General features: G+C 42.6%; 2 protein-coding genes across 7 annotated transcripts; one reads left to right on the top strand and one right to left on the bottom strand.

Moving 5' to 3' along the window:
- Positions 1–18,702: 18,702 nt before the first annotated feature.
- Positions 18,703–39,458, bottom strand: nell3 (NELL (neural EGFL like) family member 3). 6 transcript variants are annotated; one of them, XM_046355963.1, is made up of 6 exons: positions 39,344–39,458; positions 34,825–34,921; positions 31,911–32,122; positions 24,076–24,755; positions 21,584–22,219; positions 18,703–21,420 (listed from the first exon to the last, which is right to left on the bottom strand). In XM_046355963.1, exons 3-6 carry the CDS (start codon positions 31,925–31,927, stop codon positions 19,883–19,885), a joined length of 2,871 nt encoding a protein of 956 aa, XP_046211919.1. In that variant the 5' UTR covers positions 31,928–32,122; positions 34,825–34,921; positions 39,344–39,458; the 3' UTR covers positions 18,703–19,882. The 6 variants fall into 6 exon arrangements, with proteins under 6 accessions (XP_046211919.1, XP_046211920.1, XP_046211922.1 ...); XM_046355964.1 differs by lacking the exon at positions 31,911–32,122 and having other exon boundaries at positions 39,344–39,457; XM_046355966.1 differs by lacking the exons at positions 24,076–24,755; positions 31,911–32,122 and having other exon boundaries at positions 39,344–39,457.
- A 22-nt stretch (positions 39,459–39,480) lies between these two features.
- LOC124039709 (amyloid beta (A4) precursor protein-binding, family B, member 1 interacting protein) lies at positions 39,481–69,150 on the top strand. Its single transcript, XM_046355967.1, is given in 14 exon segments — positions 39,481–39,647; positions 50,922–50,981; positions 52,008–52,095; positions 52,565–52,863; positions 53,998–54,075; positions 59,217–59,376; positions 63,154–63,275; positions 64,055–64,129; positions 64,261–64,404; positions 65,019–65,129; positions 67,383–67,481; positions 67,603–67,726; positions 67,923–68,044; positions 68,046–69,150. Coding segments are annotated over 13 exon segments (2,058 nt in total). The 5' UTR covers positions 39,481–39,647; the 3' UTR covers positions 68,622–69,150.
- The last annotated feature ends 2,939 nt before the right edge of the window (positions 69,151–72,089 follow it).

Raw genomic sequence — 72,089 nt, 5'->3', positions numbered from 1 at the left:
AGCATGACCGCTAACAGCTAAACTCGAAATTGATCTGATTTACCAGTGATGAAATGATTGGAGCTGACTCTGTACTGACGGCTGTCAGTACAATATTATTTTGCTTTTCTAACAGTTCGTGCATCTTATCTCCTTGGTGTTTCATGATTTCACCATCTGGAAAGGCTGCTGGATGTTATAGGCACGATGTGTCAATAATAAAGTGGGCTCTTGTTTTTTTTACTGACTGGTTCTCAGCTATGTCTCTCACTCAAACACCCACATGGACTGCCACACACAGCCCCTTCCAATACAATTGCCACCCCCTTCCAATACAATGGTTGGATTTTCAAATCCAAACAATGTGAGGTCTCCGCCCCAGGAAAGAATCAATCAAAGCTCAGTCCATTTCTGCATGAATATTGCAGTAAAAATGGACTCCTGTTCAGACTAGTATGTCACAGCTCTCCCTTGCTGTGTACCACGTCACGTAACCCAGGCTGTAAAAGTAGTGCCATATTTGGAAAAGGGTGTGATATGAGATTTATATTATGTTGGACAGCGGAGTCAATCACCACCTTCCGGAGACACCTGAAACCCCACCTCTTTAAGGAATACCTAGGATAGGATAAGTAATCCCTCTCACCCCCCTTTAAGATTTAGATGCACTATTGTAAAGTGACTGTTCCACTGGATGTCATAAGGTGAATGCACCAATTTGTAAGTCGCTCTGGATAAGAGCGTCTGCTAAATGACTTAAATGTAAATGTAAATGTTTTGATCAGTATGGTGGATGTGGGAGGTCAAAGTGGAGGAAGTGGATCCACCATTTTGAGAGTTTCGTAAACATCATTTTCCTGGTGGCTCTCAGTGATTTATGACCAGGTTCTCTATGAGTGGACCAACATGGTGAGCTCTTCCTCCCCGGTCACATAAAGTCACAGAATGATTTTGGGTACTGTAAAAACCCACTACTGGTACACAATTGTAGGCCTATGTTTACAATGAAACATTTGTACGTACACTGTAAATATAATTGTTACATTAGCTTCATAATTAAGAAAATACAGACATTGTTTCTCTTTATGGAGTAATAGAAGGCAGTTTAATATTTCATGACTACACAGAGACACATCTTATAGAGATCAATTACATACATATATTTAGACATATAGTCGGTATAGATACTCATAGATGATTTAAGGACATTTGAAGGAACTGTTTGAGGACAGTTATAACATAAAGAAAGATGATTGGTCCAGCCGGTATGTTGATGTAAATACACAGTGAACATAAACCAATGATATCACTGCCCAGGGATGAGTGATCAACACATCATTAATAAACTACACACTTTATAGTGATAATACATATACTAGGTACAGTAGTCCATAGCGACAGTCCTATATGTCGACTAGTGGTATCAGACATACATACATACATGGTCATGCAAACACACACACACACACACACACACACACACACACACACACACACACACACACACACACACACACACACACACACACACACACACACACACACACACACACACACACACACACAGTCATTTTGAACACCCATTTGAACATAAGTTCTGCAATTGTTGTTTTATTCTTTAGACACACAAAGAAACAGCATCCTGGAGTCATCCTGATAGAGAGAGCAATGTTACAGACTGATACGATAAAACACAGCAGATTTCAAGGAAACTATTCATTGTAGTATAGCTTTTTGCATTAATCCATTGTGTACTTTTGTGTGATAAGAGTACGGTACAGATTTTGATTAAGATGTTGATTGTTTCAACACTGATACAACAAAAATGTCTATGGGGACGGCACTTGGTACTATCCCTGATTTGGAACCCCAATCACAAGCACACACCGTAACCAATCTCACACACACACACACACACACACACACACACACACACACACACACACACACACACACACACACACACACACACACACACACACACACACACACACACACACACACACACACACACACACACACACACACACACACACACACACACACACACACACACACACACACACACAGCCATTTTGAACACCCATTTGAACATAAGTTCTGCAATTGTTGTTTTATTCTTTAGACACACAAAGAAACAGCATCCTGGAGTCATCCTGATAGAGAGAGCAATGTTACAGACTGATACGATAAAACACAGCAGATTTCAAGGAAACTATTCATTGTAGTGTAGCTTTTTGCATTAATCCATTGTGTACTTTTGTGTGATAAGAGTACGGTACAGATTTTGATTAAGATGTTGATTGTTTCAACACTGATACAACAAAAATGTCTATGGGGACGGCACTTGGTACTATCCCTGATTTGGAACCCCAATCACAAGCACACACCGTAACCAATCTCACACACACACACACACACACACACACACACACACACACACACACACACACACACACACACACACACACACACACACACACACACACACACACACACACACACACACACACACACACACACACACACACACACACACCATATTGTATTGCACTTTTACAGGAACTTCAGAAAGTATTCACACCCCCTTGACTTGTTCCACATTTTCTTCTGTTACAGCCTGCGTTTAGATGGATTACATTGAGATTTGTTGTCACTGGCCTACACACAATACCTCACAATGTCAAAGTGGAATGATGTATTTTCTAAAGTTTTACAAATGAATTCAAAATGAATAGCTGAAATGTCTTGGGTCAATAACCCCTTTCAAGCCTAAAATAAGTTTGGGAGTGAAAATGTGCCTAACAAGTCACATGGACTCACTCTGTGTACAATAATAGTGTTTAACATGATTTTTGAATGATTACCTCATCTCTGTACCCCACACATACAATTATCCTCATCTCTGTACCCCACACATACAATTATCCTCATCTCTGTACCCCATACATACAATTATCCTCATCTCTGTACCCCATACATACAATTATCCTCATCTCTGTACCCAACACATACAATTATCCTCATCTCTGTACCCCATACATACAATTATCTGTAAAGTCCATCAGTCGAGCAGTGAATTACAAACACAGATTCAACCACAAAGACCACTGAGTGTCACACCCTGGCCTTAGTTATCTTTGTTTTCTTTATTATTTTGGTTAGGTCAGGGTGTGACATGGGGGATTTATGTGTTTGCCTGGTCTAGGGTTTTTTGTATGTTTATGGGGCAGTTTCCTTTTTTAACCTTTATTTAACTAGGCAAGTCAGTTAAGAACAAATTCTTATTTTCAACGATGGCCTAGGAACAGTGGGTTAACTGCCTGTTCAGGGGCAGAAGGACAGATTTGTACCTTGTCAGCTCAGGGGTTTGAACTTGCAACCTTCCGGTTACTAGTCCAATGGTCTAACCACTAGGCTACACTGCCTTCCCTTTCTAGGTAGTTTGTAGGTCTATGATTGCCTAGATTGGTTCTCAATTAGAGGCAGCTGTCTATCGTTGTCTCTGATTGGGAACCATATTTAGGCAGCTATATTCTGTGGATATTTTGTGGGTGATTGTCTTCTGTCTATGCACAATATAGGACTGTTTCAGTTTTCACATTTGTTGTTTTGTATTTTGTAGTGTTCTAATATTCACAGACCTCAAAGAAAACCGTTATAGGGAGGTTTTCCAATGCCTCACAAAGAAGGTCACCTATTGGTAGATAGGTAAAAAAACAAAACAATGGATGGTGAATCAGTCACTATAATGATACAGGCATCCTTCTCAACTCAGTTGCCTGGGATGAAGGATACCACTCAGTGATTTCAACATAAGGCCAATGGTGACTTTAAATAAGTTACAGAATTTAAAACTTCTCAGGGCTAGGCGTCCCGTCAGCGGAACACCTGTCGACAACTTCCGGTGAAATTGGAGGGCGCGCAATTAAAATAAATAATCAAAAATTATTCTTGTTAATCTAACTGCATTGTCCGATTTACAATAGGCTTTAGAGCGAAAGCATGCCATGTGATTGTTTGAGGACAGCGCCACATCAATATTTTTCAACCAGCACAGGCTTCGTAAAATAACAAATAGCATTTAAATATTCACTTACTTTTTGAAAATCTTCCTCTGATTTCAAATCCCATGGGTCCCAGCTACAAAATGCAGGGTCGTTTTGTTAGATAAAATCCTTCTTTATATCCCAAAAAGTCGGTTTAGTTGGCGCCATCGATTTGAGTAAACCACTCGTTCAACATGCAGAGAAAGGAATCCAAAAAGCTACCGCTAAACTTTGTTAAAAAAAGTCAAAATACGTTTCTACTCAATCTTCAGGTACCCTAAAATGTAATTAGACTATAATATTTCATACGGAAGGAAGTATGTTCAATAGAAAAGCTAAATTAGCAAGTGCGCGTCCTCTTCGCCGCAGATGCACAGACTGATTTCCAACTCTGACTACGTGTACCAAAACTCAAAATTCTTCCATGTTTGGGAAGAAACAAGCCTGGAACCTTGAACAAAGACTGTTGACATCTAGTGTAAGCCGTAGGAATTGCAATCTGGGAGCTGGAATTGCATAGGATCCATAGCTTTCCATTGAAAGAGCATGGGCTCTCAAAAAACAATATTTTCCGGTTGGTTTTTCTTTGGATTTTCTCCTACCATATCAATTGTGTTATAGTCTCATACATCATTCTAACATTTCTACAAACTGCAAAGGGTTTTCTATCCAATGGTACCAATTATAAGCGTATCCTGGCTTCTGGGCCTGAGTAACAGGCAGTTTACTTTGGGCATGTCAGTCAGACAGGAAGGGGAGAAAATTAGACCCTAGCCTGCGATATAGGCATCCTTCTTAACTCAGTTGCCGGAGATGAAGGAAACCGCTCAGGGATTTCACCATGAGGCCACAGAATTTAATAGCTGTGAAAGGAGAAAACTGAGGATGGATCAACAACATGATAGTTACTCTACAATACTAACCTAATTGACAGAGTCAAAAGAAATAAGCTTGTACAGAATAAAACATTTTCCAAAACATGCATCCTATTTGCAACACTACACTAAAGTAATACTGCAAAGAATGTGCCAAAGCAATGTAACTTTTTGTCCTGAATACAAAGTTTTATGTTTTGTGCAAATACAGCATATTACTGAGTACCACTCTCTATATTTTCAAGCATAGAGGTGATTGCATCATGTTATTGGTATGCTTCTGTAGGGCTAGGCACAGGCAAAATCCTAGAGGAAAACCTTGTTCATTCGGCTTTCCACCAGACACTGGGAGATTAAGTCACGTTTCAGCAGGACAATAACCTAAAACACAAAGCCAAATCTACACTGGAGTTGCTAACCAAGAAGATAATGGTTGTGTAGCAATGATCAACAACCAATTTGACAGAGCTTGAATAATTTTTGAAAGATTAATGGGCAATCCAGGTGTGCAAAGCTCTTAGAGACTTACCCGGGAAGGACTCACAGCTGTAATTTCTGCCAAAGGTGATTGTAACATATATTGACTTGTGTGTGTGTGTGTGTGCGTGTGAATAGTTATGTAAATGAGATATTTCTGTATTTCATATTCAATAAATTTGCAAACATGTCTAAGAACATATGTTTACTTTGTCATTATTTGGTATTGTGTGCAGATAGGTGAATTCAGGCTGTAGCACAACAAAATGTGGAATAAGTCAAGGGGTATGAATACTTTCTGAATGCACTGTATGTATTGTAGTGGGGTAATGTGTATGCTGGGAGTCGGGAAGCAAGTTCAGAGAGTGTATTTAAAAAAGAAAATTGAACATAGACCAAAACAAGAAAACCGGGTGGCCTTCAGCCATGAACACTGGAACAGAAACAATATCGCCTGGGGAAAGAACCAAAGGGAGTGACAGATATAGGGAAGGTAATCAGGCAGATGATGGAGTCCAGGTGAATCTGATGAGGCGCTGGTGACAGGTGTGCGTAATAATGAGCTGCTTGGTGACTTCGAGCACCGGAGAGGGAGTATGCGTGACAAGCGGTGCTGTGTGGCTTAGATAGTAAGCGCATGTCACTAGCAACACCAGAGTAGTGGGTTTGATTCCCACTTGGTTCATGACTCGTTGTCGTCACTTTGGATAAAACACTTGCTACGTAAATGGTATGTATTACAGCATTGGCCAATGCATTTTCAGTTAAACAGTGTGAAAAGACCCCAGCAACATTATTTTGGATGCATGTTTACTGCATAGGGCATGCATTACATGCAAGTACATCTCTGATCTTGTCAATATCAGATTTTGTTTCAACTTGCTGTGAAGTAAAATCACAATAGTTATGATAACACATTACAGTAAATCATACTTTTATATATTTATTCAAACATCGATTTTCATTAAATAGTTCAAAATCTGTTGTAGACAAACCCGTTTAAAATGTATAGGTTTACCAAAGGTTAAGTGATTATTGATTAAGAGAGGTCGGATTAAGTTATAGTAAAATGTATTTTAACAAATGAGAAGACAATCATATCAAAAATGATGTGAGCATTGCGAAAAGCAATTACTTCATATTAACGTGTATTGCAATGTGAAACATGTGTTTCTAGATAAAACACTAAGTTTGGTTAAAGTGACTGATTTTATGTCTTGTACTTAGTCAATTGAAGATGTACTTAGAGTTTTGTAACAACTGCCTTTTTGATGATCTGTTTTGAGTTTTGTTGTAAGCGTTGTGAAAAAGTACCACATACTTGTGAAAATGGTACCAAAGCAGTTGAAGAAAAAAAACAATGTCAAAGTTTAACCGGACAAAGTCGCTGCCACATTAGATTTACTGGTGAGAGCGACAGAATGTAACGCATGAATAGTTGTCTTTAGAGAGGGATTCATTCCCTGACTAACCCAAAAAGATTATCATGGACCAGGATGTCTTGCTCCCAGGCAGATTAAATAACTTTTTTGCCCGCTTTGAGGACAATACAGTGCCACTGACACGGCCTGCAACGGAAACATGCGGTCTCTCCTTCACTGCAGCTGAGGTGAGTAAGACATTTAAACGTGTTAACCCTCGCAAGGCTGCAGGCCCAGACGGCATCCCCAGCCGCGCCCTCAGAGCATGCGCAGACCAGCTGGCCGGTGTGTTTACGGACATATTCAATCAATCCCTATACCAGTCTGCTGTTCCCACATGCTTCAAGAGGGCCACCATTGTTCCTGTTCCCAAGAAAGCTAAGGTAACTGAGCTAAACGACTACCGCCCCGTAGCACTCACTTCCGTCATCATGAAGTGCTTTGAGAGACTAGTCAAGGACCATATCACCTCCACCCTACCTGACACCCTAGACCCACTCCAATTTGCTTACCGCCCAAATAGGTCCACAGACGATGCAATCTCAACCACACTGCACACTGCCCTAACCCACCTGGACAAGAGGAATACCTATGTGAGAATGCTGTTCATCGACTACAGCTCGGCATTCAACACCATAGTACCCTCCAAGCTCGTCATCAAGCTCGAGACCCTGGGTCTCGACCCCGCCCTGTGCAACTGGGTACTGGACTTCCTGACGGGCCTCCCCCAGGTGGTGAGGGTAGGCAACAACATCTCCTCCCCGCTGATCCTCAACACGGGGGCCCCACAAGGGTGCGTTCTGAGCCCTCTCCTGTACTCCCTGTTCACCCACGACTGCGTGGCCACGCACGCCTCCAACTCAATCATCAAGTTTGCGGACGACACAACAGTGGTAGGCTTGATTACCAACAACGACGAGACGGCCTACAGGGAGGAGGTGAGGGCCCTCGGAGTGTGGTGTCAGGAAAATAACCTCACACTCAACGTCAACAAAACTAAGGAGATGATTGTGGACTTCAGGAAACAGCAGAGGGAACACCCCCTATCCACATCGATGGAACAGTAGTGGAGAGGGTAGCTAGTTTTAAGTTCCTCGGCATACACATCACAGACAAACTGAATTGGTCCACTCACACTGACAGCGTCGTGAAGAAGGCGCAGCAGCGCCTATTCAACCTCAGGAGGCTGAAGAAATTCGGCTTGTCACCAAAAGCACTCACAAACTTCTACAGATGCACAATCGAGAGCATCCTGGCGGGCTGTATCACCGCCTGGTACGGCAACTGCTCCGCCCTCAACCGTAAGGCTCTCCAGAGGGTAGTGAGGACTGCACAACGCATCACCGGGGGCAAACTACCTGCCCTCCAGGACACCTACCCCACCCGTTGTTACAGGAAGGCCATAAAGATCATCAAGGACATCAACCACCCGAACCACTGCCTGTTCACCCCGCTATCATCCAGAAGGCGAGGTCAGTACAGGTGCATCAAAGCTGGGACCGAGAGACTGAAAAACAGCTTCTATCTCAAGGCCATCAGACTGTTAAACAGCCACCACTAACGCTGAGTGGCTGCTGCCAACACACTGTCATTGACACTGACCCAACTCCAGCCATTTTAATAATGGGAATTGATGGGAAATGATGTAAATATATCACTAGCCACTTTAAACAATGCTACCTTATATAATGTTACTTACCCTACATTATTCATCTCATATGCATATGTATATACTGTACTCTACATCATCGACTGCATCCTTATGTAACACATGTATCACTAGCCACTTTAACTATGCCACTTTGTTTACTTTGTCTACACACTCATCTCATATGTATATACTGTACTCGATACCATCTACTGTATGCTGCTCTGTACCATCACTCATTCATATATCCTTATGTACATGTTCCTTATCCCCTTACACTGTGTATAAGACAGTAGTTTTGGAATTGTTAGTTAGATTACTTGTTGGTTATCACTGCATTGTCGGAACTAGAAGCACAAGCATTTCGCTACACTCGCATTAACATCTGCTAACCATGTGTATGTGACAAATAAAATTTGATTTGATTTGATTTGATTTGAACCATTAGCATCTCTGCTATGTTATTCCTATTTTAAGTCGCGCATGTGATTATATTACCTTCCTGCAGTAGGGCAGCTAAACCAAACCAGATGTTTGTGTGTTTTGGGGTAGGTGTTTTTCATCTCACACTGTCTTCTAATGCTGTGAGGTTGAGGCAAACCATCTGATGTCAGGGTCGTCTTCTCCCCTTCAATTTTCCCCATGATTCTGTTCACCGGATCCTTGACGGGATGGCAACATGGTATAGGGGTCATAGGGGTCACACGAAGAGTGTCAACATCGTTGATGCCCTATTTCGACTGGGCAGCTTTATTGTCCTTCCCATTCTGTCTTGTGTTTTGTGTTTCTAATGGGCTCTTCTTCTTCGGTAATGTACTGAGCTTCCACTTGGGGGAAGTATCTGTAATATAATGGAGTCTGACTGTTACAGACTGGGGAAAGGGAAACGTCTGCACAGGTTCCACTGACCTGTTTTAAGCAGTTATAGGCTAGGCTAATTTGCTAACATCTGTAACAGTGTCAATGCTCTTGTAACATAAACAGCTTTGTGGTGGAATGCACAATGCATATTCACAGACCTCAACCGGCTGCGATCAGTCATTTGTGTGGATGGATTCAGAGATAGATCATCTGTAAGCGCCTGCTGGAGAAGGCAATTAACTGTAGAGTCCACCAGGGAGTTGATGTGAAATGGGGAGCATTCATCCACTGTTTAAAAAACAATACACCACGTGGACATGCTTCCTCATATCCAGCCAAGAAGCTATTTATTGTCAGCGTTCTAATTGGTTACATGTTTTGACATGTTTTTTATAGAGACACACAGCTTTTTCCCAGCCTCATTGAGATTCTGCATGACTCAATCATTCTGATTGCTTTTGACACCAACATGATTAAGGTTGTAAAAAAGAGTATGCAAATTAAATGGTACGATCTTGGTAATCAGAGAATTGGCCAGAAATCAGGGTGAAATATGCAGAGCTGTGGCCAAAGCTGAGAATCGAAGATATTGTGAATTGAATTATTTTTTAGTTGCCCTAACATTTTTAGCTGCCCCAAACCTTTACTGATAAGAACATAAACTTGGTCCAAAATGTGTCTAGAAAAGGCATATTTCATAGTTCTAGTAAAGGGTATTCTTTCCCTGCAGCAAATGCTACTCTTTCAGCATGCTGTGAGTAAATGGGAGTAGAAGAGAGGGGGCAGGCAGGCAGGCAGGCAGGCAGGCAGGCAGGCAGGCAGGCAGGCAGGCAGGCAGGCAGGCAGGCAGGCAGGCAGGCAGGCAGGCAGGCAGGCAGGCAGGCAGGCAGGCAGGCAGGCAGGCAGGCAGGCAGGCAAAATTCTGCAGCCTTCTGAACTGAAAGGCTTTTGCTTGGGCCCGTTAACAGTAAGTTTCAGCCTGTGTTTGTGGCTAGTGACCTGCTACTTCATTCCAGCATGCATCACTAACCCCTCTGAGGGATAAAGAGAGTGAAAGACTTGCACAGATGGAGAGAAGAGGAATGAAAGAGAGGAAGAGATTATCTATAGCCCCATTTATACCTGCCGCTAACATGCGTCCTGATATTGTCCTGATCTTGTCTGTTAACAAAATAAGATATGACCTGTTTAAAATTGTGGGCACAGTCAGAATGTGGACAAGATCAGGACAAAGGACACACACGGTTTAAACGGGGCTTTAGAGCAGGAGAGAGAATGGCGCATGGCGCTTGTAACGCCAGGGTAGTGGGTTCGATCCCCGGGACCACCCATACGTAGAATGTATGCACACATGACTGTAAGTCGCTTTGGATAAAAGCGTCTGCTAAATGGCATATATTATTATATTATTATTATTATATTATTATATTATATTATATTATTATTATTATTATTATTATTATTATTATTATTATATTTATTATTATTATTTATTATTATTATTATATTATTATTATTATTATTATTATTATTATATATTATTATTATTATATTATTATTATTATTATATAATATGGTTATAATACTGTAGAGGATGGTAAGGAGAGTGAGACGTAATCAGTGGCCAAGAACGTTAGACTGAAACCTCTCATCAACTGGTCATGACCCTGCAACCAGCGGTCAGAGGGGTTCACGCGCACGCATACGCACGCATATACACAGCCATACACACACTCCCTCCCTGTTCTATTCCAGTGCTGTTAGCTATAATTGGTGAACCATTAGTTACTTATTAGCAGAGAGAGTGGGCGGTGTAATTATTAAAGTAGCCAAGCATGGAATGTGGTCTGTAGCAACCAACTGAGATAGTGTCGCAAAGTGCCCCTGTCTTTTAAGAAGGAGCGTTAGCATAATGGAAAATTACTACTTTCACTTTACTACTCCAACAAGAAATGTCAAAGCTGTTAGATACAAGCAGCAGTGGAGTTTAAGAGCTTCACAAAAAGCTAAATACACACTATGAACATTGCAACAGTACATAACTCTCATCCAATCCAAACAGACACGTTCAACTTATTATTCTAATGGATTATGCTCATCCAGTACAGTGCAGTATGTCTGCTGGTTTTGAGTGAATGATTATGGATATACTCTATTTAGAGTGAGCCATCACACATGTGTTTTTCCCCCTTTACCCTCTTTTCAAAGTGATGCTATGTAATGATGTGGTGTGTGTGTGACATCACATCCTCTTCAAATATTTTTGGGGGTTAAACGTCAACCTTGGGCCTAAATGCTTTTTTTTAATAAAGAAGAAACGGCCACGTTTAACAGTATACATCACGAAGACACAGACAGCCAATCCATGTCAGGCTAACCTCCTGTATTGTGTTTATTTGGTGGCTTGTGGCCTCAGAGAAAAACAGCCCACATGGCTTACATTGACTGCAGACAAGAGGAATGACTGGCTTTCACATCCGCTTTTGATTAGACTCCTTCTCTGGGTTTGTCCTTTTTAAGTCAACATTAGAGTAAAAGGGGCCCGGTTTGGGTTTGGAGAGGGTTCAGCGAGGACTACAAATCACTGCAACTGATGTTGCTATAATAGATAGGCCCATGGGGGGCCATGGAACTAGCTAGGGGTTCAACCAGGATTCCTGGAAAACCAGGGAATTTATTGAACATTCTTGGAGTATTGCAACCCTACGTCTAGTTATCATACTGTACATCCCAGTGTTGCAGTTGAGGATACTTAATAAAGTTTATAGTATTTACCTAATTCCATGTAGTTACTCTAGCCTATTTCATTGTGGTAATAAGAATGTAATTACTCAATATAAGTTTTAGATACTTAACGTTGTGGCAGTTAAATAGCACTCAACACCCTCCCACAAGTGAATGCATTGCAATCAAATAGCATCCAGTTTAGTACTCATTCGGAAGATAGTGTAACGACTAGTCAAGGTGGGTGGAATCAGGCGCAGAGAGCAAATAATGAATAAAGGTTTATTCTCCGATGAACAATAATAAACACGGACAACCCAAAAATACAAACAGGGTGAAAATATCCAAAACAGGAAATAACCAGACAAACCGGAGAAATAAAACACAAAACACCAACAGCCGAAACGAAATGTCAAAAACAAACAATCCCGCACAAAACAAGGGCGGGACAACCTACATTATATACAGATACTAATTAACTAACACACAGGTGAAAACAATCAGACAAAACCAACAGATAACCGAAAAGGGATCGGTAGTGGCTAATAGGACGGTGACGACGACCGCCGAGCACAGCCCGAACGGGCAGGAGAGCCAACCTCGGCGGAAGTCGTGACAGATAGGACTGTTGTGGGAAAAAAGATGAGGATGGAGTTGGTTGTTTGTCAGTGTGACCTCAAGTCTTAATGGGCCACTGCAGTCAAAAATGTTATTTTCCTGTGTTATATATTCACACTATGAGTTTGGAATAATACTAATAATTTTGATAATGGCCTTTTAGTGTAAGAGCTGTTTGAAAAGACGGCCTGAAATTTCAGCCTGTTTTGGTGGGATGTTTTAGCCTGCCTGGTGACATCATTAATTGTCCAATAAGAAAGTGTTATGCTGGTGAATGAGGACCCAAAAGCGACTTAACGAAAACAGAGTCATTATTCCAGTATAGGACAAAAGTAATACTCCTGGAAATATCAAGGATCAAACAAAACAGGAAAAACTTAAATCCACTCGTAGTAGCGAGGACAGACTGGAGACTCGACCACAGACTGCAGGTTGCTTCGGGAAGGCACCGGTCGTAGCTGTCACTGACACCTGCTTACACGCAGCATCTGAAGAAGGTAAATCACGACAGGGCGAAACAAGGACACAGAACAGCGAACATCATACAAGGATCCGACAAGGACAGAAGCGGAAAACAAGGGGAGAAATAGGGACTCTAATCAGAGGGCAAAATAGGGGACAGGTGTGAAAAGAGTAAATGAGTGAGTTAGAATGAGGAACAGCTGGGAGCAGGAACAGAACGATAGAGAGAGAGAGAGAGAGAGAGGGAGGGGGAGAGAGAGGGATAGAAAGAGGGAACGACCTAATAAGACCAGCAGGGGGAAACGAACAGAAGGGAAAGCACAAAGACAAGACATGACAATATATGACAAAACATGACAGTACCCCCCCACTCACCGAGCGCCTCCTGGCGCACTCGAGGAGGAACACTGGCGGCAACGGAGGAAATCATAGATCACAAACGGTCCAGCACGTCCCGAGAAAGAACTCCTCTCCTCAGGACCGTAACGGAAGACGATGAAGAGGGAATCTAGGGCTACTACTCTAAAAGAATGAGACACGGGTAGAGAACTGTAAGCGTTAGAGCAATCAGGACCAAACAGGCCAGGAGAGTAACAACTAGGGACAGACTGAGACACAGCAAGGCTAAGACCAGGAACAGGAGAGAGGCAGTGGCTGTGGACAGACTGGGACACAGCAAGGGCAGGAGCAGAAGCAGAAAAAAAGTTACCAGACTTATTCTGCGCGCAGTCCGAACAAGCAGCCACGAAACGGCGCGTGTCACGCTCCTGAGTAGGCCACCAAAACCGCTGGCGAATAGAAGCAAGCGTACCCCAAACGCCGGGGTGGTCAGCTAACTTGGCAGAGTGCGCCCACTGAAGAACAGCCAGACGAGTAGAGACAGGAACGAAAAGAAGGTTACTAGGACAAGCGCGCGGCGACGGAGTGTGAGTGAGTGCTTGCTTAACCTGTCTCTCAATTCCCCAGACAGTCAACCCGACAACACGCCCATCAGGAAGAATCCCCTCGGCATCGGTAGAAGCCACAGAAGAACTAAATAGACGGGATAAAGCATGAGGCTTGGTGTTCTTAGTACCCGGGCAATAAGAAATAACGAACTCGAAACGAGCGAAAAACAACGCCCAACGAGCATGACGCGCATTAAGTCGTTTGGCAGAACGGATGTACTCAAGGTTCTTTTGGTCAGTCCAAACGACAAAAGGAACGGTCGCCCCCTCCAACCACTGTCGCCATTCTCCTAGGGCTAAACGGATGGCGAGCAGTTCGCGGTTAGCCACATCATAGTTACGTTCCGACGGCGACAGGCGATGAGAAAAATACGCGCAAGGGTGGACCCCATCGTCAGTATCGGAGCGCTGGGACAGAATGGCTCCCACGCCCACCCCCGATGCGTCAACCTCGACAATGAACTGTTTAGTGACGTCAGGTGCAACAAGGATAGGAGCGAATGCAAAACGCTTCTTGAGGAGATCAGAACAACAATCATACGACCGGTGAGGAGGAAGGGAGTTGGTTCTGGACCGACTGAAGACCGTGCGCAGATCATGATATTCCTCCGGCACTCCTGTCAAATCACCAGGTTCCTCCTGTGAAGAGGGAGCAGAAGAAACAGGAGGAATAGCAGACATTAAACACTTCACATGACAAGAAACGTTCCAGGAAAGGATAGAATTACTAGACCAATCAAAAGAAGGATTATGACACACTAGCCAGGGATGACCCAAAACAACAGGTGTAAAAGGTGAACAAAAAATCAAAAAAGAAATGGTCTCACTATGGTTACCAGATACTGTGAGGGTTAAAGGTAGTGTTTCACATAATATACTGGGGAGAGGACTACCATCCAAGGCGAACATGACCGTGGGCTCCCCTAACTGTCTGAGAGGAATGTCATGTTCCCGAGCCCAGGCTTCGTCCATAAAAAAGCCCTCCGCCCCAGAGTCTATTAATGCACTGCAGGAAGCTGCCGATCCGGTCCAGCGTAGATGGACCGGCAAGGTAGTACAGGTACTTGACGGAGAGGACAGTCTAGTAGCGCTTATCAGTCGCCCTCCACTTACTGATGAGCTCTGGCCTTTAACTGGACATGAAATGACAAAATGACCAACGGAACCGCAATAGAGACAGAGGCGGTTGGTGATTCTCCGTTCCCTCTCCTTAGTCGAGATGCGAATACCCCCCAGCTGCATGGGCTCAACACCGGGACACCGGGCTCAACAACAAAGGAGGACGTTATGGACGGTAGAGGCATGGAGTATACGACGTGGGAAGAAATCGACAGGTGGGCGGCCGACCCAGAGCGAGTGCAGGAGCCCCCCTGGGATTCGCTTCAGCAGTGCGAAGAGGGCTATAGATGAATGGAGTCGAAAAGGAAAACACGGCGACGCAGAGCGAATACCGAAAGTAACCCCCAAATATTTATTAGGGGAGAGCGCAGAGAGAGAGTGGCTGAGTCAGGAGTTAGACCTGAGCCTACTCTCCCTGTTAATCGTGAAGAGCAGTTGCAGTGGGAGAGGCTGCACCACTTGGAGAATTGGACATGGGAGGAGGAATTAGACGGTAAAGGACGCTGGGCTCAGCCTGGAGAATATCGCCGTCCCAATGAAGAAATAGAAGCAGGAAAAGCGGAGAGGCGCAGGTATGAGGAGGCAGCACGGCGACGCGGTTGGAAGCCGGAAAAGCAGCCCCAAAAAATTATTGGGGGGGGCTAGAAGGGAGAATAGTTATGCCAGGTAGGAGACCTGCGCATACTCCCTGTGCTCACCGTTGGGCTAGAGAGACCGGGCAGGCACCGTGTTATGCTATGGAGCGCACGGTGTTTCCAGTGCGGGTGCAGAGCCAGGTGCGGCACATACCAGCCCTTCCTATTGGCCGGGCTAGAGTGGGCTTCGAGCCAGGTAAGCTTGGGCAGGCTCGGTGCTCAAGAGCTCCAGTGCGCCTACACGGTCCGGTCTATCCAGAGCGACCTCTACACACCAGTCCTCCGGTAGCAGCTCCCCGCACCAGGCTTCCTGTGCGTGTCCTCGATCCAGTACCACCAGTTCCAGCACCACGCACCAGGCCTCCAGTGCGCCTCGCCTGTTCAGCTCAGCCAGCGCTTTTCTCCTCTCCTGCGCTGCCGGAGTCTCCCGCCTGTTTAGCGCAGCCAGAGCCTTTCTCCTCTCCTGCGCTGCTGGAGTCTCCCGTCTGCCCAGCGCCGCCAGTCTGCCCAGTGCTCCCAGTCTGCCCAGCGCCGCCAGTGCTCCCAGTCTGCCCAGCGCCGCCAGTGCTCCCAGTCTGCCCAGCACTCCCAGTCTGCCCAGTGCCGCCAGTGCCTCCAGTCAGCCCAGCGCCGCCAGACAACCAGTCTCTTCCAGATCTGCCAGACAACCAGTCTCTTCCAGATCTGCTTGTCAACCTGAATCTTCCAGTTCCGCCAGCCAGCCAGGATTTACCGGAGCCTACTACCTGCCTGAGCTTCATCTCAGTACTGGGCTTCCTCTCAGTACTGGGCTTCCTCTCAGTAGTGGGCTTCCTCTCAGTACTGGGCTTCCCCTCAGTCCCGAGCTGCCCCTCTGTCCCGAGCTGCCCCTCTGTCCCGAGCTGCCCCTCTGTCCTGAGAAGCCCCTCTGTCCCGAGCTGCCCCTCTGTCACGAGCTGCTCCTCAGTTATGTGGGGATCTGGGTGAGGACTATTAGGCCATGGTCGGCGGAGAAGGTGGATTATCCCAGGACGCGAAGGGGAGGCAATAGGACATTTATGGAGTGGGGTCCACGTCCCGAGCCAGAACCGCCACCATGGACAGACGCCCACCCGGACCCTCCCTATGCTCTTGAGGTGCGTCCGGGAGTCCGCACCTTAGGGGGGGGGTTCTGTCACGCCTTGGTCATTGTATTTTGTGTTTTTGTTATATGTTTGGGTAGGCCAGGGTGTGACATGGGTTTATATGTTGTGATTCGTATTGGGGTTTGTATTATTTGGGATCGCGGCTGATTAGGGGTGTTGTTAGGCTTGGCTGCCTGAGGCGATTCTCAATCAGAGTCAGGTGCTTGTCGTTGTCTCTGATTGGGAACCGTATTTAGGTAGCCTGAGTTCGCTTTGTATTTTGTGGGTGTTTGTTCCTGTCTCTGTGTTGTAGTCACCAGATAGGCTGTAATTAGTTTCACGTTCCGTTCTGTTGTTTTTGTATTTCAGTTATTTCATGTACCGCTATTCTGTTAATTAAAGTCATGAGTAACCTACACGCTGCATTTCGGTCCGACTTCCTTCATTCAACAGACGGACGCCAGATAAGAATGGCTACATTGGACATTTTTAAAGGTTTAAAACATGCAAGCAAAGGAAAGGACTTAAGCCCAATTATTTATATATATACTAGATGACCGAAAGGGTGCGATGTTTTGAAGCCACCGGGCCTCCATCTTGACACTCCCCCACCTTCGTAAAAAATATTTTGTAAGCTATAGAAATGCAATTGTAAATATCTACATTAGTTTTTGCCACATATATTCTATTACAGACACCTACCTTCATGCATACTTTTACATTACATTATGTGAGCTAAAAAAATATATAAAACACTTCCTTAAAGTATAATTTTGTGAAAGTACAGAAAAGAAAATGCCTTCAAAGCCTCTCATTGGCAAATTCATTGCATCAGATATCCAGGGTTTATATACATCAGTGGTTAAGCCATAAGAAGGTAAATAAACTCACTGCATATATATGCTTTGTGGTGGTGAATGATGTCTCTCCAAGCACCACTGGATAAGTTTACAGTGATTCAGGTTTCATAGCACCTTAATGGTCTATCTTTTAAATGATACTCGACTGTCTTTTTATGAATTAACACTGACTGTCACACACACACATGATTTGTGTCAAACATTTGAGTGTCAATAAGTATGAGAATTGTAGAAGAAACACATGGTTCGAATTAAAAAGTGAAAATTCAGTTTGACTACTTCTGTCTTAACGGTCCATAGTTTATAATGCACACTATTGTTTTGCTCTAGACACGTGCACAACGTACGTACACACCCACATACACGCAGATGCACACAGACATCCTCTCTCTTCTCGTTTTCCCTCTCTCTCACACACACACACACAGCTCTGTCTCTCTGCTGCCTTTGATGTTTCCCCTCATGCACTGTGGGTCCCATTTGATCGACAACATGAGAAATCTGGAGCGTCGCTCCATCTCTCACACCTGTTTTCAATTCAGACTGCAGACAGAAACAGTCGATTATTTCTCACAATCAGTTTTCGTTCCGATTCAGCCGCTATTAGTCATGTCTGGAGAGGGTTAGTTTACCTGTGTGTTAAATATGATGGATTGATTCTAAAATGATTCAAGACCAATAATTAATACAACTGTATGATTTCTTTCTGCAATTTGGACACCTACCTTGCTTAAAAAGTTGATTTCAAATAGGTTCAATATGTTTGGGACTCCATGACATGAGTAATGTCTGGCTGTTAAGTTTTCTATTTAAGCTGTGGAAAATACTGGGTATTTCATGTATGATGGTTGTCAGGATGGTGGGGTCAGTTTTAAAGCTGTCTAGTTTTTTTGTTTTTTTAAAGCAAGAGGGAGAATCAACCTCTTACAAAATTTGTGAATTTTTATTTGGCTTTGAAAAAAACAAGAATACACTCATTGTTGTTCTACAATACATGTGAAGTCAAACAATTCACCAAGCATTGCATGGCGAAGTGAAAATAAAGCAGAGGTATTTCAGTGACCGACCGCTTTGCTGCCAAATCTCTGAAACACTTCATTGTGTGTAAATGTTTGGGGGACAGAACATGCACAAAGGCAATTAAGAATGCTATGCATAGACAGCACTCCCACAGGGCCAAGAGTATTGAGGCTAAAGCACAACATACATTATGCAGTTAACGGTTAACATATTGTTGCTACATAAAACCTGATTTGTGTGAATTATCAAATGTAAAGATGATAATAATCTGAGGATAAACTTTCCCTACACCATTTATGTAAGTATATGTAATGTATACTACACTTATACTGTAGTTCCATGGTCACATAAATATTTGTAACATAATTCTATTGTTTGACATACATGTATCCTAGAAGCACAGTATTGACACAACTGTGATTGTTTTATCAAAAGAGATTGAAGTACAATTCTGTTTATGAAGTAAGGTATGTTTCCAATAGTATATCGATACATTTATTTCCAATGTTACTCTATTATTATTTTAAGTGACATAAAATTCAGAATAAGTTATTGAAAATATGAAATAAAAATAACAGCTTGGTGAAAGTTAAATAATACATTTTAAAATATTTAAATGCTCTTTTATCAAAATACTCTGTAATACACACGCATTGAAAGGCAACATTTCATATTCATGTGCAGGAAATTGATGGAATAAGATATAGCATAATAAAAAGCATAACAAACATTATAAACACACACACATCATTCAGCTTACTTCATACAAAATAATTGGTCACTGCTCAACCAGCCGAAGTACTTCGAGCAACATCAGTACTTGTCATCCCCCCCAAAAAAAATCAATGAATCAACAAAGTATCAGTCATAAGATACAAACAACATTAACATGACAAAAATGTTAACATTAGACAAAACACAACCTTCCATTTCAAAAAAGTTCCTCTACCTTGGAAGCACCTGTGACGTTAAGTGAGGTTCCAAATTTGCTCTGTGATTTGAAATTGTGCGAAACCATGTTTGTTTCTAAAACGTGTTGACAAAATGTGACAAAGTAAACAACAAAAAAGGTCCTCTTTTTGGATCACAACGCCACCCAGAGGATGGATATGTTAGTGCCTCCCTTGTGGGTGATCTGGTTAACACGACCACGTACGCAGTCCAATGTCACATAGATGGCTGTACCGTTTTGGACCTGGAAGGAGGCCCTCAGGCCCACGTTGGCCCACTCGCTGCCCTCAGGCATGTGCCCAGAAATCTGCTGGGCCACGGGTGTAGCCTGTCCACCCTCCCCGCTGCCCCCCTGCCGGTGCAGAGTGAGCTTCACCACGTTACAAGAATGGATCAGCTTCAGGTTGAGGGCCACGTTAGCTGTCCCGTCCCCCCAGAAGACAAAGTTCTTTTGGGCGTTGGGTTCCCCAGAATGGGCCAGGCGCACTTGGTCTGATTCTGGGCTGACCTGCTGGAAGAGGAGGGCTTTGTTGCGGACGACTCCAGAGGGAAGGCCTGTCCTGGACACTGTGGCAGTCAGGGCAGAGGAGACAGCTGAGGGGATCCAGATAAGGCTCAGTATACTGATCCCAGTACTGTCTCCAAAGTAGCGGATATTACACTGGGATGGGGATAGGATCTCGAAACTAAGCGAGTGCCCACTATCCACCCTGACAGCCCCAGAAAGGGTGATGGATGTGTCCCTGTAGTTGACGCCCGACTTGAATGCCTGCATCAATTCCTGGTTGGTCCCATTGCGGTTGGCGTAGGCCACCAGAGAGAAGCCCTCTCGGATGCAGGTATGGCCCATGGAGTACAGCGCTTGCTGTAGGACAAATTTAACCACGCCACTCTCTGTAAAGCGCACCCCGCGGCTGTCGTGGGTCAACCCCACCATGTAAGGGTCAGAGACGGAGGTGATGCGGAAGGTTGGACGGTAGTTGGTCTGGTAGTGGGCTGACATTGACATCTGTGCTGTCATGGCCACGGCTCCAGTATCGTGGGACAGCCAGAGCATGCTGAAGGAAGGCCCATTGAGTTCGTAGACATGAAGGTCCTTGCTCTGGTTGCAATGCTGGTTGGGACTCTTCAGGAACAGAGTCAGCATGTGGTTGGGCTCGACCTCTGCGATGCCACTAACACTAACTCCCTGGAAGTACTTCCCGTCTGGCTGCTCAATGCGGACCCCACTGAGGTCGTGGCCCTCCTCCTCTTGACTGCTGTTGAGTCGCATGCCCACCTGGAGGAAGTTCCTGCAATTGTGCTTTAGGGCAAAGTTATGGTCCAGCCACATCAAGCCGTGCTGCTGGAAGGATAGCCGGCCGGCATGGTTGGACAGCAAGTCTGTGGCTTCTTTGCTCTGGACATTGAGCTGGAGGCCAGGGAAGATGTGGCTGCCGAGAGCCCTGGCTGGGGGCAAGGTCACGGTGGCACCCCAGGACTGGGACATCAGGTTGTCTGTGAAGGGTCCACAGACAGAATCACTGGTGGCTGTACAGGGGATGGCAATGGGTTCTCCATTGCAGTCAGAACAAGCCTGGCACTCCGGAAGCTCCTGGTTGTAGAAGTAGTCATGGCCACATACTCCAGCAGCAGCCTCCCTTTCCGACATGCCCAGGCACCTGAACCCTCCTGCTCAGCATCAAACAACGACAAAGAGATGGGAGAAGGAGATCAGAAATATGAGCATGTGCCAAATTGCTTGATACTCTTAGTTGACTATTCAGTAAAAGGACTTCTGGAACCAGGATGGATATCATGTCTAATTACAAATTAGAAATGTTGTAAGCCTTACCTGGAGTGTTGAGGCACTTCACTCCCTGTCCACATAGGTTTGGTAATTCAAGGCATTCGTCTCTGTCCTGGCATATTCTGTCTGCATTGGGAGAGCACTGAGAGACCAGGAAGAAACCAGGTGGGCACATGGTACACTTTTCACACTGCGGCGGCTCCCTCTGGAAGTCACAGTAATCCTCCGGTCCACACGGGGCACCACACCCCAGCAGAGGGTGCGGAAGGTGGGCTTCCCCAACCACATCCATCAACTTAGCATCTACATCCATGTGCATGCCCTTGCGAACGGCATAGGACTTCTGCAGGTGGCTCCGAGCCTGGCTCTGGAGGCCTGCCAGGTGGCTCTCGAAGTAGCTCTGGAGCTCCCCTTGGAGGCCTTGGAAGGACACCTGCTTGACGGTGTCAGAGAGCAGGCCATACTGTGCCTTGACCACGTCCATCTGCTCATACATGCGGCGCTGCTGCTCCAGGATCTCCCGCTGCTGGGCCAACAGCGCCTCCTGCTGTTCGGTTAGCTTTTGCTGCAGGTCGCGGATGATCGTCTGCCCTGCCTGAAGGGCCTCTACCAGCTTCTCCTGCCCCTTAGCCAGTTGGAGGTGTAAGATGAGGGCATCCTCTGAAGGCACCTCATTCTCCCCTGTGAGATGGAATAGGGCAGGGTTTAACGTGTGTAGTAGTCAGAGATAGGATGTGGAACTATGTATAGCTAGCTATTAAACTGGAATCAAGTACTAATAATGTGCTCCTGTACTCTAAGATGATTAGACTTCAAAACAATTCAGCAAATCTTTACTGAAATTGTGGTTAATGCTAAGTTAAATATACTGTGAAATTATGATAATACAGTACATCCCTTTTTGAGATTAAATACTTAAAACAAAAATTTGTTAAACTATTTTGGCACAAAATCTAAAAGTCTAAAAGTAATGGAAGTTTCCTAGGCGGGCTTTTTATAGACATCAAAGCATTCTAAGTTCTTGACTGCCAGACATTTTTTAGTTCAATTGGACTGCAGTCAATGCATGCATAATCTTGGGTCTCAAACACAAGAAGATGGTTGCAATGATGCCTAATGTTTCGTGTTTAAATTAATCCCAAACAAATGTAAAGTAATTAAAGGAATATTATGTGATTTCCATTTCACCATGTCATTTCTAAACAAATCTACGTAGCCTATAAGACAATAATCACGATGAAAACCGCTTGTTCTGGAATGAGACTACTTTGGTTATTTTGCATACGCATTGTGTAAAGGGGTTCCAAATTACGCACACATCCACAGAGTTCAATCTGGCACGAGTTGGAACCCCTTTTACACACTATGCATCTTCCCTCGTCTGTCAATTACGCTGTTCTCAATAGACAGCCTACACTGTAGAGGTGTTACTGTGGATTTGACAGTAGATTACAGGCAGCTCGTGGCAAGTAAAACTCTGTATTTCATATTACAGTACAGTACACCTAATGTAATATAAATACGGCATCAAAGCAAGTACTGTGTAATTACTCAAAGTACAATACCATAAAATGTACTGTATTATACTGTAAAAAGCATGTTGGCTGCTAGGTAAAGTGTTTACACATTATAGTATATTAATTCATATTTGGGTATTTATATCACTTTCACTTCTATAGGTCTTACCAAAGGCTTCCAAACTGGCATCGACTACAGGGCAAAACAGTAGTGATGTTACGTTGAATGCTGGAGCTCCGAGGCATGTGTTGAAATCGCGAAGCAGTGTGCCGATGACTGTATCACTTTATCAGAAGCATGTGATCAATGATGTCTGAAGCTTTGCTGAACAACCACCTTATTGGTTTGGTATTTATTTGGCAGAAGACAAAGGCTACACTACGCTCACGCTATGGGACATCGTCTATAGTAATTTGGCAGCTCTAAATTATTTTGACCAGCAGGTGCCACTAGTGTATACTGTGTTGATCAAAGCCTTGAATGATGAACTTAAATCTCAATGCTTCAGGAAGCTTTGTACTCCCATCACTACAAAACGGACCAAAAGGACATGTTAAAGGCTTAATACTTGCTGCCCATCCAAATTGATGGGGAACTATAACCACATAGTACAGCATTCTCACATTCTCACATTCTCACTCGAGGGTGCAACAAATATAGCCTACTACAAGCCCAAACCTCATAATATGTTAATGAACCAAAAACAACAATACCATGCACCCACTAGTGGTCAAACGGTTATTAGTGCACCAAAGATATGGTATGGTATTGTATTCTGTGGGGTGGAATGACCATACCTTACGAAATACAGCAATGTTTTGCTATGCCCAAAATATTTTCCCACAATGCACCATAATGTACAGTATGATGCAGTAAAATATTTCAGAGTATTTTACTGTTTATAATACCCCAAATGACCATATAATTTACAGTTTTCTGTTACTGTGTAGTATTTTAAGGCATTATAACACTAATAATAATATATTTCATATACAATTGATGTGTGGGTATATACTAACCTGGTTTAATGTCACATGTGAGCTGCACTCCCAAAGGCGCACTGCCAAGTTCAGATGCAGGATATCCAAACTCTGGAAATTCTCCCAGAAACTGAGCAGCTCTGTCCGGCATATGGACAGGGGAAGGCTGGCTGGAAGCTGCGGCATCATCAGCCAGACAGCCCTCTCCCATACAATCTTTTGGACGGGGCTTTGGCCGTATCCTTAGTGGTAATTTACATTCGATTCCCTTGCAGTCTCTGGTGTCGTTAAAAGCGTGGAGCTGTTTCTGAGGAGTAACGCAATCCGCTCCAGTACATCCTGAAACGAAAACTTCAGACGTTTGCATCCTTGCGCTTTCTCTAACGCTGTCACTGTGCCTACCGCGCTGTGGTTGAACAACATACGTGTCTGTTGTGTCTCCTCTTGACTGAGAGCTGTGGTACACATGGTGCTGGCTGGGGACTGCCTGTCCCGATCTGCCCTGTGTTGTCGGGTTATATTGCCGCGGTGGTCTGGATGATCTACCCCCCAGGCATTGGGCTCCGACGCACGGTCTGGGATCCCCAGTCTCGCCACGGTGGCAGTGAGTCCCCCGGCATATCTCTGCGACACCTCTTACTGTGTCATGTAGTGATAACGAGTACACCAATAACAACAGCACTATTCTGGACAATGCCATTTTGCATTTGTTTATCTTCCTGGAGAAAATGAAAACGATTTAAATTTCAGCATCGTTTCGCTCTTATGACACCAGTGTGCAAAAATGTCACATTTTGGATAGATAAGCTTATTTGATTAAATTATATTTGGTTTAGTCTGGATTCCCCCGTATGTATTTTCTTGTTTAACTATAACATTTAAAGTAAGCTACCTGAAATCCAGATATGACAAAGTAAACTCCAACAGACAAAACAATAGGGAACATTACCTGTGGCTCTGGTATTTGGTGTGGATGCCCTTTTTGAATGTCGTCAATAAGATAAGAAAACAATTTGAAACGTGCATCGCTCCCCTCACTCCATGTCTGACCCACTCTATGTCTGACCCACTCTGAAGGCTTCTGGAATAGAATGCTAGTATGTGACATTCCAAAGACTTAATTAGCATCAGGTTTCCCCAGCCGCAAATTAACCCTTCCCCTTCCTATTCTTCCTTCCTATCGGAACACACTAAAAACAAATGGTTCTATATAGTGCCAAATACGGGTTATTGGGCTTGTAAGAATAGCAGAATCGTTTCTGGTACTTTACACTCTTCAAATCAAATCCAGCTTCATTATATAGCACATTTCAGACATGGAATGCAACGCAATGTGCTCTACTGAAAGAAAAACAACACCAAAAAACATTGACAATAAAAACTGAAATATTTACTACACAACAAACATAAATGGATGTAAAACAAAAATAATAACGCAAACTGATTGAAGGAAAAACAAAGCTAAAAATGTGTGTTTCAAGATCTCTTTTGAATATGTCCACAGTTTCTGCCCCCCTCAGGTTCTCTAGAAGGCTATTCCAGGCTATATTGTATGTTTTGCAGTTGACTAATGGCTTTCTTGGGTAGACCAGATAGGAGAGCATTACAGTAGTCAAGCCTGCTTGTAATAAAAGCAAGGATGAGTCTCTCTGGATCAGCCTAAGAGAGAATTAGTGGTGACTCGAGGAAACCTGGAGATCCTCAAGGAACCCATGGAGGTCCTCAAGGAACCATTGCTAGTCAATGGTTCATATTTGCACCTTTGGTTAGTTGAGGGGTTTTTGAGGGACCTTTTAATGGTTCAATGTAGCAATGGGTTCTTGGAGGAACCCTGGAGTGGAGGTGTGGCTTAGTAAGGGCGTGGCTTTAAGATATATATATTTTTGGGCAACCTGTTAGAGTCAAAATCATTGCTGTTCATCTGTTCAGTTGTTTTTTTTTTCATTTATTTATTTCACCTTTATTTAACCAGGTAGGCAAGTTGAGAACAAGTTCTCATTTACAATTGCGACCTGGCCAAGATAAAGCAAAGTAGTTCGACAGATACAACGATACACAGAGTTACACATGGAGTAAAACAAACATACAGTCAATAATACAGTATAAACAAGTCTATATACAATGTGAGCAAATGAGGTGAGAAGGGAGGTAAAGGCAAAAAAGGCCATGGTGGCGAAGTAAATACAATATAGCAAGGTAAACACTGGAATGGTAGTTTTGTAATGGAAGAATGTGCAAAGTAGAAATAAAAATAGATGGGGTGCAAAGGAGCAAAATAAATAAATAAATTAAATTCAATAGGGAAAGAGGTAGTTGTTTGGGCTAAAATATAGGTGGGCTATGTACAGGTGCACTAATCTGTGAGCTGCTCTGACAGTTGGTGCTTAAAGCTAGTGAGGGAGATAAGTGTTTCCAGTTTCAGGTATTTTTGTAGTTCGTTCCAGTCATTGGCAGCAGAGAACTGGAAGGATAGGCGGCCAAAGAAAGAATTGGCCTTGGGGGTGACTAGAGAGATATACCTGCTGGAGCGTGTGCTACAGGTGGGAGATGCTATGGTGACCAGCGAGCTGAGATAAGGGGGGACTTTACCTAGCAGGGTCTTGTAGATGACATGGAGCCAGTGGGTTTGGCGACGAGTATGAAGCAAGGGCCAGCCAACGAGAGCGTACAGGTCGCAATGGTGGGTAGTATATGGGGCTTTGGTGACAAAACGGATTGCACTGTGATAGACTGCATCCAATTTGTTGAGTAGGGTATTGGAGGCTATTTTGTAAATGACATCGCCAAAGTCGAGGATTGGTAGGATGGTCAGTTTTACAAGGGTATGTTTGGCAGCATGAGTGAAGGATGCTTTCTTGCGAAATAGGAAGCCAATTCTAGATTTAACTTTGCATTGGAGATGTTTGATATGGGTCTGGAAGGAGAGTTTACAGTCTAACCAGACACCTAAGTATTTGTAGTTGTCCACGTATTCTAAGTCAGAGCCGTCCAGAGTAGTGATGTGAGGTGCAGGTAGCGATCGGTTGAAGAGCATGCATTTAGTTTTACTTGTATTTAAGAGCAATTGGAGGCCACGGAAGGAGAGTTGTATGGCATTGAAGCTTGCCTGGAGGGTTGTTAACACAGTGTCCAAAGAAGGGCCAGAAGTATACAGAATGGTGTCGTCTGCGTAGAGGTGGATCAGAGACTCACCAGCAGCAAGAGCGACCTCATTGATGTATACAGAGAAGAGAGTCGGTTCAAGAATTGAACCCTGTGGCACCCCCATAGACTGCCAGAGGTAGTTCTTTTGTTCTCTGGCAAATGCCAAACGTCCTGCAAAGTGTTGGGCTGTAAGCACAACCCCCACCTGTGGATGTCGGGCCCTCATACCACCCTCATGGAGTCTGTTTCTGACCGTTTGAGCAGATGGGAGGTCATTTTGCAGGGCTCTGACAGTGCTCCTCCTGCTACTCCTTGCACAAAGGCGGAGGTAGTGGTTCTGCTACTGGGTTGTTGCCCTCCTACGGCCTCCTCCACGTCTCCTGATGTACTGGCCTGTCTCCTGGTAGCGCCTCCATGCTCTGGACACTACGCTGACAGACACAGCAAACCTTCTTGCCACAGGTCGCATTGATGTGCCATCCTGGATGAGTTGCACTACCTGAGCCACTTGTGTGGGTTGTAGACTCCGTCTCATGTTACCACTAGAGTAAAAGCACCGCCAGCATTCAAAAATGACCAAAACATCAGCCAGGAAACATGGGAACTGAGAAGTGGTCTGTGGTCACCACCTGCAGAACCACTCCTTTATTGGGGGTGTCTTGCTAATTGCCTATAATTTCCACCTGTTGTCTATTCCATTTGCACAACAGCATGTGAAATTTACTGTCAATCAGTGCTGCTTCCTAAGTGGACAGTTTGATTTCACAGATGTGTGATTGACTTGGAGTTACATTGTGTTGTTTAAGAATTCCCTTTTTTTTTGAGCAGTGTAGATACTTTTGTACCTGTTTCCTCCAGCATATTCACAAGGTCCTTTGCTGTTGTTCTGGGATTGATTTGCACTTTTCGCCCCAAAGTACGTTCATCTCTAGGAGACTGAACGCGTCTCCTTCCGGAGCGGTATGATGGTCACGTGGTCCCATGGTGTTTACACTTGCATACTATTGTTTGCACAGATGAACGTTAGAAATTGCTCCCAAGGATGAACCAGACTTGTGGTGGTCTACAATTTATTTTCTGAGGTCTTGGCTCATTTCTTTTGATTTTGAAGGTAGGCCTTGAAATACATCCACAGGTACACCTCCAATTGACTCAAATGATGTCAATTAGCCCAGCAGAAGCTTCTAAAGCCATGACATCATTTTCTGGAATTCTCCAAGCTGTTGAAAGGCGCAGACAACTTAATGTATGTAAACTTCTGACCCACTGGAATTGTGATACAGTGAGTTGTAAGTGAAATATGTCTGTAAACAATTGTTTGAAAAATTACTTGTCATGCACAAAGTAGATGTCCTAACCGACTTGCAAAAACTATAGTTTGTTCACAAGAAATTTGTGGAGTGGTTGAAAAACAAGTTTTAATGGCTTCAACCTAAGTGTATGTAAACTTCCAAATTCAGCTTTATATATTGTTTTTTCTCACAATGTAGTGCATATACAGTGCCTTGCGAAAGTATTCGGCCCCCTTGAACTTTGCGACCTTTTGCCACATTTCAGGCTTCAAACATAAAGTATTTTTTTGTGAAGAATCAACAACACGTGGGACACAATCATGAAGTGGAACGACATTTATTGGATATTTCAAACCTTTTTAACAAATCAAAAACTGAAAAATTGGGCGTGCAAAATTATTCAGCCCCCTTAAGTTAATACTTTGTAGCGCCACATTTTGCTGCGATTACAGCTGTAAGTCGCTTGGGGTATGTCTCTATCAGTTTTGCACATCGAGAGACTGAATTTTTTTCCCATTCCTCCTTGCAAAACAGCTCGAGCTCAGTGAGGTTTGATGGAGAGCACTTGTGAACAGCAGTTTTCAGTTCTTTCCACAGATTCTCGATTGGATTCATGTCTAGATTTTGCTTTATGTTTTGGATCATTGTCTTGTTGAAAGACAAATCTCCATCCCAGTCTCAGGTCTTTTGCAGACTCCATCAGGTTTTCTTCCAGAATGGTCCTGTATTTGGCTCCATCCATCTTCCCATCAATTTTAACCATCTTCCCTGTCCCTGCTGAAGAAAAGCAGGCCCAAACCATGATGCTGCCACCACCATGTTTGACAGTGGGGATGGTGTGTTCAGGGCGATGAGCTGTGTTGCTTTTACGCCAAACATAACGTTTTGCATTGTTGCCAAAAAGTTCAATTTTGGTTTCATCTGACCAGAGCACCTTCTTCCACATGTTTGGTGTGTCTCCCAGGTGGCTTGTGTCAAACTTTAAACAACACTTTTTATGGATATCTTTAAGAAATGGCCTTCTTCTTGCCACTCTTCCATAAAGGTCAGATTTGTGCAATATACGACTGATTGTTGTCCTATGGACAGAGTCTCCCACCTCAGCTGTAGATCTCTGCAGTTCATCCAGAGTGATCATGGGCCTCTTGGCTGCATCTCTGATCAGTCTTCTCCTTGTATGAGCTGAAAGTTTAGAGGGACGGCCAGGTCTTGGTAGATTTGCAGTGGTCTGATACTCCTTCCATTTCAATATTATCGCTTGCACAGTGCTCCTTGGGATGTTTAAAGCTTGGGAAATATTTTTGTATCCAAATCCGGCTTTAAACTTCTTCACAACAGTATCTCAGACCTGCCTGGTGTGTTCCTTGTTCTTCATGATGCTCTCTGCGCTTTTAACGGACCTCTGAGACTATCACAGTGCAGGTGCATTTATACTGAGACTTGATTACACACATGTGGATTGTATTTATCATCATTAGTCATTTAGGTCAACATTGGATCATTCAGAGATCCTCACTGAACTTCTGGAGAGAGTTTGCTGCACTGAAAGTAAAAGGGGCTGAATAATTTTGCATGCCCAATTTTTCAGTTTTTGATTTGTTAAAAAAGTTTGAAATATCCAATAAATGTCGTTCCACTTCATGATTGTGTCCCACTTGTTGTTGATTCTTCACAAAAAATACAGTTTTATGTTTGAAGCCTGAAATGTGGCAAAAGGTCGCAAAGTTCAAGGGGGCCGAATACTTTCGCAAGGTACTGTGTTTTGTCTGCATTAGTTCTTCATTTGAGTATTTTGACAGTGAAAACTGTTAATATTAAACTTATGTACACGTGACCATGCATTGATAATAAACAGAGAGGGCACTATGCATAAATATTGAAGGAACTTTTTAATTTGCAGTATACATACTTAAGATGATGAACAGGAATGACATTTAAACTAACAGCTGACCAGAAATAACCATCTAAAAGCCACGCCTCCAATCTTATAGGCTGCCACCCGTACAATATATTATTAAAAACTTTCACAATTGAACCCCTCCCATCACAAATAGGTTCTGGTTTTAACCTTTACACAGGGGTTCTTCGAAGATCCTGTTCAGAGTGGTTCCTTAAGGAACCTTTTCAACTCGAAAGGTTCCGCCAGTGTGTCCGAACCATTACTTCTAAGAACATGAAGAGGTTCTAAATGGAACTTGTAAGGTTCTATAAAGAACCATTAAAAAATATTTTCTATAGCACCAAAAAAAAGGGTTCCGCTATGGTTACATCCATTTTTGGGGCTATATAAAACCCTTTTTATGGTTCTTGATAGAACCTTTAAGGAGAATGGTTCTATAAAGAACCTTTCTCAATCTCAAAGGTTCTTTGTAGAACCATATAGGGTGTTTTTTCTGGTTTAATAGTCATATTATGTTGTTCAAATTTCATTTATTTTATTATTGTGTTTAACAACAAGTTGAATAATGTGAGCTTTGGAACGACTGGGTGGTCCATGAGGAAAGACTAAAGAACTACTGACTTAATTAATCGTCCTCAAGAGAGTAGATAAAATGGAATGACACTCTCACTCAGTTGCACAAAAAGAGATGTGAAAAAAACACGCCCCAAAATATTCGATTGAGCCGCCCCTACATTTAAATGATCACTAAAAGAGGAAAGAACACATGTTTTAACTGCAAAAAACCATTGAAGGGCTCAAAGAGTTTTTGGGTCAGTATGGTTCCACATTGAACCAAAGGAACCATCATTTTTGAGTATCCTTAATGTCACTTTTTAAATTTAATTTGACCCCCTTTTCTCCCTAATTTCATGGTATTCAATTGTTAGTAATTACCATCTTGTCTCATCGCTACAACTCCCGTACGGGCTCGGGAGAGACGAAGGTCATGTGTCCCCCGAAACACAACCCAACCAAGCCGCACTGCTTCTTAACACAGCGCTCATTCAACCCGGAAGCCAATGTATTGGAGGAAACACCATGCACCTGGCAACCATGCACTGCAGCCAGCCCACCACAGGAGTCACTGGTGTGCCATGAGACAAGACTTACAGGCCAAACACTCCCTAACCCAGACAACGCTAGGCCAATTTTGCGTCGCACCACGGACTTCCCGGTCACAGCCGGCTGCGACAGAGCCTGGGCGCGAACCCAGAGTCTCTGGTGACTGCGATGCAGTGCCCTAGACCACTGCGCCCTTGAAGTCACTTTTTATGGCGCGTCCTTTGCGGTGTAACGTATATTTCCAATGCCAACGTGCCAATAAAATATTATTGTCAACATTGATTTTGTTAAATATAATGTACTAGCTATTATGCAAATGCATAACGAAGAGGAAATTAAATGTCTGAGCCTTTACTAACATCAATTTATAGCCAAGGCTACTAACTCTTATTGCACAGTTCATAGAAGCTGAAAGTATTTCTAGAACAACTTACCCTTTATTGACTGGCATGTCTCATTTGTCCTGAATGAACTCTCTGATGACCTTGTTGTCAACAGTGTTGTCCGAGGTGTCAGTAGGTTTTTGCTCTGGACATCTTTATTGTTGAGACAGCTGTTGCCCTTCCAATGTCTGTCACGTCAAACTCACCATGTCTAGGGTGGTGACTAGGGTAGTCAGGAAATGTCTATCTTTTGTTGAGGAGACCTTAGGTGAAAGTCAGGAATGTGAAACCTTAATATTGGACTTTCTCCCAATCTCATTAGTTAATTAGACTAGACTCTTGGGACTGGCTTGCATATCATGTAGTCATTAATATATATTAATATCTGATTTGAGTGAATATTTGAGACATTTTGTAGTACTGCCTATCAATAATTTTTACATAACCTTTACTTAACTAGGCAAGTCAGTTAAGAACAAATTCTTATTTACAACAAAGGCCAAACCCGGACGACGCTGGGCCAATTGTGCGCCACCCAATCACATCCGGGTGTGATACAGCCTGGATTTGAACCAGTGATGCCTCTTGCCTTAGACCACTGCGCCACTCGGGAGCACCCTAATAAATTCATACAGTACACACAGCTATAAATATATATTATTTGAGTGTTGTTTGCTCTTTTGATTGCTAATGAAATCTTGTTAGAATAGCTATTTTCCACATCAACTCAGCAAAAAAAGAAACGGCCCTTTTTCAGGACCCTGTCTTTCAAAGATAATTATTAAAAGTCCAAATAACTTCACAGATCTTCATTGTAAAGGGTTTAAACACTGTCTCCCATGCTTGTTCAATGAAACATAAACAATTAATGAACATGCATCTGTGGAACGGTCGACACTAACAGCTTACAGACGGTAGGCAATTAAGGTCACAGTTATGAAAACTTAGGACACTAAAGAGGTCTTTCTACTGACTCTGAAAAACACCAAAAGAAAGATGCCCAGGGTCCCTGCTCATCTGTGTGAACATGCCTTAGGCATGCTGCAAGGAGGCATGAGGACTGTAGATGTGGCCAGGGCATTAAATTGTAATGTCCGTACTGTGAGATGCCTGAGACAGAGCTACAGGGAGACAGAACGGACAGTTGATCGTCCTCGCAGTGGCAGACCACGTGTAACAACACCTGCACAGGATTGTTACATCCGAACATCATACCTGCAGGACAGGTACACGCTGGCAACAACAACTGCCTGAGTTGCACCGGAAACACACAATCCCTCCATCAGTGCTCAGACTGTCCGCAATAGGCTGAGAGAGGCTGGACTGAGGGCTTGTAGGCCTGTTGTAAGGCAGGTCCTCACCAGACATCACCGGCAACAACGTCTCCTATGGGCACAAATCCACCATCGCTGTACCAGACAGGACTGTCAAAATGTGCTCTTCACTGACGAGTTGCGGTTTTGTCTCACCAGGGGTGATGGTTGGATTTGCGTTTATCGTCGAAGGAATGAGCGTTACACCGATGCCTGTACTCTGGAGCAGGATCGATTTGGAGGTGGAGGGTCCGTCATGGTCTGGGGAGGTGTGTCACAGCAACATTGGACTGTGCTTGTTGTCATTGCAGGCATTCTCAATGCTGTGTGTTACAGGGAAGACTCCTCCTCCCTCATGTGGTACCCTTCCTGCAGGCTCATCCTGACATGACCCTCCAGCATGACAATGCCACCTGCAATACTGCTGGTTCTGTGCGTGGTTTCCAGCAAGACAGGAATGTCAGTGTTCTGCCATGGCCAGCGAAGAGCCCGGACCTCAATCCCATTGAGTACGTCTGGGACCTGTTGGATCAGAGGGTAAGGGCAAGGGCCATTCCCCCCCCAAAATGTCCCGGAACTTGCAGGTTTCTTGGTGGAAGAGTGGGGTGACACCTCACAGCAAGAGGTGTGTGGGGCGGCATGGTAGCCTAGTGGTTAGTGTTGCACTCATACCCAGAAGGTTGCAAGTTCGAATCCCCAAGCTAACAAGGTACTTATCTGTCATTCTGCCCCTGAACAGGCAGTTAACCCACAGTTCCTAGGCTGTCATTTAAAATTTGATTTTTAAAAAACTGACTTGCCTAGGTAAATAAATAAAGAACTGGCAACTCTGGTGCAGTCCATGTAGAGGAGCTGCACTGCTGTACTTAATGCAGCTGGTACGGACTGTTACACCAGATACAGACTGTTACTTTTGATTTGAACCCCCCTCCCTTTGTTCAGGGACACATTATTCAATTTCTGTTATTCACATGTCTGTGGAACTTGTTCAGTTTATGTCTCAGTTGTTGAATCTTGTTATGTTCATACAAATATTTACACATGTTAAGTTTGCTGAAAATAAAAGGAGTTGACAGTGAGAGGACGTTTCTTTTTTTTGCTGAGTTGAGTTATTTTGTCACAACACGATGAAAGGAAAAAATAGTCAGTCAATAGAGCAAAGTGATCAAATCCCTCACTGTTTCTGCCCAGACACTTTTAAACTTCTGCTCCTGCTGCTCCCCAATACATGTACTCCTGTAAACATTTAAGTGTTCAGACTTATCAGTCTTAAGAAAGGTTCAAGGTTGGTGGCAATGCCTACCCTCACACCACCCACCAAGTTCAGTAGCAATTAATATGAGACCAAAGGAAAGCTAATGTTACCTCGCAGTAGAGGGCGCTACTGCACACCTGGAAAACATATTTGTGTATGCATAACTTAATAAAACACTGACCTGGGTCTTTGTGTTGAATTACATTTTTACAGACACTTTATTGTATTTCAATGAATGTTTTAGGGTTTTCAAACTGCTTTTACGATTATCACACAGCACTTAGGTTTGGAAGGGCATTACTTGGAAAGCCAATGTGAGGTGTGGACTAGCACATAGCTTAAGAGAAATAACACACTGGAGACATAATAATAATGGTTTTAAAGTATGCCATCTTACCTTGCCTTTCATGTACGCCACAACCCTCACACCTTACCATCTGGCCTTTTGCAGTTATTTGAAACCTGGTATGGATTTTCACAACCGCTTTCCTGTACTGAAGGCAAGAGAGATCTTTGTCAAAGAGAGCTTTGTCTAATTCCATTTTTCTATTCAAACTGCCATTTCACTGTATCAAATCCTGCCTCCATTAAATGTGTGTTTAAGTTTGCTGTTGAAGCTGCACAGGCAATGGTCAGAAGTTAAGTTGTTGTTTCATGTTCCTACATCTCAGAAGCGTTATCTCAAACGTCTTCCTATTAGTCAGCTATAGATAAACAGAGTCAATGGTGCGGAAAGCCTGCTATTGTCAAGTGCTTTTAAATAGATCCTTAAAGCAATAGGTGAAACAACGCCAGCCGCCCCAGGGGCATTTATTCTTGAATTTGTTCCAAGGAAATGAGTATTCAACATTATGTAAAAAAATATATATACCTAAGAGGCATGCTTAGGTATACAGAAACACACACATATTTTTTACATGAAATTAAGCATAATGATTATGGCTGTAGATTGCAGGAAATATCAATTTCAGGTGTTTGAAAAAGTCTACATTATCTAGCTTCTGGACCACCCCCCCCCCCAAGCTATCCTCACATACTTTGTGCCCCCTCAGATTTTTGGGGTGCATGACACCACTGTGTGCATTGGAGGAAAAAACAGTGTAAAAAGTGTTTTTGTTGTTTTGATATGGTAAACGGATGTGGCAGTTTCACAGCTATGGATTCCAGCTGTAAAACACATGGTATGGGGATGCTATAGCAGGAACATAGCTCCCTCATCGTAGGGTTCATGGATGAAGCTGAAATCTGATGGATAGCTGACATCAACCATATACCGGCGAGGGTGACAACACAGTTTTTATTTACCCTCACCGCTGACCACCTCCACCCAGTCAATGAAAGGTGAACGGACAGCAAAGGAAAGGGACAATAAACATAGCTTCTTAACTCAACAATGGTGATCGTTCATTCAGTGAATTTATTTGGATAGGGCTCAGGAATAAGTAACATAAGAGGTCGATTAGGGCCCCATGCCGCTAGGGGTCCCGACCAAACAAAAAAAAATACACAAAAAAACAACTTTCTTTAGGGACTTTAGTAAACTTACTGGGAGTCAGTAGTGTGGTTGTGCATCAACAATTTTTCTGTTGTTATGTCAGTCACACCGTTAATCAATTAGCCATGTCAGCAAAATGGGTAGAATTGCAGGAAATCTTGCTTTGGGCCCCCAAAAGGCTAGAGCTGGCCCTGATAGAGCTCTCCAAAATATGACTGTTAGCCTATACGCTATCATATAGAGTAAATAGGGGCAGCAAAGGCAGCCTATGGCTACCATCTGTTCTTCAACCCCTGGGATAGGAAATAAGAGTGGGTGGAGCACATGCTTTCCCCAAGTGTTTATTTAATACATCACATCTGATGAAAGGCTCTAGACTCATTCAGAGCTATTTTGTTTCCCCCCATGGAGTTCAACCACACAACATGTTGACAGCCTCTCGCCACAGAGAGAGAGGGTGGTCTGTGTTTCCCATTGGAGCCAAAGGCCCCCAAGAGAAAATAGGTTCAAACATTACAGCTCCAGTGCTAGTAATGTCTGAATAATGGACAGAAAATATGGGAAGCTGGCTGCTATTTTTCTCCACTTTTAGTGAAGTTCTTTCCACTGTTGGTTGCCAAGGTGGGGATGGGGGTCAGTTCCCTTTTAGTTAGGCTCATTAAGGGAAATACCCTAAATCCAGTTCACGTTGAAAATGGACTAAGATTCCCTGTGAGGTTTTTCATCATTTTATAGCATTTTAACGTGACTGGCCAGAAATGAATCCTAACCATCTTGCTTTTAACTACAGTTACTCAAAGGAAGTCTCGCTCTTTTATGATCACTGATAATATCTGGCACATAAGTCATGATGGGTCAAGATTTTATTTTGTAACTAATGTGTTCTGTCTTCTTGGCCAGGCTTACTTGACAAAGATATTTCGAATCTTAATATAACCTTCATCAGTTATATATTTGGATAAATATAAATGTCTGCATGTCTGCTTTACTAGATGATGACCAGGTGGCGAATCGCATCTCTGCATGTCTGGCAGACATATCAGTGTGGATGACGGATCACCACCTCAAGCTGAACTTCGGCAAGACGGAGCTGCTCTTCCTCCCGGGGAAGGACTGCCCGTTCCATGATCTCGCCATCACGGTTGACAACTCCATTGTGTCCTCCTCCCAGAGCGCTAAGAACCTTGGCGTGATCCTGGACAACACCCTGTCGTTCTCAACTAACATCAAGGCGGTGGCCCGTTCCTGTAGGTTCATGCTCTACAACATCCGCAGAGTACGACCCTGCCTCACACAGGAAGCGGCACAGGTCCTAATCCAGGCACTTGTGATCTCCCGTCTGGATTACTGCAACTCGCTGTTGGCTGGGCTCCCTGCCTGTGCCATTAAACCCCTACAACTCATCCAGAACGCCGCAGCCCGTCTGGTGTTCAACCTTCCCAAGTTCTCTCACGTCACCCCGCTCCTCCACTCTCTCCACTGGCTTCCAGTTGAAGCTCGCATCCGCTACAAGACCATGGTGCTTGCCTACGGAGCTGTGAGGGGAACGGCACCTCAGTACCTCCAGGCTCTGATCAGGCCCTACACCCAAATAAGGGCACTGCGTTCATCCACCTCTGGCATGCTCGCCTCCCTACCACTGAGGAAGTACAGTTCCCGCTCAGCCCAGTCAAAACTGTTCGCTGCTCTGGCTCCCCAATGGTGGAACAAACTCCCTCACGACGCCAGGACAGCGGAATCAATCACCACCTTCCGTAGACACCTGAAACCCCACCTCTTTAAGGAATACCTAGGATAGGATAAAGTAATCCTTCTCACCCCCCCCCCTTAAAATATGTAGATGCACTATTGTAAAGTGGCTGTTCCACTGGATGTCATAAGGTGAATGCACCAATTTGTAAGTCGCTCTGGATAAGAGCGTCTGCTAAATGACTTAAATGTAATGTAAATGTAGATAATGGCCTTGAGTATATTCATAGCTTTACAGTCCCAGCCCCTGACTTTACCCTGCACAAATCTGAACTCACACCACAAAACACTGTATATATACGCCAATATTCAAACAGCTTAAGAAAACAAAAATAGTTATTGGTATATTAGTATGTTTAGTCATCTTTCTGAGCTTTTTTGTGCTCCCTTTCAGTAACATCTTTTTCTTTCGCATTTTTATTTTCATTAATGTTTTTAGAATAAACCTGTCCAATGACAATCTCACTTTTAAAAGTGAATAGTTTGTTAACTCGTGGCCAAATAATGTTGACTCATCTTATACTTGTATTTGTGGCTAAAGAATCCATTGGATTAAAAAAATAAAATTTAAAAACCTCAAACTGATATCTCAAACAGAGGTCTATTTCTGTTTTGCAATCGTTGTCCCTTTCACGGGACAGTTTTGAACAGGAAAAGTTATTAATAAACAAATTAGGCACATTTGGGCAGTCTTGATACACAATTTTGAACAGAAATACAATGGTTTATTGGATCAATCTAAAACGTTGCACATACACTGCTGCTATCTAGTGGCCAAAATCTAAATTGCACCTGGGTTGGAATAATACATTATGGCCTTTCTCTTGCATTTCAAAGATAATGGTACAAAAAAATACAAAAGAACAGTTGTTTTTTCTTTGTGTTATCTTTTACCAGATCTATTGTGTTTTATTCAAAGTGTTTCCTTTCAAATGGTACCAAGAATATGCATATCCTTGCTTCAGGGCCTGAGCTACAGGCAGTTAGATTTGGGTATGTCATTTCAGGCAAAAATTGAAAAAAAGGGGCAGATCCTTAAGAGGTTTAAAAAATGCTTGCTATTTCCTCATAGAGAACGATGCCATCCTGCCTCATTGGCTAAACTGGCCAATCAGTGGTCTACTCGCATTAATATTTGTTGGGGTATACCCACACAATTGCGACAAAGAAAATCTGCTTTTTCAGCATATTTAAATACGATTTTTGTGGAAGTTAAAGTATTTTACTCATATTGTAATTAATTACAGGTCATATTTAAAAGAAATTTGGAAGCACTGGACAGTTACTTTAAATGTGTTCTACATCATTTGGCTCCGTTGGCACCATGTAATATAGAATTCTGGTCAAATTGAGCCAAATGCAACTCCTCATTATAAACCCAAAGGTTACATGTCATAGCAGACACCCACTCATCTGTTAATCACTTTCAAAGGAGAAAATGATTTCTGAACCTAAACACCTCAACAATCGCTGCAATGCTTCTACCTTCTCTCTTTCTATTTCCCTCTCCAGACACTCCTTTCCCAGTATCAACATTAATGAACCTCAAGTGTCTCATTGACACGCATTGTTTTCAAATTTAAAATTTAGATCTGCACTACACGAAAAATAAAAGAGACTATTCTCTAACTTTTAATGCTAAATCACACCTATCAGTAATGTACATACTCACCATTACTTTACAGTTAAGCAAGTGGATATGCGAACTTTGGCACTGCCCAGAGCTCAGTGTTGTAAAAGTGTTCAGCTCTGCTCTGGATGGAATGCACTGACAGGTCTAGACCTGAACTTCCGCATAGACCAGGAAACTAAAGTAACAGTTGTTGAGTCAGATATAGTCCAACTCCACACACCCAACCCTTCATGAGTTGTGGTGTTTGTTCAGTGTTATTAGAGAGAAAACTAGACATAATTGACGTCCGATAACCTGTTATTATTCTATCGATACGTGAAAAAGGATTACACAGGTATCAAAGGTGAGTTCCATTTCTGTTATTGTTGGGATCCACTCGATCCACTGAAGAAACTATATAACTAACCATTGTCTTCCAATGCTGCTTGCGTTCACAGTAAGTACTGAAAGAGTACTTCTACTAACAATAGGATCATCTCCTCATTTGTCAATGTCAATCATGTTCGTTATTTTCTCTACATCAGGCTTAAGCAAACAATTTTTTTGTCTTTATCTAAATGTCAGATACCATCAATGTGAAAATCATGTACTTTCCATAGACATGTCAGATTACGTATGTCTGTGTTGTCAAGTTTTCCTGAGTGATACATAGCATTGATATCAGATTAAAAGAGGGCAGAATTGCAGAGTGGCCAGTGTTTTAGGTACACCCATCATGTACTTTCCATAGACATGTCAGATTACATATGTCTGTGTTGTCATGTTTTCCTGAGTGATACATAGCATTGATATCAGATTAAAAGAGGGCAGAATTGCAGAGTGGCCAGTTTTTTAGGTACACCCATCATGTACTTTCCATAGACATGTCAGATTACGTATGTCTGTGTTGTCAAGTTTTCCTGAGTGATACATATTATTGATATCAGATTAAAAGAGGGCAGAGTTGCAGAGAGTGGACAGTTTATTACGTACACCCATCTAGTATTGGATCGGACCCCCCTTTTCCTACACAACAGTCTGAATTCTTCGAGGCATGGATTCTACAAGGTGTGGCGTTCAAACATTGCTCAATTTGTATCAAGGGACCTAACGTGTGCCAGGAAAACATTCCTCACACTAATACACCGTTTCCACGGTAAAGTGTGTTTAGAGTGTCTGCCCTGAGATTGGAAGGATGGGAGTTCAATCTCCAGCCGAGTCATACCAGAGTCATAAAATGGGACCCGATGAGTCTCTGCTTGGCACTCAGCATTAAGGAGAGAGATTGGGGTTAAGGCCCTGCGATAGACTAGCATCTTGTCCAGGGGGTGTACTTGTACATCAAGCTGCCTCATGCTACAGAAACAGGAGATCTTCTCCTATGAGCCATTCTGAATCGTGCCAGTTCTTGTGTGTTTTATCTCCCCAACTAGGGTTGACCATGAACTAAATATAGGCTGATGTATGACTCAGGAGCCAGGCTAGAAGAACTTGGTTAGCCTCTAATTCCACCAGGAAGGCCAGTAGAGTAGTTATTTTCTCCCTATTGGTGTTCAGAAAGTTGGCTCCTGGCAGCTGAAATTCCTGCTGAGATGACAACCAATGAATGCAGACACTATTACAGAGAGAAGCAAATCACTTGTGAAATATCTCTCTCAATACTTTCCAATGAGAAAGGGAAGGAGTGAGTGAGCAGAGGGAAAACCAATTTCAGAAGGTCAGGCGTATTTGAACTTTAATATGTATGCGGAAGGAAGTAGGCAGAATTTTTCTTGACTGAATGTTGGAAGACTTTGACATAGATTGCATTTCTCTCAAATTGAAATTAGTCTGGTCTGTTTGACATCTTGAGTTGTTTTCATGCAAGTAACTGTCATATTATTACACTATTTTTGAAGTGCCAGTTTTTCAAGATGGAATATGTGGGTCCATATTTTAGTTGTCTACATAGTCCTTGCAATGTAGATATCATGGTTGGGGTCAATTCCAATTTAATTTCAAATTCCAAATTCCATTCTGGAATTCAAGCAGGTGGTGGAGAATTGGACAGTTGAATTGGAATTGCAGCAATCTTCAAAAAACATAATTAGAATTGAATAGGAATTGTAAAAGAAAATTATCCCTGAAATGGAATTGGATTTGAATTGGAATGTAGACTGTCTGAATTGGAATTGATCATGAACCACCTTTGGAGTTGAATCGGAATTTAGACAGTCTGAATACTAATTTAATTGGAATTGAAGAAGAAATCCATCCTTGGAATTGAATTTGAATTGAATTGGAATTTAGACCGTCTGCGTTAGAATTTATTTTGAATTAGAAAAGAAAACATCCTTGGAATGGAATTCCATCCTTGAATTGTATTATAATTGTGCAAATTCCAGTTACTGAGTTAATGCATTTAGAATTTAAATTTAATGCAAACTTAGTTTTAAATCAAATAATTATAATTATATACATTACTTTTATGTAGCATTTTTTGTATCTTGTCTAGAGAAGTTAAAATGTCATTTTTTTCCATTTAGGTTATTTTGTTCCAATTAAAGTGATAGTTCACCAAAATTACCTTACCCGTAAAGCTGCAATATGTAACTTTTTGTTAGACCTGACCAAACTCGCATGGAAATATGTGTTATTGATCTGTCATTATCATTGAAAGCAAGTCTAAGAAACGGTAGATATGTTCTATGTGGATGCCTCCCTAGTGGCGCAGTGGTCTAAGGCATCGCAGAGCCAGCTGTGCCACTAGAGATTCTGGGTTTGAGTCCAGGCTCTGTCACAGCTGGCCGTGACTGGGAGACCCATGTGGTGACGCACAATTGACCCAGCATCGTCTGGGTTAGGGGAGGGTTTGCCCGGCAGGGATGTCCCATTGTGCACTAGCGACTCCTGTGGTGGGCTGGGCACAGTGCATGCTAACATGGTCGCTAGGTGTATGGTGTTTCCTCCGACAAATTGGTGCAGCTGGCTTCCAGGTTAAGTGAGCATTGTGTCAAGAAGCAGTGCAGCTTGGTTGGGTTGTGTTTCAGAGGACCCATGCCTCTCTCAAGTCTGTATGGGATTTGCAGTGATGAGACAAGCCTGTAACTACCAATTGGATACCATGAAATTGGGGTAAAATAAAGATATGTTCTATGTGTGCTATTTCTATGCTTCATGTTCTTAAGTTTCCTTTTTAAATCTTTCACTGACAATACAATATTCTTTTGGTTATGGAAAATATATTTAACAGCGGTTTAGATGGTACAATGATTCTCTACACAATACTTGCTTGTTTTGTCGCATAAACTGAAATTAGGCAAACTATTAGAATTTTTAAAGACGCGCATAGCGCGACATTGTCATTTTGTAATTTGGGTGAACGATCCCTTAAGGATGCCTTTTATATGGATGCATAATTCTAATTCCACTAAGTATTGCTTATTAAATTATTATGTATTGATTTATAATTCCACAACATATGCCATATAGCAGACACTTTTGTATTGCTTACTTTTAGCCTTGGAGAAATACATTTGAAATGGTGTCAGAGGGCCCATTTTGTTGTGTTACAGCCTGAAATTAAAGTGGATTAAATTTAGATTTTGTGTCACTGGCCTACTCACAATACCCACAATGTCAACGTGGAATAATGTTTGACATTTTTTAATTTACAAATTAATAAAAAATGAAAGCTAAATGTTTTGAGTCAATATTCAAACCCCTTTGATAAATTCAGGATTCAAAATATGCTTAACAAGTCACATAAATTGCATGGGCTCACTCTGTGTGCAATAATAGTGTCTAACATGAGTTTTGAATGACTACCTCATCTCTGTACCCAACACAAACAATTATCTGTAAATAAAAAAAGCACACATTGAATATCCCTTTGAGCATGGTAACTTTATTGATTACACTTTGGATGGTCTATCAATACACACAATCACTACAAAGATACAGGCTTCCTGCCTAACTCAGTTGCTGAAGAGGAAGGAAACCACTCAGGGATTTCACCATGAGGCCAATGGTCACTTCAAAACAATTACAGAGTTTAATAGATGTGCTAGGAGAAAACTGAGGATGGATCAACAACATTGTAGTTACTCCACAAAACTAACCTAATTGACAGAGTGTAAAGAAGGAAGCCTGTACAGAATACAAATATTCCAATAATGCATCCAGTTTGCAATAAGGATGGCCTGGTGTCAAGAAGGGCAGCAAAGAAGCCACTTCTCTCCAGGAAAACATCAGGGACAGACTGATATTCTGCAAAAGGTACAGGGATTGGACTGCTGAGGACTGGGGTAAAGTTGGGGTAAAGCTCCGGAGAAGACAATGTGAGCGCTACCATCAGTCCTGTGTCATGCCAATAGTAAAGCATCCTGAGACCATTCATGTGTGGGGTTGCTTCTCAGCCAAGGGAGTGGGCTCACTCACAATTTTGCCTAAGAACACAGCCATGAATAAAGAATGGTACTAACACATCCTCCGAGAGCAACTTCTCCCAACCATCCAGGAACAGTTTGGTGACGAACAATGCCTCCAGCATGATGGAGCACCTTGTCATAAGGCAAAAGTGAAACTAAGTGGCTCAGGAAACAAAACATCGCTATTTTGGGTCCATGGCCAGGAAACTCCCCAGACCTTAATCCCATTGAGAACTTGTGGTCAATCCTCAAGAGGCGGGTGGACAAGCAAAAACATACAAATTTGGATAATCTCCAAGCATTGATTATGCAAGAATGGGCTGCCATCATCAGGGCAGATTGCAGAGGTCTTGAAAAAGAAGGTTCAACACTGCAAATATTGACTTTTTGCATCAACTTCATGTAATTGTCAATAAAAGCCTTTGACACTTATGAAAATCTTGTAATTATACTTCAGTATTCCATAGTAACATCTGACAAAACATATCTAAAGACACTGAAGCAGCAAACTTTGGAAATTAATATTTGTGACATTCTCAAAACTTTTGGCCACCACTGTACACTGGAGTTGCTCACGGAGACAACATTGAATGTTCTTGAGTGGCCTAGTTACAGTTTTGACTTAAATCGGCTTGAAAATCTATGGCAAGACTTTAAAATGTCTTTGTAGCAATGATCAACAACCAACTCGACAGAGCTTGAAGAATTGTACAATTATAACGTATTGTACAATTGTACAATCCAGATGTGCAAATAATTTACCTAGAAAGACTCACAGCTGTTATCGCTGTCAAAGGTGATTCTAACATGTATCGACTCAGGGGGTTGAATACTTGCATAATCAAGATATATTCGTGTTTTTAGTTTCATATATATTTTTTACTAACGTTTGAATTTTTGTTCCACTTCGACATTACAAACTATTTGGTGGAGCTCATTACCAAAAATTAAAATCAAGACATGTTAATCCCACTTTGTAACACAACAATGTAAAGAGGTGGGAATTTTTTTTTGAAGATAAAGACTAACCATGCAAGTGAATGGAATGAATTCATCTCTATCACTAACAAACACAGTCATGGGTGGTATTTCCAACTTTCACTCTAAAGGCACACTGCGATATATGCTAATGTAGATAAATATCTGCATAGATCCCAGAGTGCCTGTCAGTGAATGTTACTGTTAATGTTACCATTAATTTTTAATTTTAATTTTACCTTTATTTAACCAGGCAAGTCAGTTAAGAACATATGTGTTTGCTAGTGTGTTTGCTAGTGATAGAAATGTGTTTGTTGCATTCAACTCAGCATATGTATGTGTGTCTTTTGGAAGTTAGGATAAAGTGAAGGGTCAAATTTTGGTTGAACCCTGTGTACAAGTATTCTGTACAGGCTTCCTTCTTTTCATTGTCATTTAGGTTAGTAATGTGGAGTAACTGCAATGTTGTTGATCCATCCTCAGTTTTCTCCTATCACAGCCAACTCTGGAACGGTTTGAAAGTCACCATTGGCCTCCAAAGTGTAATTAGTAACTTCTCAATGTTCAAAGGGATATTCAATATCTGCTTTTAAAATGCTTACCCATCCACCAATAGATTCCCTTCTTTGCGAGGCATTGGAAAACCTTCCTGCTCTTTGTTTGAAATTCACTGCTCAAACAAAATGTGCAAACAAAAAGTCAATGGGTGTGAATACATTCTGAAGGCACTGTACAAGTTGTCACGTCCTGACCTTAGTTCCTTTTTTATGTCTTTATTTTAGTTTGGTCAGGGCGTGAGTTGGGGTGGGCATTCTATGTTTTGTATTTCTGTGTTTGGCCTGGTATGGTTCCCAATCAGCGGCAGCTGCCTATCGTTGTCTCTGATTGAGAACCATACTTAGGTAGCCTGTTCCCATCTGGTGTTTGTGGGTAGTTATTTTCTGTTTAGTGTGTTTTGCACCTGACGGAGCTGCGTCGGTTGTTCTCTTTCGTTGTTTTGTTAATCAGTGTTCAGCTCCATTAATAAAAGGACGAACACGTGCTGCGCTTTGGTCCTCACCTTCTTCCACCAACGGCCGTTACAACAAGCTTCAAGTCTGCTCAGTCATTTTGATAAGGAAAAAAGCTACACAAACAAGTTAGAGAAAATTATACCAAAAGGAATTGAGAACAAAATCTCTACTTTTGTGCTGTCGATAAAATGTGAAATTCATCATAATTCACTATATCTACCCAGAGGTCCTGCAATGGCTTGAGTTGGTCTGCCTCTGGCAACCATGTCCAATTGACATGGAAAACAGGTCAAGGTTCGGAACACATTATCCCACTGCCTTGACACTGTGAAAACATACACAGCTTTGATCATGCTGGTCGCCTCAATTCCAAACATGAAGCACTTCTATTCTCACTGCAGACCTTCTGTATATTTGGCCTAAAACACAAGATGTTTCTTTCCTGTACTGTTTTTGTTGATGATCGCTGAACAGAAGAAGTAAACTGACAGAGATGTCATGTCTGTGGGCACTGGGGCACGTGCTCCTTCAGATTTGTCCTGTTTAAAATAAAAAGACAGTATTACAGTTTATCTGTAATACTACGAACCACCTAGCAATTATATGGAGTTGGCTTTCGCTAGCCCTGATTGGTTCTCAATCTCCCAACCTTTAGAAAAGCAAGCAAAAATGAAATGTACTGAATAAGACTCACATTCCTTTGATCTAGATTGTAGCAGAGATGCAGAGAAGCATATTTTGTTTCTTAAAACAAAGAAAACACCAGTCAGGAGGATACAGGCAGCTGAAGAGACATTGCTTAGATATGCATTAAAAAATATATTTTTTTCAACATAGAATTGCAGGAAAAAGCCGTTTGAGTGTTTGAAAAATGCAAAATTCTCCAACTTCCGGACTGTCGAACCACCCCGAGCCATCTTCACGTACTTCGTGCACCTTCAGATTTTTGGGATGGATGACGCCCCTGAGAACGCATGCACTCTTCATCTGAGTCTACAAACCTCCATGTCGATAAGATCACACTACATTTCAAGAAAAATGGCTTCCTCATACACACAGTTTGAATTGCAGCTCAGTTCAAGTTGATGCGATGGTTGAATGACCTAGTAGTTTTGTGTTTACACAAACTGTCATTGTAACAAATGCTGTGTCTGTCTTGCTCAACATTTCATGTAGCAGGACGATGGGTGTTAACTCACAACTAAGATAGATGTTAGTGGTTTTGCTGACATCACTTTGCAGCTTACAACTCAACTGTTTGTTTTTAATAGTTGTTTGTTTGTCTACATCCTGTGTTCAAGCCCATGTCTTGACATGGGTGGAGGTCATGAGCAAAATGAAGCTATGAGGTTTGACACGCATCTTCCAGTAACATGGCTTTCTGGGCTTCTATGTAGAGGGGTGGGGTCACAGATTATCTTGACAGCAATAGGTTATTGCACCAATCAGATAATAGAGTCTTGAACATAAACTAGGTCACTGCTGCCAACGGATTTCTGTTGAATATCTTCTACCATGTTTGCTCAGGGTGGAATATACGGTAACCACTAACCAGAGCCGACGGATTGAGTATTGTACTTGGCTTCTCTCAATCCGTCCTCTCTGGCGAGGTGGAATTTGTATTTATGAAGGATCCCCATTCCTGGGGTTGAAACAAAATAATATATAAGATATGATATGATATGCCGTAAAGATAGTTGTAGGTGCTGTTAGGTCACGTTTCACCCATTCTCTAGCTACTGACACTGGCCTCTCATTCAAGCTGGGTGTTAGTTACCACTATGATTTAGAGGGGTTCAGGTGAAATGCAGAAGACATTTCAGTTGAATGCATTCAGTTGTGCAACTGACTAGGTATCCTTTTCCCTTTCCCTGTTCTGACCGTTTGCTGAAAAGTCAACCCCTTAGTGATTTTTCAGTCACTTCAGAGAGGCAATGTTGAGATTTGGCAATGAGCCAAGTATCCTCTTCAAAATTATGCTTTTAAACACAGCTGGCTGGATCTAAATGACCGATACACTAATTCTTTCCTCCTGTGACGTCCAAGCACGAATGGAAACTGACATCAGCTACACAATGTGTTTGTATGTTTTGTAGATTGCTGACATTTCCAGAAATCACCAAGAGATGGCTATTGTATGATATTCTGGGGTTCACATAACACAAAGCAAAACAGAAACCCAATGCACAGTGGAAAACAACTACAGAGCATAGAAGTGGGGGAAACCTAGTAAGAAAGGATGCTCTGTCTAATTTTCTCCTTGTTTCATCTGCTGTCTTAAACAGTTGTAACCACACACACCCCTGCTACTGGGCTGCAACCTGGTCTCAGAGCATTTCGTATTATTCTGTACGTAAATCCGAGGGACTCCATTTAGTAACACATAATACGGTTTGTAATTCGTAATATATGTATGGTAAGTAATAATTAGTGGATGTCCATCACCCATTCCTATGATATATTACAAATTACAAACCATATTATGTGTTGTGTATTTCAAAATATACAATATGTTATGACTTTGCATAAAGTACTATATGTTACGAATTTGCAAATGTATGATATGTTATGAGTTCTAGCTAGGTGGCTAATGTTAGCTAGTTGGCTAACATTAGCTAGGCTGGGGTTAGGGTTAGGGGTTAGGGTTAAGTTTAGGAGTTTCGTTAAAGGGTTAAGGTTAGGGTTAGGGTTAGTGGAAGGGGATAGCTAAAAGTGTATTATGTGTTACGCATTTCTAAATATACAACATGTCATGAATTTGCAATATTTATGATATGTTTTGCATTTGAAAAGTGTATAATATGTTACGAACAGGTGGCTAACGTTAGCTAGCTGGCTAACGTTAGCTAGGCTAGGGGTTAGGAGTTAGGGTTAGGTTGAGGAGTTGGGTTAAAGGGTTAAAATTAGGGTTAGGGTTAGGGGAAGGGAATCACTAAAGGTGTTAAGGTTAAGTGAAGGGTTAGCTAAAAAGGTTAAGGTTAGGGGAAGTGTTAGCCAACATCAACCTTACGTAACCATACCAAATGTAACATGTCTTACTCATTTTAGTGTCCTGGATTTATGTTTACTATATTACGTCTATGAGAGCAGGCTGGCTACATCTGAGGGGCAGAAGGAACTTTGTTTACATTTGGCTGTATTGTCGTGAATTTGCTCACATTTAATACTGAATATAGGATTTTCAACTCTTCGCCCATAATCAGATTTTGAGTGAAATTTGAGTCGTGTTCTGAGTGTTAAACTGACAAGATATGATCATGTTAACCTCATGGGGTATTTAGAGAGGACCAAATACATCAGGCGTATAAAGTTGCAGTGCTTACAGAAGACATTGCATGTTACCATCTCCAGCAACCTTCACAAATACTTTCAACATCACGAGAAGCAAGAGGAAGTTGCCCTGTAACCACTTCCCTCTGTTTTGGGACACACCGGACATTCTAGCAAGGGTGGGGGAGCAACACATGTACCCACACACACAGGTGTTATCTGTACAAACAAGTGCTCAATCTGCTATGGGTTAAAATAGTTTTAGAGAAACTTGATATCACTAATGTTACTGTATATAATGATGCCTGCATGAAGCAGTGAATCACATTTTTCCTTGAGAAGTTACCGTTCTTGACAAAACATTTTATCTTCAATGGTTCGTTTTGATATGAATTATGGATTTGACATGAATTGTATGTGAATTACGCATGAGTATATTTAATTACATATCCTCTTACAACTCACCAATCCTACATCACTACTAAATTAGCCATATTCTACGATAGAAAAACACGATTTGTGTTTTGACTGCACAGTCCGGCACACCGTAACATTTGTTCTACTACAGATAATGGGGCTTAACATATTGTGCGTGAGAAAGAGACAGCATAATGTACATCATGACTATGGTAGCTCTCGATATGGCTCCCAATCAATTTTTTTACGTTGACTTAAGTCAATAAAAATGGATTGCTTCTCGTGATGTTGAAAGTAGGTGGCCCCATGATAAATTAAGCCTACACACTCATGCCAACAATAGTACCATGGGAGTCATAGTATGACAACTGAGGATCTGATCATGTCTGTTAAAAGTGGGTCTGGATTTTCCTTCTTGATGAGTAATTTGATAAGCAACCAATTCAGGGGTGTCAGGGTAGCCTAGTGGTTAGAGTGTTGGACTAGTAACCGAAAGGTTGTAAGTTCAAATCCCCAAGCTGACAAGGTACAAACCCTGAACAGGCAGTTCCTAGGCCGTTATTGAAAATAAGAATTCGTTCTTAACTCACTTGCCTAGTTAAACAAAGGTTCAAAAAAGATGGTATCGTGATTGAGTAATATTTTGTGGTATAACTTACTCATTACCCTCAGTTAATTAGATGATTTACCAGGCATAGCAAAATTATACTATTTTAACTTAATTTACCATATCATCCACATTATTTTCCTGAGTTTAAGAAACTAAAAGGTGGTCTTGAATGTAATCAAGGCAATGACAAATGATGACATCATTTTAAAAGTATCGAAGGGGAAGATATCACTGTCTGCATTTCAAATGCATAAAAGCAACAGCCCTAATCTAAGATATCAACGTACTGTACATACTCTATCAGTGATATACAGTAGGTGTAACATTTCTGGGCAAGGGGAAGGTCTGTTTGAACGCTTGTGTGTTTTTTGTTTGGCCTAACCAGGAAGTGAATTCCAGTATCTGATTGATTGACTTTCTATAAATTCCACATTTATTGGATTATCAACCAAACAACGTAAGAAACAAGTAATGAACTATCTTTCATAATTTGTTGTACTCATGCAGTTCCCCAAAAAGGAGTTTTGAAAGGCACTGCATGTCTTGACAAGGAAGGAATGCCTGGAGTTATACATACCATGCTTTACTTCCTGGAGTCTATGTTGGGGAGGTTGAGCAAGAACATTTGGCCCTTGGCTACATATTACGAATGAAAACATTCTATACTGCATTGATCTCCTACAGTTGGCGGTTCAACACAGAAATGGAGAAATGCGATGTGTGTGTGTCGAAGTTAGTGTGCACTCCTTCAAAGGTGACACAGTATGTTTGCGCATGACAATCTTAAATATAATCTCAAACTCATTCCTAACATTCTCCGGTTGGAAATAGCTTTCTTGTGCTGAGATGTAATGCATCAGTCTCAATCTACGACTTGACCTATTGCCAATGTGATAGGTTCTAGGTCCTCCCTCGCTCATCCCTTGACCTTTCTTCAACAGATGGACGACATAGACGCTATGTTTAGTGACTTGTTGGGGGAGATGGATCTCCTCACACAGGTGAGTTCAGTCCACACACAACAGCAATGCCTTGGGCATTTGTAACTCACCCTTTGTAAACACCGTATTAACAACTACCCCGAATAAGCCTTTATAAATACTTACAAATGTTTATACATTCTTATGAATGTTAGAAACGCCTGTGAGTTGTAACGTTTGTCATGCCGCATGTTTAACACATCTTCACAACGGATGCCAGCAGTCGCACAGGACAGACATGTCCAGATAAAATCCCCAACAACTGTTGATAAAAGGACCTCACACGATCTAATATACCGTACACAATACATGTCCCTAAGTTTCAAACGGACAGTAGTCATGACAGTTGTGCTTTCGCTCACCAGGGAAGATAGCATTCATCTCTCTTCATTTCTTCAAGGTGATCCCCCCCAAATGCCAGCTGCTGCGGACTACTATGCAAAGCCGCAAGAAAAACATGTATACATTATTCATACACACAGATCTGCAATACAATGTGGACAGTATTATGGAGCCCATCTTCCTGTAAGGATGCATATGTCACTCCTCATTCCGTTGAAGAGTTTCTAGTAACATGATAACAATGATATTCTATGGGCAACACCGTAGCCATGTTTCGGATTGTTCCCTGTCTATTTGGACCGAAACCACGGGTAAATGAAGCACTGCTTATGAGAAACAGGACAGTAAACACTAAAGCACACGATCAACGAGACACTTCAGACTGCCAGGCAGCCGCGACACAGCGAGAAAGGGGGTAAAATGTTAAACTCATAAGCAGGGTGGTCATTAGCATAGCTGTTTGAAGACACGTATGATCACTTGATACTTTCACACTCACTTTGTGTTTTCTATTAAAACTCCATGTTGCCTGAGATACCTAATATTGAACGTCATTTCTCATTTGATTTCATGAATTTGACATTAGTCCTTCAACTGTTCTCTATGCAAGACAATGGATTTAGAAATCCAGATGGCTACATGGGGACTGGAGTTGTTGTCTTTGGTTTATTGTTAAACTCCTTTGCTCTTCGTTTTTCCCTGCAGAGTCTTGGGGTTGAAACGCTGCCCCCAGAGCCACCTTCTAGCTCAAGCAAAGAAAATAACTTCTCCCTGGGCTTTGCTGATATGAACGGTAAATCACAAGTCTAATTATGGCCCTACCAAACACTGCCAGTGTTAAAAATATAGTGTTCAAACGTCTCAGATATCAGTTTAAAAATCCCAGAGGCCAACGTCGGCCTTTTCTAACTTTGGTACAGTATGACGCCTATTATTTCTCCAGTGGGTCACTTTTCTTGGGGAAGAATGACATCAATTACCTAGAAAATGACCAGAAATTAAGATTGAACCAATGACGCAGAGAGGTAGAAATAGAGTTACTAATCATACCTCTGGAATATGTCTGGTTACTGTTCGGGCTCTAATTTCAGACAGAGATTAAGATCCAGCCGACGCACCAATTATAGCTCTAGGCCTCCGGCTTTCACTCAGTGCAAAACAAGCAGTATTTGTCTGGAGCTTGTGTCATAGCAAGGTCAAAATGTCCTTTGTTATTATACCGTAGCTCAAGCTTCATTTTGTTTCTCCTCTTTTCTACACAGTCGAATCCCTGAATGAATTGGAGGAAAATGACTTGGACGCACTAATGGCCGATTTGATGGCCGACCTCAATGACACAGAGGAGAAGCTGGCGGCGGAGCTAGGAGGGCAGAAAGAGGCTGAAGCGCCGCACCCGGACCTACCTCCCGCTTCGCATGGGCTCAGCTTCTACCCAGAGTCCTCACTCTCCACCCCCACCTCACCTGAGAGAGGCCCCAACACCTTTAGCGCCCCACTCGCTGACTCCCCTGCACCCATTCTCTCGCCACCTACACTTCCACAGCATGCTAAACTCTCCACGGTGAGTCAGCTAAGGTTCGACACCTAGGCCAGCACTAAAGGCCTTTAGCTGAGCACAGAGGAAGTGAACAAGCTACACTCTACCATCGTTCTAAAGCCTGTCAGCCACATCTCATCCTGACAGAGACGGCACAGTCTCATTTGATTATATCCACATTTTTTTCACTTTACTCGAGCAGACACTCTTTTCTAGTGTGACTACAACAAAGGAATTGGAAATTGGAATTTAGATCAACACAAACTCATTGTTTACATTTAGGTGCTTGAAACAGATACTTGCAAGATAGAGGGCCTGTATAATGAAGCTATACATGTACTTGAAGTCAGGGAAGGATGCTATTGTATTTACCACCTTCTCACAGTGAAGTCATAGTGAGATTGTTTCCTGGCCCAGGCCACTGGGGCATTTATTACAATACCTCATAGGGAAAAGCAGGGATTCTGTCTGTAATGGACCAAACACACACATAGATAGGGAGGAAAGAGTAACCGGATCGATGGAGGGGTTAGTGTGAGAGATTTGATTCATTTAACAGTCCTTCTGACTGCCGCCGACGGAGGTGGAAAAACAACAGGTATCCATCACAGTCACACATAACACTACCCATAATACTGTCCATCATCACTCAGCTCCTGCTTTGCTATTGGTCCATTCGGAGACATATACTGCATGGAGATGTATGTATCCAGTATATGGCTCTGGGTCCATCATTATCTGACCTCATTCAATAGCCATCCAGCATCATCCGTTTTTCATAACCTATGCTACGTAACATATGACTAATGTACATTATATACAGTAGCAAGGATTTGTTGTTATAATCTGGTTTGTTTGAGCCCTGAATGCTGATTGGCTGACAACCGTGGTATGTCAGACCGTATACCACGTGTATGACAAAACATTTATTTTTACTACTCTAATTTCATTGGTAACCAGTTTATAATAGCAATAAGACACCTTGGGGGTTTGTGATAAAAGGCCAATATACCACTCCGCAATGCGTTGTGCCTAAGAACAGCCCTTAGCCCTGGTATATTAGCCATATACCACATCCCCTCGGGCCTTATTGCTTAATTATGAACCTACTGTGCTCTATGTCACTTACTTAAAAAACAATCATTGATTTTCCTTCAGGAAGAAATAGAGGCACAAATGAAAGCAGACAAAATCAAACTGGCATTGGAGAAGCTGAAAGAGGCCAAAGTCAAAAAGGTAAGTAGCATGACAGAGGACGAAACACTATACAAAATCCAATACATTGTCCACCAAGCAAAAGAGGCATTTCGGGGAGAAGGGAAGAAAACCCTGAACAGCAGTCAAGCTGAACGATCATTCTCTTTTCTGTTTCCATTCATCCTGATAATTGATGTCTGCCTTACATAGGACAAAATGGTTTCCTTCTTTGTGTGATTTGTGGACACTTCCACATCTTCAAAGCAGCCGTCTGCTAAATTAATGACACATGTGGCCTTTCAGGCACTACTGCTAGCAAGAGAGAAAATAGCTTGGTTTGTGAAATCTACAATTTTACTCAGATTCACCACAATAATGCTTTTGAAAATAAACCATCATTAATATCATATAATAGATGTAATGAGTTGTCATAACAGCATCATAACATGACATTGGAACATGTCAAACATTGTCACTCAGTAGCGGATTGGCAGCTTTTCAGGCAATTGCAAAATAGATGCACTTCTTCAATTTAGAAAGATAAAATCAAGCTACACTCTAAGTTCTATCTTAGACTGCTGGTGATGTCTCTTAATTTTGGAAAACAGTTAAACTGCTCTTCCGTCTCCCAGCCTCTAGTTTACTCAATGAAAGATCTGTCAACTTCTAGTCAATCTTTGTTTTCATTTCAACTAGACGCATTGCTTGATACTTTAAAAAAATTAAAATGCACTGGGGCTGATCTGCTTGATCCTTTCTTGTTGCAGCTTTATGTTCCCCTGATTGCGGAATCATTGACACATACTTCTAACCTGACGATTATCTCTGGTGCTAACTCCAGGGTTTGGAAGGTTGCCCATGTGCTTCCTCTCCACAAAGCTGGTGACCCCTCCGACCTACATATTTATTGCCCGATCTCTAAACGGTCTTGCCTATCAACTTTCCGTTTATGTCTTCCCTAGCTAAGAAATTAATTCTAAGTGCTTATCAATCTGGTTTAAGGGGATGTTTACCAATGTCTCGCAAAGAAGGACATTTATTTGTAGATGCTAAAAAAAACAGACATTGAATATACCTTTGAGCATGGTGAAGTTCTTAATTACAATTTGGATGGTGTATCAATACCCCTAGTCATTACAAAGACACAAGCCTTCTTCCTAACTCAGTTGCCGAAGAGGAAGGGATCCGCTCAGGGATTTCACCATGAGTCTGTCATAGCAGAAAACTGAGGATGGATCAACAACATTGTAGTTACACCATAATACTAAACTAAGTGACAAAGCGAAAAGAAGGAAGCCTATACAGAAATAAAAATAAAAATCTATAAATAAAATATTCCAAAACTTGCATCCTGTTTGCAACGAGGCACTAAAGTAATACTGCAAAATATGTGGCAAACCAATTAACTTTTTACCCCGAATACAAAGTGTTATTTTTGGGGCAAATCACATTACTGAGTACCACTCTACATATTCCAAGCATAGTGGTGGCTGCATCATGTTATGGGTATGCTTGTAATTGTTACGGAATGTTTTCAGGATACAAAATAAATAGAATAGAGTTAATCACAGTCAAAATCCAAGAGGAAAACGTGGTTCAGTAAGCTTTCCATTAGACACTGGGAGATTCATTCACCTTTCAGAAAGATAGTAACAAAAAAAGCCCAACTCTACTCTGGAGTAGCTTACCAAGAAGACAGTGAATGTTCCCGAGTGGCCGAGTTACAGTTTTGACTTAAATCGGCTTGAAAATCTATAGCAAGACCCGGAAATGGTTATCAACAACCAATATGACAGAGCTTGAAGAATTCTGAAAAGAAAAGTGGGCAAATGTTGCACAATCCAGTTGTGGAAAGCTCTTAGAGAATTACCCAGAAAGATTCACAACTGTAATCACTGCAGAAGATGATTCCAACATGTATTGATTAACAGAGGGTTGAATACTTACGTAAACAAGATACAGTATATTAGTATTGTGTGTCGATTGTTGACAAAAACTTTATAACACAACAAAATATGGGGTGTGAATACTTTCCGAAGACTATAAATATCTGTGCATCTGGACTGACGAAATGGCATATATGAGTTAGTTAAGAAGCGGAGAATAAAAATGAGCTTCTATTTAGATATAGGTCATGCCTCTCACTAAATAACAGAAAGCAGATCACTCAGTCAACATTCCTGCCGGTCCCAGACTATGACGACACCATCTAAAAATGAATGCAGCTACCAATACATTGAAAGCATGTACTGTAGTTTATCACAGCGCATTGCACTTTATTACGGCCAATAGGCTCAGTGCACATCACTGCATTCTGTATCGGAAAGTAGGTTGGCCCTCTTTGAAGTCGAGTAGATTGATGCATTTCTCTCTTTTTTTTATAAAGCTATTTTACAAAAACATCCGCTTTAGACATACGCATTACCATACCGGTCTCAGGGATGGCTAACTCTGGAAATTCTTTCGGTGTCTACAGAGTTAGGTAAATCAGCTTACTTGTGGAATAATCTCCAAAACGTTCTAAAATTGGGTGAATTGGTGCATCTTGGGCATTTCAGACAGCTGATTGAGGACCTTTTTAATGAAGAATGTGCTTGTTTTCCATGACTGTGTATTGCATCTCTGTTTTGTTTTCATATTGTATTGATGTGTATATGTTTGTAATTACAGGGCTCATCTGTAAAAGAGACCTTGGTCTCATCCTGACTCCATGTCAAAATAAAGGTTCAATGCATTTTTTTTGTAAATGCCTGAAGCAGAGTGTGTAAGGTAACTAGATTAGGTAACATTGCAGTCATGTCGGCCTATGTGCCTAATGGTAATATAAAATGACACGAATGAAGGTTCAGGAAACAGACTTTCTGCGGTCTCTGGCCGGTTTCATACAAACACCTGTCCTGAGCAGAGAGTCGTTTCATTTCTCAGTGGTCTGCAGTGTCGTTCTCTGTGGTCAAACGCCAATGAGGCCTATTCCTTTACGTGTTCTAAAGGTTAAAGCCAAGGTTCCAGAATGAGCACATTTCATTTGAGAATCCACTTGTTTGAAGACACCTAGTTCTATAAGTGATCAATTACACACACTACTTAACCATATGGTGCACATCCATCCATTATTCTTCGTAGGAGATGGGGGGAAAAACCTGATCTAAAACGACAAATCCTCTACGACGCTATCGTCTTCGAAAGACACATTTTTATGACACAACTTGGCTGACCTCTGGATGGTCTGCGAAGCTTCTCTGCTTCCTAAGTCGGGATCTGTTGCCAGACGACAGGAAGTTCAAGGCCACATGAGCCAGGATGTGTGAGCTTAATTCCAGTCTATTTTGGGCTTATTTATGGGGCGATAGCAAGACCACGACCACCATAGCTCCATAGAGGCTGATGATCGTTCAATGCTCCCCTAACACTGCTCAGCAAGCGCCAATGCTAGCTGTAGCGGCTAGCTCTTTGAGGACTGTTATACAATGGTCAGCTGGAATCAAGACATCTGTATTACCCCCCCCACCTGTACTGTTGTCTCATCAACATCATACTGGAAACACACTCTGGGCTATAAAGCTGTCATATACCATCAGATCCTCCTCTCCACCCTCTCCGAGTTGGGCATCTCTGGCGCGGCCCACGCTTGGATTGCGTCCTACCTGACAGGTCGCTCCTACCAGGTGGCGTGGCGAGAATCTGTCTCCTCACCACGCGCTCTCACCACTGGTGTCCCCCAGGGCTCTGTTCTAGGCCCTCTCCTATTCTCGCTATACACCAAGTCACTTGGCTCTGTCATAACCTCACATGGTCTCTCCTATCATTGCTATGCAGACGACACACAATTAATCTTCTCCTTTCCCCCTTCTGATGACCAGGTGGCGAATCGCATCTCTGCATGTCTGGCAGACATATCAGTGTGGATGACGGATCACCACCTCAAGCTGAACTTCGGCAAGACGGAGCTGCTCTTCCTCCCGGGGAAGGACTGCCCGTTCCATGATCTCGCCATCACGGTTGACAACTCCATTGTGTCCTCCTCCCAGAGCGCTAAGAACCTTGGTGTGATCCTGGACAACACCCTGTCGTTCTCAACTAACATCAAGACGGTGGCACGTTCCTGTAGGTTCATGCTCTACAACATCCGCAGAGTACGACCCTGCCTCACACAGGAAGCGGCGCAGGTCCTAATCCAGGCACTTGTCATCTCCCGTCTGGATTACTGCAACTCGCTGTTGGCTGGGCTCCCTGCCTGTGCCATTAAACCCCTACAACTCATCCAGAACGCCGCAGCCCGTCTAGTGTTCAACCTTCCCAAGTTCTCTCACGTCACCCCGCTCCTCCGCTCTCTCCACTGGCTTCCAGTTGAAGCTCGCATCCGCTACAAGACCATGGTGCTTGCCTACGGGGCTGTGAGGGGAACGGCACCTCAGTACCTCCAGGCTCTGATCAGGCCCTACACCCAAATAAGGGCACTGCGTTCATCCACCTCTGGCCTGCTCGTCTCCCTACCACTGAGGAAGTACAGTTCCCGCTCAGCCCAGTCAAAACTGTTCGCTGCTCTGGCTCCCCAATGGTGGAACAAACTCCCTCACGACGCCAGGACAGCGGAGTCAATCACCACCTTCCGGAGACACCTGAAACCCCACCTCTTTAAGGAATACTTAGGATAGGATAAAGTAATCCTTCTCACCCCCTCCCCCCTTAAAATATTTAGATGCCCTATTGTAAAGTGGCTGTTCCACTGGATGTCATAAGGTGAATGCACCAATTTGTAAGTCGCTCTGGATAAGAGCGTCTGCTAAATGACTTAAATGTAAATGTAAATATACATTGAAGCCTATGGAATGAGCTCTGCATAAGCGTTCATGAAAGAATTATGAAGCTATATGGAAAGGAATATTAAGCTATCAACTGTTTTATCCATACATTACCCATGTACTCTACAGCTTTATTATGCAAGTGAGAAGTCATTTGTTATGAGCTGTCATGAATAGGACACACCAGGTGTCGTGAGTCATGATTAATGAAAAGCTCACATCTCGTTCTGTAACACATAAATAAACCATGAAACGACAACCTGAACAGTGTCCTACTGTCATTACAAGTATTACTCGGATTTAGTACACAATACATACTTTCCGATGCCGTCAACATTTAAATGCTCATCTCTGTAAATGTCTCGTATCTCTATGCAGCTGGTGGTGAAAGTGGTGATGCATGACGGTAGCTCCAAGACACTGATGGTGGATGAGAGACAGACAGTGAGGGATGTTCTGGACAACCTGTTTGAGAAGACCCACTGTGACTGCAACGTGGACTGGAGCCTGTCAGAGACCAACCCCGAGCTGCAGCTTGGTGAGCCTGATCCTCTCGCCAAACACACACAGACCCACGCAGGCACGCACACACAATATATACTGTTGTGTGGTTTCAATGCGCTCACTCTATACCACACATACAGAGGGTGATATATCAGGTGGGATTTTATTCAGGTCCAGATGATGGACTGTGTTTTCATTGGCACGATGACAGCCTTGCTGTGGTGTACACACAATGAGGCGTTGATGTAACCCACCACACACACACACACACACACACACACACACACACACACACACACACACACACACACACACACACACACACACACACACACACACACACACACACACACACACACACACACACACACACACACACACACACACACACACACACACACACACACACACACACACACACACAGGTGGGTTCATTTCCTGCATTGGGCACGGTCAGTCATCCTCCCTGTTTTGCGGAAATATAGTCCCCATGACCTCAATCCTCCATCTCTCTACCTCAGCAACTGTTGGACTTTATAGGCAACATGTTTGTTTAGTCAGCTCATTACCATGTCTTTGGTTTGCTCTGGAGAAAAACATGAAAATCATGATTTACCTGATGTAATACATTTCTGATCATCTGTAATCCTTTCTGGTTTCCTATAACACTAAGCTCATTCCTCTAATTGCAGTCAGTTTATGGAGAGTCAAGACAAACCTTCAAACCATTGCCCATATTCTATAACGGCGGATCACAACTTGACTTCATGATCATCTTTGAATTCCTGTTAGTTCAATTTGAGTACTGTGGTGCATTTGCATGTATTCTAAACCCCAATGGAAATGAGTGGAAAAAGGAACTTCCCATTTGTCAACACTTGGTTTATTTTTTGTCATGAGGGCTATTTGAAGACCAATGTCGGCCACCTCACCCACATGACATTTTGGACTATTAGGTCTTAAGACTATATTCCATGACAGGGTGTTTATCTGTTACTCTTGAACAAACCAGAAGTACTGCTGATATGACTCTATGCTCAATGCTACATTCCTGTCTATGACACAGATACGCGTCACTCTCAACAAAACTTATTTTTGTTTCAAGGCATACAGTACATCTCCTTCTAAAAAACTCCAAACATATCTGATCGATTGGAAATTAAATAGCTTTTGATCTGCGTCCTAAAACGTCCTTGTGAACATAATGTTTTACTGTACATGTTACATGGTGCAAATGTTCTGGAAAATTGTCAAATGTACACTCATAGCTTACCTCTGTTGGCATTGTAAAATTAAAGCTGAAGTCTACCCTCTTAAAGTGCCATTTACTTAATCAGATAGCTGATGTTCTGAAAGAGCTGCAAAATCTGGACCTGTACAAATCAGCAGGGCAAGACAATCTGGACCCTCTCTTCCTAAAATTATCGCAGAAATGGTTGCAACCCCTATTACTAGCTTGTTCAACATCTCTTTCGTATCGTCTGAGATCCCCAAAGATTGGAAAGCTGCCGCGGTCATCCCCCTCTTCAAAAGGGGAGACACTCTAGACCCAAACTGCTACAGACCTATATCTATCCTACCCTGCCTTTCTAAGGTCTTCAAAAGCCAAGTTAACAAATAGATCAACGACCATTTCAAATCCCACCTTACCTTCTCCGCTATGCAATCTGGTTTCCGAGCTGGTCACGGGTGCACCTCAGCCACACTCAAGGTCCTAAACGATATCATAACCGCCATCAATAAGAGACAATACTGTGCAGCTATATTCATCAACCTGGCCAAGGCTTTCGAACTTTGTCAATCACCACATTCTTATCGGCAGACTCAACAGCCTTGTTTTCTCAAATGACTGCCTCGCCTGGTTCACCAACTACTTCTCTGAAAGAGTTCAGTGTGTCAAATCAGAGGGCCTGTTGTCCAGACTTCTGGCAGTCTCTATGGGGGTGCCACAGAGTTCAAACCTCGGGTCGACTCTTTTCTCTGTATACATCAATGATGTCGCTCTTGCTGCTGGTGATTCTCTGATCCACCTCTACGCAGACAACACCATTCTGTATACCTCTGGCCCAACTTTGGACACTGTGTTAACTAACCTCCAGATGAGCTTCAATGCCATACAACTCTCCTTCCGTGGCCTCCAACTGCTCTTAAATGCAAGCAAAACTAAATGCATGCTCTTCAACCGATCGCTGCCCACACCTACCCACCCTTCCAGCATCACTACTCTAGACGGTTCTGACTTAGAATATGTGGACAATTACAAATACCTAGGTGTCTGGTTAGACTGTAAAATCTCCTTCCAGACTCACATTAAGCATCTCCAATCAAAAATTAAATGTAGAATCTGCTTCCTATTTCGCACCAAAACATCCTTCACTCATGCTACCAAACATACCCTAGTAAAACTGACTATCCTACCGATCCTTGACTTCGGCGATGTAATTTACAAAATAGCCTCCAACACTCTACTCAGCAAATTGGATGCAGTCTATCACAGTGCCATCCGTTTTGTCCCCAAAGCCCCATATACTACCCACCACTGCGACCTGTATGCTCTCATTGTCTGGCCCTCGCTTCATATCCATCGCTAAACCCACTGGCTCCAGGTCATCTATAAGTTGTTGCTTGGTAAAGCCCCGCCTTATCTCAGCTTACTGGTCACCATAGCAGCACCCACCCGTATGTATATTTCACTGGTCACCCACAAAGGCAATTCATCCTTTGGCCGCCTTTCCTTCCAGTTATATACACACCGTGCATAGACTTTCTCTATTGTATTATTGACTGTATGTTTGTTTATTCCATGTGTAACTCTGTGTTGTTGTTTGTGTCGCACTGCTTTGCTTTATCTTGGCCAGGTCGCAGTTGTAAATTAGAACTTGTTCTCAACTGGCCTACCTGGTTAAATATATAATATTTTTTATTTCCGTGAGACATCCATGTGTTCACCATACACAGCATCCTGCACTGCAACATACCACGATGATACAGTTATGTCGTTCAATGGGATTTTAACTAGTAACCACCCCCTATGGGACTCCTTTAGGAGCAAAGTCTCACACCCTCACCAGCCATTTAATGGCAGTAATAGGCCTGGCCACAGACTACAGCCCTGAAAGCGATTGGCTAATGCTTAAAGCCTGTCTCTGTTTGAATTAGTACTAGTAGCCTGTCATTGAGAAACATGGTGAAACCACAGTGAAACTCCCAGACATGATGATGAAACACCAGAGTGTGGGTGGGCAACGTGGTGGGAAGAAGCAGAACGTTCTCTTAATAGTTCTCTTAATGTGTTGTAATGCCACTTTAAATCTGTAAGCAAATGAGCGACTTGTCTTTTATTGGGCCCATTTTAAGCGCAATACCATTCTGCGTAGAACTGTAAAATGGAGAATTGAATGTTAGTGAAATCCACTTCAAACCATGTGTCCATGTGCTCGATACATTGGTCTCGTAAACTATATTTGGTGATATGCTAGAATTGTTTAGAAAAATAACAGTACCTTACAAAACTAAATGAATGTGTGCAGTGAAGAATGTACATTATCAGGGTTAGGGTCACCATTATATTCTACAGCATATTTTTCTGTGAAAAAAAGGTGGTGCAGTAATGATATTGATCAAACTATCAATAATCTCAGACAACATAAGTAAATGTAAAAAGGAGGACATGTTGGTCGGCCAAAGGCTCCATCTTATCATTCTTTGACTGACCCCTGATATATTATTTTCTAAGGACTAACATAATAACACATTATGATAGATGAATAACAGGTTATTGTGTGAGCTCTGTGTGCCTTTGTATTGACAGAAAGGGGTTTTGAAGATCACGAGAACCTAGTAGACCCACTGTCTGCATGGACAAGGGACAGTGAAAACAAAGTTCTCTTCCAAGAGAGACCAGACAAATACGAAGTCTTCAAAAACCCTCAGGTGAGTTTTTCACCTTGCTTTTTGAAACTGCAATCCCTTTCTAAGGGTATAATTTGTGCTGAGTAAACATAGAACAAATACACATCCTGCATAGTTATCATCAGAAATGCCCGTTCCGTAAGAAGAATTGAAAAAGGTTTTGCCGACTGCCCCGATTTCAAATAGAGTGAGGTGGTCTGGTCATGATATCCCGGCAGCTCAATACTCAGCAGAACATTTTTCTTGGCCTCTCTGTTTTTGCAAATCAATCTCTCCATTATTTCAACCCTGGTTACTTTCAAGTGTTTGCTCAATCATGAGATATCCTTTCAAAACAGACAGAACCCTTTATGTCATCTTCACATTGATGCATCAAACAAAATGACCGCCAATGGCAATTTAATAATGTTGAAACAATGTTTATTGTTCCAACAGAGCCCTTTGTAATGCATTAATGCGTTTTGGCTGTTGGCAGTGAGAGGCTGTCGTATCATATGCAGGCCTGAAGTGTATGGAAAAATGTGTGAGGGACTGTCTCATTTCCAAAATACTACATTGTGTATTCTTACAATTATTAAGTGCGTTTATTTTTCAGTGGAAACATGATTACCGTGTAAATCCTTGTGAATATAAGAAAATATAATTTCACTTAAATCCCTCTTGAATAGCATGGCTACTATTGCTATCTAAACTCTTCACATCAGTTAAGATAAAGGTTGAAGTACCATGCGTGATGTTGTTGTTGTTGTAAAATGTATATTTTAACAGGCATGGTAACGCTAATATTTTTCTCACGACAGAACTTTTATCTGTGGAAGAAGGACAAGAAAACTATCAAAGACATGAAAGACAGAGACAAGGAGTTACTCGTGGAGGTAAATAACACAAACACCACCACGTAGACTGGACCATTGAAAAAAATGTGAGACTTCATGTTGAGTGGCAGTTTCCAATGATGTGACCCTTCTGTGACTTCTTGCTCCCTTCCTGCCTCCTCCCCACACAGGAGAACTTCTGTGGGACCTCCATCATCGTGCCTGACTTAGAGGGGGTGCTCTATCTCAGGGAGGATGGCAAGAAGTCGTGGAAACAGCGCCTCTTCCTGCTGCGGGCCTCTGGAATTTATTATGTACCCAAAGGGAAGAGCAAGGTCAGCAGATCAAAGTTCAGAGGTCAAAAAGGGACATCTTGGGCTACATCCCAGATAAAGAAAACACATCCACTGAATATATGGCCTAGTCAGCCTCAGTTTAGTGTGAACAGAACACTGTACACTCCCAGCTAACCCAACATACATACACAGTTGCTATGTGATCAGAAGTAACCCTTTTCCCCGCAACAACAACAAAAAAAGGTAAGAGAGAAAAAGAAGTCTGAAAATCTCAATGTCAACTGAGACCTTAATGAAACGGCTGGGAGGTTCTTTACTCTTGGACTACAAAGTTATAGTGCTTAATACTTTTTGCCGTATCAACCCCTTGTTCTCTTCAAGCCGCTCTAAAAATACAACTGGAGTATTTGCACCTCACTGGCTACCGATATTCACTTACATCTTTCATCTTGTGGCAACAGTTATTCATACACACGCCATTCGTACATGACATCCTTACATTTGAGGTGCTACTGTAAGGCTACAGTGGCTACCGGCTCTTGTTGCAAGGCATTGATTAAGTGATCACGTTGTTTTGAAGTTGGGCTTTAGTGCTCGAACACAATACTGTCATTCAAGATTCAAGTTTGACTACCTTTTTCCCTCCCCCACAGACATCTCGTGACCTGGTGTGTTTCGTCCAGTTCGACAATGTAAATGTGTACTATGGCAAAGAGTTCAAAAACAAGTACAAGGCCCCAACAGATTTCTGTTTTGTTCTGAAGGTGAGTGAACAGTTGAAAGGGAAGGACGACCCCATTTTAGTCTCACAGCTTAAGAGGCACAGTTAGTGCAAGGTAGATAAAGAGAGAAACTACACGAGTGCTTCTCTTCCCCAATATTATCTTCAACTGCTACGTACATGTATTGACTTTTAAATGACTCATGTATGCCCCGTGATTCTTGATCGATGCCTCATTAGCTTCGTTCAACTGTCGTACCCCATCTGAACGCAGAATATGAGCTTGTTTCACTCCTTTGTTTGTAAACATTGTAATTCTAAACAAAACACTGTATCGTCTCAAAAAAATGGCTATAAATATAAATAGACTATAATTTTGGGATCAATGGTCAGTCCTTTGCATCCAGAGCTCTGTCTATGAATTTGAGAGTGGTTACATTTTCTCCAGCCCCGTCCCACAAGCGTTTCACTATTAACAGCAGCTGGGTGTCCTCTTTCTTATTGTTTGAACTGCAGATTGCTCCTTTAAACCGAGCTTAACTCTTCCACTATGAGCTACTGTAATAGTCTAAATATTGAATAGTTTTATTTGGAAAGGTACAGTATCTCATATGCTGCAAGTGTAAGTACTATGCATGAACATATTAAATAAGCACACAGTGAGGGTTTTGTTTATTATAATTGCAAATAACTTGGGTATATTTTTATGTCACTCTACAGACGGGTACTGTGGTCAACCCAACAGCTGCCTCGCTGGAATTGAGAACTTCAATATGTAGTGACAGTTCATTACTTTCAGGAAGTGAAAAGTCCCCCCTTTTTACAGGCCATTGAATTTACAAGTGAGTTAGATCAAATGAATGGCATGAGGAACACTGTAAATGTCGCCCCCCAAAAAATGGTTATTTGGTTTGTAACACGTTAGTCATAATAGAGTGTTTGTCTTGGTGAAAACCCTTTACTTGGAGGCAATATAGTGGGCTCACTTCAGTTGGCTCGGTTTCACATTGTATCTTTCAATAAGATCCGCACTTCTTCTCAGAACACAAGTTCCTGACTGATTTGAAAAAACGAGAATTGGATGGGTTTGTGGTTATAGTCTTTTAAGGATCTGAAACTGTTCTTTCTTTTCTTCCCTCCTCTTGGAAACACTTGAATCAGCAACAACCATTATTCTCTAGGTCTAGGAGGTGTTGGGAATCAAAGCCAAAGAGCTTAGAGAGGGAAGGAGACAGAATTACATTTCACTGAGATATATCCCCCCAAGGCCAGAGGGTTGAAGAAGTGAGGCTGAAGGAAGATGATCTCAGTCAATGCAGCAGACAGGTTGGAAACCTGGGCAAGTTTAGCAAAGGTCTCTAATATCTAGCTCTGCATTGGGTTATCAATGCTCATACGTCAATCCTGAAGGAGTAAAACAGAGCTAGGCATTTGGACTCAGATGTTACAGAGAGCAATAGTACTGGCATCTTTCTGTAGGCACGAGTGGAGACAAACTCCACCATGGCTCGTTGGCCAAAGCTGATGGGGAAATGAATGCATTTTTTGTAGGGTTTTTCGATAAACGCTGAAAATAAGGTCTGTGGTAAACACAGGAACCAGAGGTAGAACATGCTAACTTGTTTTCGTTTTTTGGGACTACAAGCTGGACAGTTCTATTATCATACTATAGTGTGACACAACCAATGTTTACTGGGTTCAACACTCCAAAGTTTCAATCACAGTATATTACCCAGACAGTAGTGGTTACATCTGCCGAGTGGTGAGCTTTACAACACTGAGAGACCAAAACAAAGACCAAAACAAAATGCACTGGCCCACAATTTTAAACAGACTGTGACCCCTAGTGGCACTACCAGGCACATTCCGCTTCACAGTGGAAAACACTGAATCATACCAATCAGTGTGTGGTAATGGCCCTGCAGCAAAGTCAAGACATTTTCTCTCAGATAGACAATGATCTCATACAAGCTGCTGTGTTTGAACAATGGCAAGGGGAGCTTTTCAGTGACTCATACAATATGGAGTTCACTATCTTAAATCTCACCACTGTCATTAGTCTGTAACCCTTAATTCTGCTAATGTGGATATCTGATATTTTTATGCAATCTACATTAGAGGACTTCAGAGATCATATGGCTGGAATCCCCCCCAAAAAAAAAAAACAACAACATTGGAAGCTCATACAGGGTAGTGACACAAAAAACCTGCGTTGGAGGTGACGCAATCGTTTTGTCCCACTGATTCGCTACCCTAAATATGTGTCCTTTCTCTCCATCCCCATCCCTAACTTCAGCACCCCCAGATCCAGAAAGAGTCTCAGTATATTAAGTATCTGTGCTGTGATGACGCCTGGACCATGAATCTCTGGGTGACGGGGATACGCATCGCAAAGGTGAACGCAGACAGCTCAACAGCCCGTATATCTAAGGCATAAACATAAACGGTGACGTGTTAGACAGACAGGGTTTGGTGGTCTTGCGTGTATTGTAACGGTTGGTGTTTGTCCCTGTCAGTATGGGAAGTCTCTGTACGAAAACTACAAAACTTCGATGAAGAAGGCTGCAATCACCACTGCATGGACCAACCGCACTGCTGGTACAACGTCCATTCCGTCAACACCTTCCCCCACCACGAAAGGTTAGTAAAACCCCCCTTTCTGCTGGTAGAGATTAGCTGTGAGCAAAAAGGTTATCAATGGATAGATCATCGTTGTTTTACTATACTGGGTGTACAAAGTCAAGAACCCTTCAAATCATACTTGAATTAATGACTGTATTGATAAGATGAAAGATGTTATTTATTGCTTGTCTGTTTCTCTCTGCTCTTCTCCCAGCCAATGCTTCTGGTCAGGCCAATGGACATGCTCCCCAGCCCCCTGCAGAACCTGTTGCCAAGGTTGGCAATGCACCGCCTCCACCACCACCCCTGTTACCTACACAGATCCTACCCCCGCCACCCCCCTGACCCAGTGCTGCCCCCACTACCACCGCCCCTGGCTACCAAGAAAAGCCCACCAGCAACCTCTGTACCACGACAACTGCCCAGTCTGCCCACCAGCTTCCCTCCATCACAGACATCCATGGCCAACCTCCCTCCACCACCTCCATCTCTCTCCCAGGACGACAGCTCTGAGTCACCTCCAGACTTCCTCCCTCCCCCACCTCCAACTCTTGGATTCGGTCCAGGTGCCGGGTCGTTACCCCCTCCACCTCCAGTCAGCTTCCTACCACCACCACCACCGGACCCAGGTTTTCCCCTACCACCTCCACCACCTGATCCTGCCTTCTGCCCTGTGACCAACAGGGATTCCTTACCAGCACCTCCGCCTCGCCAGTCCAATATAGGGGCTGGAGCACCCCCGCCTCCACCTCCGCCCCCATCTGCCTCGGCAGGGTTACAATCGACCCCGTCGGTGAGGAGAACAGGCCCCCCTCCACCCAAGAGGACTACACCACCGCTAGCAGCGCCCGGGGGCGGGGACTTCATGTCAGAACTAGCCAAGGCTATGGCTAAGAAACGTGGCAATCAGTAAACAGGGGATTGGGGCACACACTCATCCCTTACATTCAGGAAAATCAACCACCGGTGATAGTAGTTGATACAGACTTTTAAAGCAAAGAGTATTACAGATCTGATTTAAGAACAGCAACTACTTTATGTTTACTGAACTGTAAGTGATAAATTAGTTGGGAAGTTATTTGTTTGAGAATTGGAGAGGCTTTTACATCAAAGAGATTTATTAGACTACTGTGTAAAGTGGGGTCACTTGCAAGATTGAAAAATATTCATGTTAATCACCAATTGAGGGTAGTAAGCCAGTAAGTGTTTTGCCGGTTCGAATCCGTTGGCCGACAAGGGACATCTGGCAGGAGTCGGCAACCAGTTGGAGTTGATCTTGACAAAGGGTGTTGCAGTTGATCCAATGACTTCATGCGTTGTACATACTGTAACTAGTTCTGCATGTATAAATACACATTTCTCAATAAGATCATTTTACTCCGAGAACAGACGTGTTTCCAATCTTCTCTTGTCTGAATAAATATATTATACAGAACTGCAAATTAATATTCTGTCCTCCTTTCTTGAAACCTAACATCCGTACAGATTGTGTGGGTAACAAAACCTACTCTAAGAGACTTTCTTTGAACGATTGGAGGGAATGATAAACTTTGTCTCCTTTAAAAAGGAGAGTGCACCTGCTGCCATTAGTTGGCTGTATGTGACATATGTAACATGCAGCCTCAACCTCTCGGTTGCAATTCATCTTTCATAATGAACCAGTGTTAGATCCCCTTATGCATAATCCCCAACCAATACCCCACACTGTATAGTTGAGATTCCGGGCAACATTTAAGGGAGATAATGTTCTCTAGGCTGGAGAGTATTAATGTTCTTGTGTTTCAATGTCTGTTGGAGACGAGAGAGACCCGATGACGTTTTGTTTTCTAAAGCATGAAAGGATAAATTAGCTCATTGCACATTTCTGTATTCAAAAGGACATTTCATTTAATTCATTACACATGTATTACGACGTCACAGTGTTTCCAAAACAGCTTCGGATTGTTCCCTTTCCTTTCTCATCTTGAATTACATGAAGTCAGCAAACAGGGTTACGTTCATGGTCATCCAACAGTTGCTTGAACATGTATACGTGCAAGTACTGAACTAACTGTATAGTTGCAGATTCATTCCACCGTGATGGCTATGTAGATATGAACTGCAGTCAAAAGATGCTGAACAATGTTGAAACTGGTGTTTTATATATTTTTTGTCATCCTGAACACACCTAAAATATTATGTTATGATGAGTCCCGTCATATTGAGGCAGAGGCGTCACTCAGGAGGAACAGCTGACCTTTAACCCCTGGGCCCACCATTGGGGTTGTGCTGCATACCCCGCCTCGGGAGAATGGACAATAGGAAAAGGAGGACCGAGCACTCCCCCATTGCCACGCAAATAATCTAGGTAGCCATTTGATTAGCTATTCAGGAGTATTATGGCTTGGGGGTAGAAGATATTCAGAAGCCTTTTGGACCTAGACTTGGCGCTCCGGTAGCAGAGAGAACATTCTATGACTATGGTGTCTCTGACAATTCATAGGGCTTTCCTCTGACACCGCCTGGTATAGAGGTCCTGGATGGCAGAAAGCTTGGTCCCAGTGATGTACTGAGCTGTACGCACTACCCTCTGTACCCTCTCTTTTACGCTGCTGCTACTCTGTTTATTATCTATGCGTAGTCACTTTAGCTCTACCTACATGTACATATTACCTCAATTACCTCGACTAACCTTTGCCCCCATACATTGACTCATTGTACCAGTACCCCCCTGCATATAGCCTCGTTACTGTTATTTTACTGCTGCTCTTTGATTATTATCATATTTAAAAAATGTACTTATATATTTTTACTGGACACTTATTTGTCTTAAAACTGCATTGTTGATTGAGGGCTTGGAAGTAAGCATTTCACTAATGTAACATGACTTTAATGTTAACTAGATAACCTGCGCATGAAAATGGGATACAGTTGCCCACCAAAATACAGCATTGACTAACTATAATCCAAAACCCAACCAAAACAAACTGCAATTCTTCTACATTTTATTTCACCTTTATTTAACCAGGTAGGCCAGTTGGGAACAAGTTCTCATTTACAACTGCAACCTGGCCAAGATAAAGCAAAGCAGTGTTACACAAACAACAACAACACAGAGTTACACATGGAATAAACAAATGTACAGTCAATAACACAATAGAAAAGTATATATACAGTGTGTACAAATGAGGTAAGATTAGGGAGGTAAGGCAATAAATCGGCCGTAGTGGCGAAATAATGACAATTTAGCAATTAAACACTGGAGTGATATTGCTGTAACGTGTTACTCGTCATGCATGTCTGTTTTCTGCTTTCCCACGACCCACCCCGCCCAAGCCTCCACCTGTTATGCCTCTGCTTTTGTTTCAGACAGAGGGATTTGTACAGCGTACCTTTCTCACTGCCTGTAATTATTATGATTATTAATATCTTCTCATGATGCATCTCTGGCAGTGAGCTAACCCGAAGGAGCAGAGCTCGATGCCAGGACTAATGTATTGCTTTACTGTCATCTTTTTCTAATAAATTTTTAAACGAACGTGTGGCGTTTCCTGTCTGAACGATCGTCTCTACGATGTATTGGATTCTTTTATCATATTCTCCTGTTGCTCCCCAGAAGAGCATGGGAAAACATGTTTGTATGGCGGCGTGTCAGCATGTGCCCATGCAGTGCAACTTTCCGTACAGTAACTGAGTGAGCGTTGGGGTGAAGGTAACAGAAAGAGATCCTCCAGATCCTCCAGATCCTCCAGATCCTCCAGATCCTCCAGATCCTCCAGATTCTCCAGATCCTCCAGATCCTCCAGATCCTCCAGATCCTCCAGATCCACCAGATCCTCCAGATCCTCCAGATCCTCCAGATCCTCCAGCACAATCCCCATCTCTAACTCTACTTTCTCCCCCTCTACCTCTCTTTCTTTCTCTCTTTCTCTCTCTCTCCTCTAAGTGGACACGCTTATCCCCTTGCCGCGTTTATTTGCCTTTTGAAGGTGTTGGTCACAGAAGTAGGAGAAATGTAGGAATGTAGGACACATTTAGCTGCTGTATTGCCCAGGAGGAGTGAGGGAAAAACAGGGAGATTCTGCAACATACACACATAAAAACTCTTTCCTTAATCTTATCTTGCCATCTGCTTCTGACACGCTCAAACACAGTCTACTCAACCAATACACTAAAACAAAGTCTCATGTATACTGAAGCAAAGTCTATATTTTACTGTCAGTATTTGCTTGGCAGAGGTTTTCATTGTATCCAATGAAACAGATTTGACTTTGAAACTGTGTTGTACGGCATCTCTAATCTCTTTCCTGTATCTTACCTTAACGTCTTCGGTTGACACTCAAACACAGTCTACTAAAGTCTCAGTAGGTTACACTCCTACTCAAACAGGCCACTCAAAGCA

This window comes from Oncorhynchus gorbuscha, linkage group LG07 (assembly GCF_021184085.1).
Source record: "Oncorhynchus gorbuscha isolate QuinsamMale2020 ecotype Even-year linkage group LG07, OgorEven_v1.0, whole genome shotgun sequence".
NCBI lineage: Eukaryota > Metazoa > Chordata > Actinopteri > Salmoniformes > Salmonidae > Oncorhynchus > Oncorhynchus gorbuscha.
The sequence above is the reverse complement of the archived record's forward strand: the minus strand, read 5'-3'. Positions and strand labels throughout refer to the sequence as shown.

Excerpts from the sequence above, each read along its gene's own strand:
- nell3 (XM_046355960.1), bottom strand. The coding sequence starts at position 25,164 with ATGCTAATTAAGTCTTTGGAATGTCACATACTAGCATTCTATTCCAGA. Across the intron at positions 24,756-24,985 it reads ACCAAATACCAGAGCCACAG|GAAGATAAACAAATGCAAAA; the intron begins GTAATGTTCCCT and ends CATTTTCTCCAG. Across the intron at positions 22,220-24,075 it reads CACATGTGACATTAAACCAG|GGGAGAATGAGGTGCCTTCA; the intron begins GTTAGTATATAC and ends TCCATCTCACAG.